Below are 72,089 nucleotides of genomic sequence, written 5' to 3' on the forward strand. Positions count from 1 at the left end.
TTACAGCTTTCTAGGCTACCCTACAGATCTCAGACCTGCTAGCCTCCCACAATCACTTAAGCCAATTCCTCAGTTTCTTGAAGTACATCTCTCTCTCTCCGTGTGTGTGTGTGTGTGCTGTGTGTATATATAAATGTATGCATACACAATCTCCTACTGTTTCTCTGGAGAACCCTGATTTATACAGGTAGTAAAGTAGTGGGTAATTGTAGGGACAAAAGCCTGGATTACATATGGTCTTGTAAAGTCATGGTAAGGACTTTAGCTTTAAGTTTTAGATGAGAAATTAATGGAGGATTTTGAGCCTGAAGCATGACACGATCTCATATTTTTTTTTAACTTTTATTTTTAGGTTCAAGAGTACATGTGCAGGATTGTTATATAGGTAAATTGCATATCATGGGGGTTTGGTATACAGATTATTTTGCCACCCAGGTAATAAGCATAATACCCAATAGGTAGTTTTTCGATCCTCACCCTCCTACCACCCTCCACCCTCAAGTAGGCCCCTGTGTCTGTTTTTCCCTTCTTTGTATCTATACGTACTTGATGTTTAGCTCCTACATATAAGTGAGAACATGTGGTATTTGGTTTTCTGTTCCTATGTTAGTTTGCTTAGGCTAATGGCCTCCAGCTCCATCCATGGTTTTGTTTTTTGTTTGGTTTTTTTGAGATGGAGTCTCCCTCTGTTGCTCAGGCTGTCTAAGTGCAGTGGCTTGATCTTGGATCACTGCACTCCGCCTCCTGGGATCAAGCGATTCTCCTGCCTCAGTTTCTTGAGTAGCTGGGATTACAGGTGCTCGCCACCATGCCTGGCTAATTTTTGTATTTTTAGTAGAGATGGGATTTCACCATGTTGACCAGGCTGGTCTCGAACTCCTGACCTTGTGATTTGCCTGCCTCGGCCTCCCAAAGTGCTGGGATTACAGATGTGAGCCACCGTGCCTGTCCTCCATATGAGTTTTAAAATAGTTTTTTTTTTTTTTCTAATTTTGTGAAGAATGTCATTGGTAGTTCGATAGGAATAGCATTAAGTCTATAAATTGCTTTGGGCAGTATGGCCATTTTAACAATATTGATTTCTTTCCACTCATGAACATGGAATATTTTTCCATTTGTTTGTGTCATTTCTGATTTCTTTGAGCAGTGTTTGTAATTCTCATTGCAGAGAACTTTCACTTTCCTAGTTAGTTTTATTCTTAGGTATTTTATTCTTTTCACAGCTATTGTGAATGGGATTGCTTCTTGATTTGGCTCTCAGCTTGGATGTTGTTTATATATATGAATGCCACTGACTTTTGTACATTGATTTTGTATCCTGAAGCATTGCTAAAGTTGTTTATTAGATTGTATTAGTCCATTTTCATACTGCTATAAAGAACCACCCAAGACTGGGCAATTTATAAAGAAAAAAGGTTTAGTTGACTCACAGTTCATCATGGCTGGGGAGGCCTGGGGAAACTTACAATCATGGTAGAAGGCAAAGGGGAAGCAAGGCACCTTCTTCACAAGGCAGCAGGAAGGAGAAGTGCCCAGAGAAGGGGGAAGTACCACTTATAAAATCATCAGATCTCGTGAGAACTCACTATCATAACAGCATGGGAGAAACTGCCCCCATTATTCAGTTACCTCCACCTGGTCTCTCCCTTGAGACATGGGGATTACAATTCAACATGAGATTTGGGTGGGGACACGAAGCCTAACCATATCACAGATCAAGGAGCTTTTGGGCAGAGATTATGGGATTTTCCTAGATATAGAATTGTATCTCACCTACAAACAGGCGGAGTTTGACTTCCTCTTTTCCTATATGGATGCCTTTTATTTCCTTCTCTTGCCTGGTTGCTCTGGCTAGGATTTCCAGTACTGTGTTGAATAGTTGTGAAAGAGGGCATCCTTGTTTTGTGCCAGTTTTCAAGGGGAATGCTTCCAGCTTTTGCCCATTCAGTATCATATTGGCTGTGGGTTTTTCATAGATGGCTCTATTATTTTGAAGTATGTTCCTTCAATGCCTAGTGTGTTGACAGTTTTTAACATGAAGAGATGTTGAATTTTATCAAAAGCCTTTTCTGCATTTATTGAGATAATCATGTGGTTTTTGTTTTTAGTTCTGTTTCTGTGATGAATCATATTTATTGATTTGCGTATGTTGAACCAACCTTGTATCCCAGGTATAAAGCCTACTTGATTGTGGTGGATTAGGTTTTTGATGTGCTGCTGAGTTCAGTTTGCTAGTATTTTGTTGAGGATTTTTACATCTATGTTCATTAAGGGTATTGACCTAAAGTTTTCATTTTTGTGGTGTCTCTGCCAGGTTTTGGTATCAGGGTGATGCTGGCCTCATTGAATGAGTTAGGGAGGAGTCCCCCCTCCTCAATTTTTTGGAATAGTTTCAGTAGGAATGGTACTAGCTTTTAATACATCTGGCAAAATTTGGCTGTGATTCTGTCTGGTCCCGGGCTTCTTCTTGTTGTTAGATTTTTATTACTGATTCAGTTTTGGAACTCCTTATTGGTCTGGTCAGGGATTCAATTTCTTCCTGGTTCAATCTTGGGAGGTTGTATTTCCAGGAGTTTATCCATTTTTTCTAGGTTTTATAACTTCTGTACATAGGAGTATTCATAGTAGTCTCTGAGGGTTTTTTGTTATTTCTGTGTGGTTAGTGGTTACCCTTTGTCATCGCTGATTGTGTTTATTTGGATCTTCTCTTTTTTCATTAGTCTAGCTTTGAGGTCTATCTATCTCATTTATTCTTTCAAAGAACCAATTCTTGGATTCTCTGATCTTTTGTGTGTGTGTTTTTTTTTTTTTGCATCTCCATTTCCTTCCTTTCAGCTCTGATTTTGGTTATTTCTTTTATTCTGCTAGCTTTGGGGTTGGTTTGCCCTCATTTCTCTACTTCCTCTACATGTGATGTTAGGTGGTTAATTTGAGATCTTTCTAACTTTTTGATTGGGCATTTTGCACCATAAGCTTCCCTCTTGACATTGCTTTAGCTGTGTCTTGACATTGCTTTAGCTGAGATTCTGGTATTTTGTATCTTTGTTCTCATTAGTTTCAAAGTATTTCTTGATTTCTGCTTTAATTTGATTGTTTACCAAATAGTCATTCAGGAGCAGTTTGTTCAATTTTCATGTAATGGTATGATTTTGAACAATTTTCTTAGTATTGATTTCTATACAAATTGTGCTGTGGTTCAAGAATATCCTTGGTATGATTTCGGGTTTTTAAAATTTGCTGAGGATTGTTTTATGTCCAATTATGTGGTTGATTTTAGAGTATCTGCCATGTGCAAATAAGAATGTATATTCTGTTGTTCATGGGTGGAGAGTTCTGTAGGTATCTCTGAGGCCCATATGGTCAGTGTTGAGTTCAGGTCCTGAAAAATCTGTTAGTTTTCTGCCTCAATGATGTGTCTAATATTGTCAGTTGGGTATTGACGTCTCCCACTATTATGTTGTGGTTATCTAAGTCTTTTCATAGGTCTCTAAAAACTTGTTTAATGAATCTGCATGTGCTCCTGTGTTGGGAGCATATTTAGGATAGTTAGGTCTTCTTATTTCCATTACATAATGCCATTCTTTGTCTTTTTTGGTCTTTGTTTGTTTAAAGTGTTTTGTCTGAAATTAGAAGAGCAACCCCTGATTTTTTTTTTTTTTTTTTCCATTTGCTTGGTAGATTTTTCTCCATCCCTTTACTTTGAGCCTATGGGTGTCACTGCTTGTGGGAAAGGTCTCTTGAAGACACTGTGTTATTGAGTTTTGCTTCTTTATCCAACTTCCCACTCCAGGTCTTTCAATTAGGGTATTTAGCCCATTTACATTCAAGTTTAATATTGATATGTGTGGATTTGATCCTGTCATTTTGTTGTTAACTGGTTATTTTGCGGACTTGCTTGTGCAGTTGCTTTGTAGTGTCAATGGTCTATGTACTTAAGTGTGATTTTGTAGTGGATGGTAATGATCTATCTTTTCCATATTTAGCACTCCCTTTAGGAGCTCTTATAAGGCAGGCCTGGTGGTAATAAATTCCCTTATCATTTGCTTGTCTGAAAAAGATCTTAATTCTCCTTCACTTATGAAACATAATTGGCTGGGTATAAAATTACTCATTGAAATTTATTTTATTTAAGAATGCTGAATATAGGCCCCCAATATTTTCTGGCTTGTAGGTTTTCTGCTGAAAGGTCCATTGTTAGCCTGATGAGTTTCCCTTTGTAGGTGACCTGCCCCTTCTCTCTAGCTGCCTGGAAAGTTTTTCTTTCATTTCAACCTTTGAGAATAGGATGATTATGTGTCTTGGGGATAGTTACTCAGTCAGACAAAAATAAAGAAAAAGATTAGGCTGGGCATGGTGGCTCACACCTGTAATCTCAGCACTTTGGGAGGATGAGGCAAGAGGATCACCTGAACCTAGGAGTTCAAGACCAGCCTGGGCCAGGCGTGGTGGCTCATGCCTGTAATCCCAGCATTTTGGGAGGTGGAGGCAGGTGGATCACAAGGTCAAGGGATAGGGACCATCCTGGCCAACATGGTGAAACTCTGTCTCTACTAAAAATACAAAATTAGCTGGGCTTGGTGGCACACACCTGTAGTCCCAGCTACTCAGGAGGCTGAGGCAGAAGAATCCCTTCAACCTGGGAGGTGGAGATTGCAGTGAGCTGAGATTGTGCCACTGCACTCCAGCCTGATGACAGAGTGAGATGCCGTCTCAAAAAATAAATAAAAATAAATAAATAAATAAATAAATAAATAAAAGAGCAGCCTGGGCAAGATGGTGAGACCTCATTTCAATAATAAAAAAAAAATTAGCCAGGCATGGTGTTGTGCACCTGTAGTTCCAGCTATCAATGAATCCCCTGGTTCAGGACCACAGAATATCATACTAGTTGACAATGAGAAATCATTCCCCATTTACCTGAAAACAACCTAAAGTTCTTTGACTGTACTATGTCTCTCAGAATTAGCTCTATTGATGACCGAGATGAATTTTCCCACCAAACTGCTGAGAAGTGTAGGATAAACTTCATTCAAATAACATTGACAAGCTTTCAGACTTTGAGACACAGGGCTAATTGCCTAATGTTGGTAAGTTAGAGCAAGCTGCTTCTTCTTCTTCTTTCTTCTCTTCTTCTTCTTCTTCTTCTTTTCTTCTTCTTCTCCTCCTCCTCCTCCTCCTCTTCTTCTTCTCCTTCTTCTCCTTCTTCTCCTTCTCCTCCTCCTCCTCCTCCTCTTCTTCTTCTTCTTCTTCTCCTCCTCTTCTTCTTCTTCTCCTTCTTTTCTTCTTCTTCTTCTTCTCCTTCTCCTTCTTCTTCTTCTTCTCCTTCTTCTTCTTCTTCCTCTTCCTCCTTCTCCTCCTCCTCTCCTTCTTCTTCTTCTTCCTCTTCCTCCTTCTCCTCCTCCTCACCTTCTTCTTCTTCTTTTCTTCTTCCTCTTCCTCCTTCTCCTCCTCTTCTTCTTCCTCTTCTTCTTTTCTTCTTCCTCTTCCTCCTTCTCCTCCTCCTCTCCTTCTTCTTCTTTTCTTCTTCCTCTTCCTCCTTCTCCTCCTCCTCTCCTTCTTCTTCTTTTCTTCTTCCTCTTCCTCCTTCTCCTCTGCCTCCTCCTTCTCCTCCTCTTCTTCTTCTTCTTCCATCAAAATTCAAAGTCCCCATGATACTATAATCATTCATCTTTTATCCAGAGTATGGGCTATAGACTCCAAGATTCCTCTGGGTTTCTGCTACTACTGCTGTGTTCACAGCTAGTTCAATGCCTTCTAACAATGCCTTCTGCACAGGACTGCTGAGGGACTAAGTGGAAAACTGTGCCTGCCACATGGTTAACAATCAGTAAATGGGGCATACTACCATTTGCCCGCATAACATCAAAGGAAGTAATGCTTATTTCTCATAATGGTTAATGCTAAAGTTCATCCAAATGTTAATTTATGACAAGTGTTTTAGGAGCCAAAATATGTTTATTAGGAAAAGTTGTCAGTATATTTGGGTCTCGATTATCTTACTAAAGTTTGTTAAAGGCTTTCTCCTAGTCTACTTCACTGGCAGGTGGCTAGCAGTCTGGAACAAGTATAATTTAAACAAAAGAATAAACAATTAAATCTATTTCAAAGTGAGTTAGAAGCTGAGTGTAACAGGCTCTCCACTTTCTAGTGTCATTTCTGTTACCAGGATAGGTGTTTTAATCTATAAATTCCATGGATATTCAACCCTAGAGTGCTAGTAGAGTATAGCTGATGTATGGAGAGGAATCTAAGTTATATTATTCAAATATAATGTTTGGGAGACAAGAATTTTTGACCCATATGTATTTACACTAACTAAATGCAAACTGTAGTCCAACAGCAATGCTATTTTGATTCTCTGAATTAGAAGAAGGTAATTGATGGGAAAGAGGGAGAAATTTACCATAGAAATGATGCTTTCTGAAAAATTACCTTATATGTTATAGAATCTGTAACGTAACCTTCCTTAAACATATTATCAAATGATCCTTATAATTTGTGATGGCACTGATTATATTACTTAACTTGTTGAATGGGCTAATTGATGTAAGTTAAGTGTTTAGGACAATAACTGACATATGTTGAATAAATATTAGTCACTGCTTAAAATCTGGATCAAAATCTTTCTCCAAAAATTTTCTGAACCTAAACGTAGCTCATTTGCTACATTTAACAGGATGTTAAAGGATTCTGCCTTATGTGTTTTCTGAATATGAACTTTCTGATAGAAGGATTAAAGTTCTCCATGTGTATGTGTTTGACATAGCGTTTTATTTATTTATTTATTTATTTTTGAGATGGAATCTTGCTCTGTTGCCCAGACTGGAGTGCAGTGGCACAATCTTGGCTCACTGCAACCTCTGCCTCTGGGGTTCAAATGATTCTCCTGGCCCAACCTCTTGAGTAGCTGGGATTACAAGCGCCCGCCACCACACCCAGCTAAATTTTTGTTTTTTTTTTTGAGATGGAGTCTCCCTCTGTCTCTGGGCTGGAGTGCAGTGGCACCATTTCGGCTCGCTGCAACCTCAACCTCCTAGGTTCAAGTGATTCTCCTGCCTCAGCCTCCCGAGTAGCTGGGACTACAGGTGCCCGCCACCACACCTAGCTAATGTTTGTGGATTTTTAGTAGAAATGGGGTTTCACCATGTTGGCCAGGATGCTACTGCTCCAAAGAAGTGCTTCTCAAATTTTAATATGCATACGAATCATCCGCCTGCCTCGGCCTCTCAAAGTGCTGGGACTATAGGCATGAGCCACCGTGCCTGGCCTACGCCCAGCTAATTTTTGTATTTTTAGTATAGATGGGGTTTCACCATGTTGGCCAGGCTGGTCTCGAACTCCTGACCTCGTGATCCACCCACCTCGACCTCTCAAAGTGCTGGGATTGCAGGCGTGAGCCACTGCGCCCAGCCGTGTTTGATATAGCCTTGAAAATATTTTTCTTTAGTAGAAGAAACCTAACAAACCTACTAAATTTTTAAATTTATTTATTTAACCTTTCAGTTTAAATTCCTCACATGTGAATGGAAAAATTAACATCTATCCCTCAGTGTTCTTTTGTGGAACCAATGTGTTACTATATTACAGATCTGATCTTGTAGTCCCATCTCAGTGAGCCTCACATCCAAGAAATTTCCAGACAGTTTTTAAAAAAAGATTGCACAATTTATTTTCCTTTAATTTGAAGATTAAGTCATGTTCTGTTTAAGACAAAAAGATGGAAACACCAAAAGTTTAAGTGTGATCCATTTATTATTGCTGCCATTTGTGGGTACATTCTCTCAATTCTCCTTAAATCCCAATGATGCTTTTATACTTGCAACACATGTATCCACCTCTAGCTTCCCTGTGCGGAAATGTTTGGCATTGGAATGTGAGGTATCTCTCAGGAAACGGAGTGGCAATGGGTAGGACAAAACCTTCCCATTGAGAGCTCATGATATTCATTGTGAAATACCACTAGATATAGTCCTTCATTGTATTTAGAGAGCTTGAAGTTTCTGATTTTATGTAGAACAGAAAAAGAAACACAAATTATACAAAATTTAAGTGCAATCAAAAATAAAAATATATGTTAAATAAACAGTTATGGTACAAATTTTGCAAAGCCTTCAGGTGAGTCACAAATAATCTTGGAAATTATTTTGATAAAGTCATTTTGTTTCTTTTTCTTCATTTTCCTTAAAGTCACCTCTAAAGGTATTTCTCTGTTTATATCATATGTAATCAGCTTTTAGCTAAAGAACAAGTGGTAGTAAATGAAGACTGCCAAAGCCTCAAAAATGATATCGAAGAAATGGGGATAATTAGAAAAAACAGAAGTTCAAACATTAAAATTCTGACACTATTAGATGACATCAATCTAAACCTGGTAAATCAGTTTTCAGAAAACTAGGTGCTTATTGCGCTTTCATTTTATATCCAATAACTGCATCAAACTTAACACTGATTTTTTGTTTTAAAACTGCCAGGAAACGCTCAGGAAGGATCCTAAAAGAAAGATATATGAAAATAATTAGAAAATTAATATTAAGTGTATTTGTAGAATACCCTCTTTAGAAATACTTTGTTATCATGTATCGTCATGTTCATGTTAAATAAGATTAAGCATCTTAAATCTGAGTCACTACTATATATTCTTTCCCATTAAATCTATTTCCTTTTCAAATGGAAAAGAAGGCTTAGCCTTCTTTAGAGTAGAATAATCTGAAGAAGTCAGTTTTTGAAACAGAAGATCTGAGGCAGGAGGTATAAGAACTGAATAGTTGAGATACTAAAGACTTTAAAAAAGAAACCCGACATTAAAAAGGAAATGAGAATAGGAACTAATTTTGTACTTTATAATGCAGAATATTATTAAAATGTTCCACTAAGAGACTGGGGAAGTAGAACTGCTAAATAAAAATGCAGACAACGCATTTGGTTTTGAGCATAATGCTGAACCAATTATTTAACCTTTCAGTTTAAATTCCTCACATGTAAATGGAAAAATTAACATCTATCCCTCAGTGTTCTTTTGTGGAATCAATGTGTTACTATATTAAATAAAATGTCTTGGCCGGGCGCCGTGGCTCACGCCTGTAATCCCAGCACTTTGGGAGGCAGAGGCGGGTGTTTCACGAGGTCAGGAGACCGAGATCATCCTGGCTAACATGGTGAAAACCCGTCTCTACTAAAAATACAAAAAATTAGCCGGGCATGGTGGCGGGTGCCTGTAGTCCCAGCTACTCAGGAGGCTAAGGCAGGAGAATTGCTTGAACCTGGGAGGCGGAGGTTGCAGTGAGCCGAGATCATGCCATTGCACTCCAGCCTGGGCGACAGAGCGAGACTCCGTCCCCCACAGCCTCCCCCAAAAAATGTCTTGAACAGTGACGGACACTAGCAGGTCTCATCTTTTTTCTCCAGACACTACACTTAGAATATTTAGGGACTTGTCACATTCCAGTGGGTCTGGGAGAAAACAAAACAGAATATGTAAATCAGCATAATAACATACAGAAATCTGCCTAGATGGCATGAAAAGAGGGTTTGGAAATATGACACCAATGTGACCTCATAACAAGAATTAGGGCAATGATAATAATAACAGTAGTAGTTATAATAACAGTGGCATATAACATTTATTGAGTACTTACAGTGTACTGAGTACTTTTTATTTTATTTATTTATTTTTGAGGTAGGGTCTTGCTCTGTTGCTCAAGATGGAGTGCAGTGGCATGATCATGGCTCACTGTAGCCTCAACTTTCTGAGCTCAAGCAATTCTCCCACTTCAGCCTCCCGAGTAGCTGGTACTACAGGTGTGTTCCAACATGCCTGGCTAATGTTTTTGATTTCTAGTAGAGATAAGGTCTTATTATGTTGCCCAGGCTTGTCTTGAACTCCTGACCTCAAGCAATCCTCCTGCCTCAGCCTCTCAAAGTGCTGGGATTACAGGCTTGAGCCACCACGCCCAGCCCTGAGTACTTTAAGAGCATGATTTTCTTTATTCGTCTCAGCCCTATAAAGTCCAATTGTTTTCTCCATGTTACAGATAAAGAAACTGAACTTCAGATAAGTTAAAAAACTAATCCATGTTCATGTTGCAAACAAGTCACACAAACACAGCTTCATTCGACTCCAGAGCACAAACTTTGGGTCTTTATGTTTAAAGGTCTAGAAACTAGAATTAATTTATTCAGTCAACAAACATTTTGGTGCCTCTAATGTGTCAGTCACTCTTCAAAATGCAGCGCATACGGTGATGAAAAATAGGCAAAATTCCTTCTTTTATAGGGTTATATTCTAAGGGGCTGCAATCACTGAGTGCATACTTATGTAACGTGACAAATACAATGCCAGAAACATCACAGGCTTTAACTCGTTTACTCACCAAAGAGATCCCTGAGCTTTACTACCTAAACCTCCAAGGCATGTTCATCATAGTTTTTAGCAGAAGGGGCAAGAAAGCCTAACATATGTCACGCTTTTAATTTCTTGAGTTTTTTGCTCTTCGCATCAGTAATTCTCAAAATATAATCTCTGGACCACTGTCTGTGGCAGTTGCCTATTAAAATACAGATTTCTGGTCCAACTCAAACATCCATGTTAAAATCTTTAGAAGTGAGATGAAGGGATCTATTTTTAAATAGACTTCCCAAGTGATCCTGATATCCCACTGACTTGGAGAAGCCCAGTCTAGGACAGGCAGTGAGAGGCTTTTTCTCCCAGCTGTCCTAAGGCACCTCTCCCCCTTTCCCCTCTTTATGTGGCCAGCCTCATTGCCACACAACTTTCCCAGATGAGGAATGAAGCAGTGTGTTATGATGAGACATTCGTGAAACTAGTGGTTTGCAATCTTGGCTGGATAACTGAATCACCAAGAAAGTTGTTTTATCTCTCAAAGCCCAGGCCACACTCCAAACCAAGTCAATCAATTTGGGGGAGTTGGTCTTAGGCACCAGCATTTTTTAAACCTCCCAGGTGAATTCCAGTGTGCACCAAAGTTGAGAGCTACTGCTCCAAAGAAGTGCTTCTCAAATTTTAATATGCATACAAATCATCTAGGAGAACTTATTGAAATGTAAATTCTGATTCAAGAGATCAGGAAAGTCTATATTTCTAACAAACTTTCAGGTAATACTGATGCTGCTAGTCCAAGAACCACATTGGAAGAAGCAAGACTCAAGGATTTCTAAAATTATAAAAAAAAATTTAGCAATTCATATACTTCAGTATGATTTTGCACAAAACAAAAGCTCAATGATTATCTGTTGTATCTTTAAATAAATACCTAAAACCTAACTCTGATCTCCTTTAATATCATTGTTCTATGATTCCATTATGTAAAGATGCTTAAAAACTATTCTTCTTCAGAGTCATTCATTTATAAGACAAGACTTGCAGAAATATACAAATTTCTTTCTTTACAAAAAGTAAAAATGTGTGGAAATTACTCAGTTCATTTACCCAGGAGCTGTATCAATCTTGCCTCAATGTTATTGAGCCTGTTATTTTTATTAAGTCAATTCCATTTAACTGTACTTTATCAACTGCCTGATTAAAATGTCAGCAAAAAATGTAATAGATAATTTTTTTTTACCTTTCATTTCTAAGGTTTCTTAACTGTCACTTACCTTTCCAATGTTGTTAAAAAAGCTATAGAAGATGGAATAAAAATCATTTTCTGCTCAGTCAGAATCCCATGCATCAGCCTGTTTACCACTTCCTCAGGTTCCAGAGTGGGTCCCAAACTGAAATCAGAGGCAGTCTTCAGAAACAGAATACTTCACCGAGGCTTCAGCTTTAGTTTGGTGCTAACCAACAGCTTTAGCATGGTACAGATACCATTAACATAACTGATTTGTAGTGTCTAGCCTAATATAGGTGCTCAGAAATGGTAGCTATTGTACCATTGATAATAATAATAACAATCATTCACTTAGTGCTTATTGTGTACCACACACTGTGCTAAACTTTCTATATAGGTTATTCCATTGCAGTTTGACAATAATCTTATGAAGGCAATATTATAATTCCTATTCTACAAATAAGAATTATAGAAGTAACTAAGATTCAAATATAATTGAGCTAGATTAGGTCTGACAACTTTACTTTTAAACTTTAAGCAGTCTCGGGAAAAAAAATCAGATACTATTATACAAGTTTTATTATATACTCAGTCTCCTTAGTGAACAATTCCTAAAGCATCAGAGGAATTAGAATATGACAGGTACGTGCCCACCTTTAGGTCCTTCATCTCCAAATGATATGCTTATATTTACTAGGTCTTTGGTTTTTTTGGTTGTTGTTGGGTTTTGTTTGTTTGTTTGTTTGTTTTTTTGAGGCAGGGTCTCACTCTGTCACCCAGGCTGGAGTGCAGTGGTGAGATCTCGGCTCACTGCAACCTCCACCTACTGAGTTCAAGCAATTTTCCTGCCTCGGCCCCTCAAGTAGCTGGGACTACAGGTGTACGCCACCACTCCAGGCTATTTTCTGTATTTTTAGTAGAGATGGGGTTTCACCATATTGCCCAGGCTGGTCTTGAACTCCTGGACTCAAGTGATCCGCCAGCCTTGGCCTCCCAAAGTGCTGGGATTGCAGGCAGGAGCCACTGCAATTAGGTTTTGGCTTTGTTACTTAGTTCCATGTTACATCTTTGCTGTGTAATCACTCAAGTATATGTACCACAGACTAGCAGGTGGCCCCCAAAAAGTGGGTTTTAGGCTAGGCGTGATGGTTCAGGCCTGTATCCCTGTAATCCCAGCACTTTGGGAGGCTGAGGCGGGTGGAGTGCTTGAGCCCAGGACTTCGAGATCAGCCTAGCCATCATGGCAAAATCCTGTCTCTACAAAGAAATACAAAAGAAAATTAGCCAAGAGTGGTGGTGCACTCCTGTAGGGCTAGCTACTCAGGAGGCTGAGGCTAGAGGATCCCTTGAGCCTGGGAGGCCGAGGCTGCAGTGGGCCATGATTGTTCCACTGCATTCCAGCCTGGACAACAGAGCTAGACCCTGTCTTTAAATAAATAAATAGATAAGTGGCTTAAAAAAATCAGTTACAGAAGCGCACTTAGGGAGGAGCTGCACGAGAGTTAGTACTGAGACTTTTTAACATTTTATTAATGACTTAGAAAAAAATGATACATAATTAAATGTACTCATGAAATTTTCCATGGCACTAAACTATTTGGGTGGCTAACATTTTGGAGAGGCATATTTTTAATGTGTGTGTCTAGTTAAAAGAAGTGAGACACCAGGCGTGGTGCTCAATGCCTGTAATCCCAGCACTTTGGGACCCCGAGGCAAGCAGATCACTTGAGGTCAAGAGCTTGAGACCAGCCTGGCCAACATGATGAAACCCCATCTCTACTAAAAATACAAAATTAGCCAGGCATGGTGGCAGGCACCTGTAATTCCAGCTACTCGGGAGGCTGAGGCAGGAGAATCACTAGAACCGGGGAGACAGAGATTATAGTGACCCAAGATCGTGCCACTGCACCCCAGCCTGGGCGACAAAGTGAAGCTTCGCCTCAAAAAAAAAAAAAAAAAAAAAAGTGAGGCAAAAAGTACTGGATGTGCCAGGCAGAGTGACTCATGCCTGTAATCCTAGCACTTTGGGAGGGTTAGGCGGGAGGATCACTTGAGCCCAGGAGTTGGAAACCAGCCTAGGCAAGATGGTGAGATCTTGTCTCAAAAAAACAAAAACAAAAACAAAAAAAAACTGGATTAAATTCTTTAGAAATAAATAAAGAATAATTCATTCAGAAAAAATATATATTTTGAAGTAAAACTGGGACAACTGGGAAGTATAATATTGTATTTAAAAGTGAGCATGATTATTGGATCCATGAAGGAGAGTAGAGCTTAAAACTACATAAGCTTTAATTCTCAGCACAGTTCATTCATTTATTAAAATATTGTGTTCACCATGGGACCTTGAAGCAATAGTATTACATATGAAAATCTTTGAGATTTGACAGGAGAGGAAATGTAATAATGAAATCGATGGCTTTTGGCCCAGGGAAGCAAAAAATCAGAGGCAATGGAAGCTTGCAGCGTAAACAGGTAGGGGTATCAAGGAGGATGAATCCAGAAACTGAAGGATGCTATGCCTTGAAAAGCATTTAGAGGGAAATTCATTTTGTAGCACATTGCTACCAGACTTTAATATTCTCAAGCTCCATGAAAGCTTACAGACACCTGTGTAAATAGAGCACTCTCTCATCCACACTGTGGCCTTGCTAACCTACCTATCAAGTGGTGCTGCATTCACCAAACTTTTCTAGTGTGCCCGATTTCTTTACCTAAGGTTTTTAGCCCCTGTCAGATAACTTCTCATTGAAATATAATGACTGTTCAATATCATAATTTTAAAAGCCAAAAGAAAAGGCTTTCAGAAAAAACTCAATTTCTTAGCAAAATAATATCTTAATCATTAAAATGTCAGTATGTGGAAACATTTTTTTTCCTGACACGCTAAAGTTAATGAGAGTTACAAATCCTATTAAACAAATGTTCTTAATGGATTTTGTAAGAAACTATCCAAAAACACTTCAGGCCAATCTGCTGGGGTGGGAAAGGAGGGTGCATGTTGGGGTAGAGAAATACTGAGGGGGAAAGAGTATTTTCAGTCTGAAGGATTGTATTTGATGACCTACTTTAACCACTTAAGTAATGAGTAATTTTGGGGAAAACATTTCAACTCTTTTTTTTTTTTTTTTGAGACAGTCTCGCTCTATCGCCCAAGCTGGAGTGCAGTGGCACGATCTCAGCTCACTGCAACCTCCGCCTCCCAGGCTCAAGCAATTCTCCTGCTTCAGCCTCCGAAGTAGCTGGGATTACAGGCATGTGCCACCACGCCCGGCTAATTTTTGTATTTTTAGTAGAGACGGGGTTTCACCATGTTGGCCAGGCTGGTCTCGAACTCCTGATCTCAGGTAATCCGCCTGTCTTGGCCTCCCAAAGTGCTGGGATTACAGGCGTGAGCCACTGTGCCCGGCCTCAACTCTTTAAATCTCAGGTTTTTGTTTTTGTTATTTGCTAATCTGAAAAATAAGGATAGTGCAGTGGAGCAGTGGCAAATGTTTAACCACTGGCTCTCTAGGGGACAAAAATCTCAGTTTAGTAGCATTTGTTGATTTCCACAGTGTAAATATTCCCACAACAACTAATTTTAAACTATCTACATGACAACACTGAATGAGTACTACTATATAAGCCAGCACCAGCACTCCACTAGGAATATGATGGTTAAATGGAAATGTATATACACAAGCACTTTATACAGTTACACCAGACATCTTTTTACAGTACTAGTCAATAAAACTAATATCGTTCTGTGACATACACATACAAGCTCTTAAATTTTTAGAGAAAATATAAATTGTGTTATGTATATTACAGATGGGAAATTAGATGTTTTAAAACGATGTTCAACAGAAATAAATCTTGGCTGCCCCCAAAATGATCAGAACACTCAATTACACTTAATCTAATAAATTCAGGTTATGTGGCATTGTTTCTATCATTAGTTGGAAAGAGATAACTTATTTCAGGAAAAAAACATTTAACTAAAAATTGCTTGTGTAGCTAACAAGAGATCCCAAAATATTATACACAAAGCAAAACCTGTAGGAATTAAAGGGAGGGAGACTTAAGACAGTTTCAACAATAATAGCTGGGGACTTTATTTTCCACTTTCAACAACATATTGAAGAACTAGACAGAAGACCAGCAGAAATAGAAGACTTGAATAACACTATAAATCAACTATACCTAACAGATACCTCACACCATCCCAACAACAGCAGAATACACATTATTCTCAAGAACACATGGAAAATTTTCTCCCAGGTAGACCATACGTCAGACCACAAAGCAAATCTCAATACATTTTAAAAGATTAAAATTATACAAACTATGTTCTCTGACTACAACGGAGTAAAATCAGAAAATAACAGAAAGAAAACTGGAAAACTCACAAATATATAGAAATTAAACAGTACCCCTAAATAAACAATGAGACAAATGAGAAACCACAAGAAATTAGAAAATACTTTGAGGTGAACATAAATGAGAACACAACATATCAAGATTTATGGGATGAGGTAAGCATAGTGGCTCAAGCCCATAATCCCAGCACTTTGGAGGCTGAGGCAGGAAGATTGCTTGAGCCTGGGAGTTTGAGACCAGCCTGGACAACCCAGTGAGACCCTGTCTCTACAAACAATTTTTAAATATTAGCTGAGGGTGGTGGCACGCACCTGTAGTCCTAGATACTCAGGAGGCTGAGGCAGGAGGATCACTTGAGCCCAGGGAGGTAGAGGCTGCAGTGAGTTATGACTGCACCACTGGCACTCCAGCCTGGGTGACAGAGTGAGATCCTATCTCAAAAAATAATAAATAAATAAATAAAGACTCATGAGGTGCAGTGAAAGCAGTGCTCAGAGGCAAATTTATAGCTGCAAATGCCTGCATTAAAAAAAGAAAAAGATCTCAAATCAGCAAAGTGAAGCTCCACATTAAGAAACTATAGAAACAAAAAATAAAAACAAACCCAAAGCAAGCAGAAAAAAAAGATTGAAGCACAAATGAATGAAATAGAGAACAGAAAAACTACAGAGAAAATCAATGAAACTTAAAATAGGTTCTTTAAAAAGATAAACAAAATTAGCAAACCTTTAGCTACACTGACCAAGGCAAAAAGAGAGAAGACTCAAACTACTAAAACCAGGAATGAAAGCAGGGACATTCCTGCTGACCTTACAGAAATAAATAAGATTATAATAGAATACTAGGACAATTGCATGCCAACAAATTAGAAACCTACATGAAATATACAAACTCTCGGGAATACACAAACTACCAAAACTGAATCAAGGAAAAACAGAAAATATGAGATCTTTAATAAGAGATTGAATCAGCAATGAAAAAACTTCCAGGAAAGAGAAGCCCAGGACTAGATGGCTTCATAATAAATTCTACCCAATGTTTAAAAAATAATTAACACCAATCCTTCAAATTCTTCCAAAAAAATAGAAGAGGAGGAAATTCTTAATTCATTCTCTGAGTCCAGAATTACCCCGATACTAAAATCAGAGTAAGAGATCACATGAAAACTACTGACCAGTATCTCTTAGGAATATAGATGCAAAAATCCTCAACAAAAGATTAGCAAATTAAATCTAGCATTATATTAAAAGAACTACATACCATTATCCCAGGAATACAAAGTGGCTCACCATACACAAAACAATGAAATATACCATTTTAATAAAATGAAGGGAAAAAACCTACACCATCATCTCAGTAGGCATCAAAAACGCATTTGACATGATACAACATTCCTTCATGATAAAAACACTCAATAAACTAGGAACAGAAGGGCATTTCTTCAACCTGTTTTATAAGCATTTGTGTAATGCAGTCTGATTTATATAATCAAAATGGAGTAGCAAACATAGTAGGACTTATTAAATATAAAAGGATGGGCCAGGTGTGGTGGCTCATGACTGTAATCCCAACACTCTGGGAGGCCGAGGCAGGCGGATCGCTTGAGGTCGGGAGTTTGAGATCAGCCTGGCCCACATGGCAAAACCACCGTCTCTACTAAAAATACAAAAATTAGCTGGGCATGGTGGCGCGCACCTGTACTCCCAGTTACTTGGGAGGATGAGGCAGGAGAATCGCTTGAATCTGGGAGGCGGAGGCTGCAGTTAGCTGGGATCATGTCACTGCACTCTAGCCTGGGAGACAGAGCAAGACCCTGTCTCAAACATAAATAATTAAATGAATGAAAATATTATTGTTGGCCCATTTAATGATAAAAATATCATATTAATATAACATGGAAGTACTGTTTTTTTCCTATCATACTGGCAAAGATTAAGAGTGTGCTAAGCTGGGTGTGGCAGCTCACGCCTATAGCCCAGCTACTTGGGACGCTGAGGCAAGATCAGTCTGGGGAACAAAGCAAGACCTTGCCTCTAAAAGAAAAAATATATATGTATATTTTTTGAGAATTTTAAAAACTATTGAAATTCAAGTTTATTTAACAAAAATAACTGAGCTTAAAAAAATAATTGGAACACCTGGTTTACATTTAATTCCAATAAACCCAGATTATGCTGTATTATACCTTTATAGTAAACAGTTTATTTGCAGTGTGTTAGCTGTATAATTATAAGAACCAATAAACTACATCTAAGATGTGCTCTCAAACAGAATTTAAGTTCCAACATTAATATGAAACAAAATATTTATAATTCAGCCATTTAGAGACTGGTTCAATTTTCTTTATTCAGAAAGGCCTATGTAGCTTAATCTGAATCTCGGTTTTACTTATGGGCAAGTTACTTAATTTCTCTAAACCTCAGATCTCTCTCATCTACTGAAGAAGGACTAATAACATCTCCGCCAAAGTATTGTTGTGAGGTTTAAGAAAATGACATTTTATTTGGTGTCTGAAATGTAAACAGGTATTTAATGAGGAATACGTTCTCTCTTCTAATTAGAAGTAATAAGTTTCTATATTAAAACCAACTTCATCTCTGGGGTCTACTTTAGTACCAGCTTAGCCTCAAAGAGGCTAATGAGGTTCATATGTCAGGTTCATATGAGACTAATGAGGTTCATATGTCAGGACCAATCTTCTAGGCCCTTCCTTAGCCAGGTTTATATTCAGCCTAGAATCATCTTAGCCTTTGTTCACACTTTTCCTCCAGAGTGGGCTTCCTAATTCTTTTTTAATGGCACTAGTAAGTTTTGTCAGGAGAGGGCACTGGAGCCCACATTAAGGTCAGCTCTGTGCGGCCTTGTCAGGGGGCAAGGTTAAAAAATTCAATTATAACTTTTGAAAATAGGATATCTGTTTTTAACTACTGAAAGACAGTATGACTTAAAAACTTGACTCAAATATGTTATTTTAGTATCCACATACTGAAAAAGAAATTGAGGAAACTGGCAAGTTTTATCTTCAACATCTGCTTTCAGTTTTAGTGAAGCTTATCCTCACTACTTTCATTCCTCAGATCCATTTCCCAACCTGAAAAACTTATCTGTCCCTTCTCTTCTCTCTTCAGACTCCAGTTAGGGTTCTCTTGTTTAATATTGATAAATTTAAACATTGACTTCTAAAATAAATACTCTTACTTTTGTTTTCTAACAAAATTGTGTATTAAAAATAGATTTTAAAGACTATTTGATAGATTCTTGGGGGCTTGAGATCTTTGGACAGCTCCCAAATTTCTGTCTAATGTTGGCTTTCTGTTCTGCTTCCCTGTGGGATGACTTAAATTAAGTGTATTTAAAATAGAACCTGCGGGCCGTGGATCAGCTGTCAAGAGTTCAAGACCAGCCTGACCAATATGGTGAAACCCCGTCTCTACTAAAATAATAATAATAAAAAAATAGAACTGTTAGGCCAGGCGTGGTGACTCATGCCTGTAATCCCAGCACTTTGAGAGGCTGAAGTTGGGAGAATGACTTGAGCCCAGGAGTTCAATTGAGTTCAAGGAGCCCTTGAGCCCAGTCTGTGCAACATAGGGAGACCCTGTCTCTACAAAAAATTTAGAAATTAGCCAGGTGTGGGGACACATGCCTGTATGGTCCCAGGGACTGGGGAGGCTGAGGTGGGAGAATTGCTTGAGCCCAGGAGGTCAAGGCTGCAGCGAGCTGTGATTGTGCCACTGCATCCAGCCTGGGTGACAGAGCAAATCCTTGTCTCAAAAAAAATTTAAAAAAAAGGAAAAAAATTAGAATCTGTTAACCCTTCAAGTGGCCACACTGAATATTTTTCATTAATTTTAAGTACATTTTCAACAAAGGCAGCTGAATTGGGGAAAATATGGGAAAGTTTGAGGGGGCAGAATAAAACTTAAAAATTGAATCTTGGCTGGATGCAATGACTCAAGCTTATAATCGGCTGGATGCAATGACTCAAGCTTATAATCCTGGCACTTTGGGAGGTGAGATGGAGGTGCGAGAATTGCTCAAGGCCAATTTGAGACCAGCCTGGGCAAACAGCAAAACCCTGACTCTCAAAAAAAAAAAAAAAAAAAAAATAGCTGGGTATGATGGCACACGCACTGTAGTCCTACTCAGGAGGCTGAGGTGGAGGGTTGCTTGAGCACAGTTCAAGGTTACAGTGAGCCATGATTACACCACTGCACTTCAGCCTAAATGAGACCCTGTCTCAAAAACAAAACAAAACCAAGCAAAATTGAATCTCATCATTACAATAAAATTGAGAATCCAAAAGTCTATCCAAGTAAGCATATGAACTTATAATATGAATTTAATATCAGTGAGGAAAATGATGTATTATTTAATAAATAGTACAGAAAACTCATTAACTATTTGGAAAAAACAAACTATACTGTGACCTTACTTCTTAAATCAAAATAAATTTGGTTGGGGCAATGATTTAAATATGAAAAATGCAACCATAAAATATATGCTAGAAAAAAATATGGGTAAATATTTTCAAAAACTTGGAATGAGAAAGACCTTTCTAAACACCTCACAGAACCTACAGTCCATGAGAAAAAAATCCCTAAGAAAATTTTAATGTAAAACTAAATGAAAATAGGCTTAAAAGCAAACAAAAAAAAAACTGGGGAAAAAATATATGCAACAGATGTGATATATAAAGGGGTTTCTCAAATGTATGAAGAATTCTTTCTTATGTATCAATTAAAAATCTCTAGAGCTCAGCTGGGCGTGGTGGCTTATGCCTGTAATCCCAGCACTTCGGGAGGCCAAGGTAGGCGGATCACTTGAGGCCTGGAGTTTGAGAACAGCCTGACCAACGTGAAACCCCATCTCTACTAAAAATACAAAATTAGTTGGGTGTGGTGGTGCGTGCCTGTAATCCCAGATACTCGGAAGGCTGAGGCACGAGACTCGCTTGAACCTGGGAGGTGGAGGTTGCAGTGAGCCGAGATTGTGCCACTGCACTCCAGCCTGGGCGACAGAGTGAAACTCTGTCTCAAAAAAACCAAAAAACAAACAAACAAACAAACAAAAACAACTCTAGAGCTCAATAGCAAAAAGTGAGCTGATGCCATGAAAATAGGCAATTCATAAAAGAAGTGCAATGTCCAAAAATCATATGCGAACATGAATGTAGCTAGTCATCAGGGTAAAAATTAAGATGATTCTTCGTGTATTGGATTGGCAGTGATTATAAGAGTCACAGAAGGCAGACTGATGAGGAAGTAGAGAGTAAGTTGCTCTCCCTGAACTGTGGGTAGGAGTGCAAATCAGTGCAGCATTTCTGGAGGGGAGTTTGGCAATATGTAGGAATTTTTACAAGTTATATACCCTTTGGCCCAGTAATCCCCCTTTATGAATCTACCTGAAGGAGATGATTATCCAAAAGTGAAAATATGTGTGCCCAAGGATGCTTATTGCTGATTTGCTGTTAAAAATCCAGAACACTAAAAACAACCCTAAAATCATCACTAGGAGATGCTATTGTTCCCAATAATCAATACAATTTATTATAATGCTCTGTACTTTATTAGATGTCTATAACATAATGCTGAGGGAAGTATGCAGTATACTTGCTGCTTCCAGGACCCCATGTGTAACATACGCCAGTTATATAAAATTCAGAGAAGTCTAGAAGGATGTTTATCAAAATTTTGAGAGTGGTTTCCACTCGATAGAGGGTTTTAAGGAAATTAAAAAAGAAACTTTTTGATTTGTATTTTTCAGTAACATTGGAATTTAAACAAATAAGTATGCATCATGTTTACAAAGACATTAAAGCTATTTCTAAAAAGAGAAAACATTAAAAATTATCTTCAAATTAATCCTTTATAATTTTATTTTTTAACCAAGTAAAGAGTATGATCTGGTACTCCTTTTGGAGGCTAATCTCTAGATTACCTCCAAGGGAAGTGTTTTTCACATGTGGTCTTGGGTTAACTCTATCAGAATCACCTATGATAATCACCTTTTTTAAATGTAGAGTTCCAGGCTCCCTTCCCTGCCACTACCCTACCCCAACCAAACCCAGTAAGTCAACATATCTGAGGGTGAAGCCCCAACATAGTTCCCAAGCACACCTGGTGACATGTATGTATATTTAAGCCTGTGAATCATTACTCAGGAGAAGAAAAAAGGAAGAGTTAGCACGTTTACCAATGTCATTCATATTTACTTTTTTAGTCATGCTCCCTTGCTTTCTCTCTTTTTGGCTTTCCACCTGTTTTCCCACAATCTGCAGAAGCTGAAATCAAAATGAACTAAGAGCATTAACTATCAGGTGTTTTCGGGATTAAAACACTTAGGAAAACCCACAGAATGGCTGGTATTCATAGCAACCACCAATCCTTTTGTCTCAATTTCTCAACTTACCTTGTACTTGGATTTTTGATGAAGCCAGTGTTTACGAAATTAGGACACAGACATGTTGTTTTGACTCCAGTTATTTGTAAGGCAGCCAGTTCATCTGTCAAAGTTTTATGAAATCCAACAGCAGCAAACTTGCTTGAACTGAAAATAAAGAGAGAGTTTACAAAATAATTCAAGAATTCTGAAATGTCTGCCTGTTTTCCTCAGTTCAGCATGGTCCTCTGCAGAGCAATGTGGGCATTCCCTGAATCTCAGGCCCCAGTCCAGACATACTGCATCAGAGCCCACATTTTACAAGATTCTCAGGTAAATCTGTAAGCACATTAAGGTCTAAGAAGCCCTGACAGAAGATTTACTGCATCTTAGCATCACTTACGGAATAAGAACATTTCCTTAAAAAGCCTTTTAAAGAAAATTAGCAGAGTATTTGTTTTTGTTGTTGTTCCACAAAATTCAATGTCACTATAAGCTGTTCCTTATTTACTTCAAGATGTTCACAGAACTTGCTGAAAACTTTTCCTGGATAAATCCTATTCTTCCTTTAAGTCACAACTTCACTTCCTCAAAGAGGCCCTTCCTAACCCCCAGTCTAAATTATTTTCTCATTATATTGTAATTTTCAGTTTTCTATGATAGTATCTATCTCAGATTTGTAACTGAACATTCATTAGAGAATAAATTTTTTTTTTTTTTTTTTTGAGACAGTCTTGCTCTGTCACCCAGGCTGGAGTGCAGTGGTGCGATCTCTGCTCACTGCAAGCTCCGTCTCCCGGGTTCCCGCCATTCTCCTGCCTCAGCCTCCCGAGTAGCTGGGACTACAGGCGTCCGCCACCATGCTCGGCTAATTTTTTGTATTTTTAGTAGAGATGGAGTTTCACCATGTTAGCCAGGATGGTCTCGATCTCCTGACATTGCGATCTGCCCACCTCGGCCTCCCAAAGTGCTGGCATTACAGGCATGAGCCACCACGCCCGGCCGAGATTAAATTTTTTAAAACATCTGTCTCCCACACCTTTCCTATAAGCTCCATGACTGTTTTGGTCACCAGTGAATCTCCAGGGCCTAGCACAGTGCTTGGCTCTTGGGTGCTCAATGAATATTTGTCAAATGAATGAATCACAATGCAAAGCGTTTATTGTAACAGCTCTTTCATTTGGAAGTAGTAGTGAAATTACTTATTCTAAATGGACATTACTTTCTCAGGTTTTTTTTATTTAAAAAGGGCTTTATTGAGATATAAATTCATATGTCATACAAAGCATTCACTTAATGTATACAATTAAATGGTTTTTGATATATAATTAACTTAAAAGTTGTGGTATAATATATATCATGTAAAATATGTCATTTTAACCATTTTTAAGTGTACAATTCAGTGGCAAAAATTATCAGATAATCTTTTATTCTGTTAAATCTGTATGAATTAGCAATTATACAAAGTAGCTATACATTCTGGCCAGTTAATCTATGCTTTGGAAGACAGAAAGCTGTGGAAATGTGTCTCTTACCTTTTTTAAAAAAGTTTAGGCACATATTGAAGCTGATATGGTTTGGCTGTATCCCCACCCAAATCTCATCAACAATTGTAATCCAAATTGTAATCCCCACATGTTGAGGGAGGGCACTGGTGGGAGGTGACTGGATCATGGGGTCAGTTTTCCCCATGCTGTTCTCGTGATAGTGAGGGAGTTCTCACAAGATCTGATGGTTTTTTTAAGTGTTTGGCAGTTCGTCTCTTGCTCTTACTCTCTCTTGTTCTCTCTCTCTCCTGCTGCCATTTAAGACATGCCTGCTTCCCCTTCCTCTGTAATTGTAAGTTTCCTGAGGCCTCCCCAGCCACGCAGAACTGTGAGTCAATTGAACCTCTTTCCTTTATAAATTGCCCAGTCTTGGGCAGTTATTTATAGCAGGGTGAGAGGGGACTAATACAGAAGGCTTAAAAGAAAGACTGTTAGATTAAATTATATGAAATTAAAAGCTTCTGTATACTGAAAAACAACATAAATAAAAATCATATCTAAAATAGATTACTATGTGCTAGACATTGCCCTCAGTTATTCTGATGCATTTTGGGGTTTTTTGGGGAGTCTTTCTCTGTCACTTAGGCTGGAGTGCAGTGATGCAATCATAGCTCACTTCAACCTAGGAACTTCTGTGCTCAAGCAATCCTATCACCTCAGCCTCCCAAGTAGCTGGGACTACAGGCATGTGCCACAACACTTGAATAATTATTTTACTTTATTGTAGAGATGTGGGTCTCGCTACGTTGCATAGGCTGGTTTCAAACTCCTGGGGTTAAGTCATACTCTTGCCTCAGTCTCTCAAGGCGCTGGGATTATAAGTGTGAGCCACAGTACCTGGCCTATTCTAAATAATTATTTCGTTTAATCTTCATAACACCCCTATAAAATATATTAAGATCCTCATTTACCAAAGAGGAAACTGAGGTAAAGATGGGTTATCAAACTTGCCTGAAGATACAAAACAAAGTAGCAGAATCAGGTTTTACAGGTGGGTAATAAACCAGGTTTATATATGATATACTCTAAACTTTATTAACTCCAAGCAAATTAAGAGGCAAGTGACAAACTGGTAAAGCATTTGCACATATAAGACAAGGATAAGGTTAATATATGGCAACTTTTATAAAGGAATAAGACAATACACTAATAGATAAATGGCTAAAGGGCATTCACGGAAAAATCATAATATAAAAATGCCAGTAGATATAGGCATATAAAAATGATTTACTTTAGGAATAGTTCATATAAAAGTAAAGTAAAACAAGACAGAATTCTTGCCTAGCAGTAATTATAAGGATACGAAATTTTTATCTGAGTTTTTTTTCAATGTACAGATTTTTCACCTCATATAATTGAATCTAGCAATCTTTTCTTTTTAAGCCTTCATTCAATATATGTCAAACTTTCAAAAAAGTGATAAAAAACACTTTCTTTCCACAGCTTTCTATTTTCCAAAGCACAGGTTAACTGGTAGCCTTTTCTGGAAGGCAATTTGGCAAAAGGTATCAAATTCATTAAAAGTATGCCGTGCTCTCAGATCCAGTGTTTATCCCAAGGAAATAATCAATCATGTCTCCAAAGATTAATGTTCAAGGATAGTCCCTGGACTGCAGTTCATTAAAGCAAATAGTTGGGAATAATGTGAAACGTCTGTAGTGGACAGCTGTTGTTTTTTCCCATCAGCATTCGTGTCCCCTTGTTCTGGTAATACCACTGTCACCAAATGCATACAGTGATTGGCTCCAGGCTAGTCTAGTCACTGACCTCTAGAACAAGAACGTTTGAAGCCATTGTTGAAGTGATGTTTTTTTTTTTCCCCTCCTGCTGGACTTGGAATTTAAAGGGTTTAACCCTGGAACTTTTGGTAGATATCTGGCCAACAGAGGAAGACAGCCTGCTTGAGACTTTGATTACAGAACCAAAAAATTCCTCTTTGTGCCTGGGGCAGTTTAAGTTTTTTGTTCCTTGCAACTGAAAGAGTGACAAAATACCAATGATGAGTAAATTGAATAACTAGTGGCACGTATGTGCAGTGGTATCCCACGCAGAAATAGAAAACGATGTTGCACGTAATATATATTTATTAACATATAAATATTATTTTAAATTAAGAGCCAAAATTATAGATTTTTTTAATGCATAACTATATGTTTGCATTTAAAATATCCTTAAAAATTATAACATGCATATCATGATTATTTTGTCAGAGGCGTGTAAACCACAGCAACTCCATCTTAAATAGGAGCTGGGTAAAATAAGGCTGAAACCTACTGGGCTGTATTCCCAGATGGTTAAGGCATTCTAAGTCACAAGATGATACAGGAGGTCAGTACAAAATACAGGTCATAAAGACCTTGCTAATAAAACAGTTTGCAATAAAGGAGCCACCAAAACCAAACCCACCAAAACCAAAATGGCTACAAAAGTGACCTCTGGTTGTCCTCACTGCTACACTCCCACCAGCGCCTAACTGTTCACAAATGCCCTGGCAACGTCAGGAAGTTACCCTATATGGTCTAAAAAGGGGAGGCATGAATAATCCACCCCTTGTTTAGCATATTATCAAAAACTAATCATAAAAATGGGCAACCAGCACCCCTTGGGGCTGCTCTGTCTACGGAGTAGCCATTCTTTTATTCCTTTACTTTCTTAATACGCTTGCTTTCGGCCAGGCATGGTGGCTCACGCCTGTAATCCCGGCACTCTGGGAGGCCAAGGCGGGCGGATCACGAGGTCAGGAGATCGAGACCATCCTGGCTAACACGGTGAAACCCCGTCTCTACTAAAAATACAAAAAATTAGCCAGGCATGGTGATGGGCACCTGTAGTCCCAGCTACTAGGGAGGCTGAGGCAGGAGAATGGCGTGAACCCAGGAGGCAGAGCTTGCAGTGAGCTGAGATCACGCCACTGCACTCCATCATGGACAACAGAGCGAGACTCTGTCTCAAAAATAAATAAATAAATAAACTTTCTTTCACTTTGCACTGTGGACTCACCCTGAATTCTTTCTTCCACGAGATCCAAGAACCCTCTCTTGGGGTCTGCATCGGGACCCCTTTCTGGTAACATCTTTCTGGCAACCACGAAGGGACTAAAGTGCAGAAACCCTGACCCTATGGCTACCTTTGGGTAAGTGTTGAGGTCCTGTAACATATTTCTGGCAGACCATAGAGGTACAATACTGAAGAGACCCCTGACCCAAAGGAAAATCATCGGGGCACACCAGTGGGCTGACTTTGAGTAAGTGGGGTGCCTACACCTGGGTAAAGAATGGGATTGGGTTAGAGGCCCAACTTAGGGGAGTTAGAGTCTCTCCTAAGACAGAGTGGGTTACAGGTCCTTCTTAATAAAAGGCAAGGGCACTTGACCGACGTCAAGTTAGAGTCCTGACTTAGGAGGGTTAGAGTCCCTTCTAAGATTTAGGAGGTTAGGCCAGGTGCAGTGGCTCACACCTGTAATCCCAGTACTTTGGGCGGCCAAGACGGGTGGATCACTTGAGGTGAGGAGTTCGAGACCAGCTTGGCCAACACGGTGAAACCCGGTCTCTACTAAAAATACAAAAATTAGCCAGGCATGGTGATGCGTGCCTGTAATTCCAGCTACTCAGGACGCTGAGGCAGGAGAATTGCTTGAACCCAGGAGGCCGAGGTTGCAGTGAGCCGAGATTGCGCTGCTGTACTCCAGCCTCGCCAACAGAGCGAGACTCCATCTCAAAAATAAAATAAAATAAAATAATAAATAAAATAAATAAGACTTAGGGGGTTAGAGGACCCTCTCAGTAAAGTCCCTGTCAGCTAAGAACAGGTTCGGCACTATGGGATGTTAACTGCCGTTCCCTTTGGATTAATCTGCCTTTGTACTCTTTGCTGATGGCTATGGGTGACAGGGTTAGGCATGCACAGGACCGTGGGACATAGGGAGCTTTTTCCTCCCTAAAAGGGGAAACTTGAGAGCTGATAGGATTGCTGGAAAAGATCCCTGCTCAACCAACAGCAGCAGCCTGAAATTTTCAGTGTCGCTGCAATAGGTGGGTCTTTCTCTGGCCTCCCTGATCATTTTGCCTTCCCCACCCTGCCACAGGCAATACTTTCCATCTCTACTTTTCCTTTCCCTTTCTTATCTTTTCTATTACTCAGGGCGACCTTCTTGCCTAGAGACCACATGCTGAAATTCTAAGTCAGAGGTTGGATTAAAGATGATGGGGCCCAACTGGGGGTAAATTTAAGCCTTGCCAGTTTGATATTGGGTGCTAAGCAGAGCAGTTAATGTCTACGTTTTATCATGCATATTTTGCTCTGGCCAAAATGAAAAAAAAAAAAATTTTCCTTTATGATGCAGCTTGGTCCCCGGGGAGATGGTGCCACAAGCCCGATCACTAGGGCTGCTCAGGGAAAAGGAACCCAGAAGCCTGGCCTGCCAGCAAAAGGCTAAGAATTTGTTACCAGTTAGATTTTTAGCTTCTCTCTCTGTGCAAACAGTTGAATGAATGGAAAAAAAAAATCAGTGTTTATCTCCTCTGTAAAGACTTAATTAATGCGAAAAAGAATTCTAAGGCTAGTCTTTAGCTGGTGTATTTTGTGCTATGAATTCGTTTTTCCGTGTAGAGGCGTAGTTCGGGATAAAACATGGGCTTAGAACACCTGTAAGCCCGCTTTTCAAGACGACCCAGCAAGCTGGTTAGTAACAAACTTGGTTGCAGGTCCCTGAAACAAACAAAAAACCCGATGAAGTCTCCACCTTGTTTCATGTGCTTGGGAGCTTGACCTTTTAACCGCATGGCAGTACCTTCTCTTGGGCTCTGTCGTCCAGGGAACAAGAATTTTAAAGTTCATGTCATAGCCAGCTCTGAAAATCATATTAAATAGTTAAAAGCCTTTGCAAGCTCAAAATTAACTAATCTAGACTCCTTCTGAGAAAAGAAATGGACACTGACCAGTCCTGTAGCTCAGGAGCCAAGGTTTTGCACTTTCACAGTGGTAGTCTAGGTTCAATTCCCCACCTAGGAAGTAAGTCGTTACTGATTTAATATATGTGTGACCCTGTCCTCTTCTCCATGGACTGTCTTCAATTTTCCTTCCTCTAAGCACCTAGGAGTTTACCTTTGGTAAAGTTCAGAAGCTGGAAATATTGGCCGCTTGGCATGGCTAAAGTCGGGTAATAAGAGTTCTGAAAGGATTTCTTCTTTAGAGAGTACTATGGTTAAAACTCAGCTTAATTAAAAGTGGAACAAGCTATAGATATATTTAAAAGGCCTTTATGTTTTTCTCTTCTTGAAGCTTGTTTTGCTGGAAAAAGGTTTTTTCTTCTCAGTCAACTGAATTATTTTTCTTTGTTTTTTTTTGTTTGTTTGTTTGTTTTGTCTTGTTACTATTAATGCTCACATGAAAGGCCCGTAGATAACTTCTGGTAGCTTGGGACTACTTGGGAAAAACAAAGGCGGCACCACAGACCCAGTTTTGGGAGAAAAAAAAGAAAAAAAAACCCTCTGCTTTCCTCATGAAACCCCAAGAATTAAAAGCAGATAGATTCCTCTCAAAATCAAAGGCTCTGTTCTGTTTTGCATTGTGTTATCTGACGGTTTTGAGTTTGGGGGAGGGGGGGTATCCGCAATTACTTTGCATTATGAGAGAGCTTTGGTGTGTAATAACTAGGTAGGAAATGTACTGTAAGGGGTGGCTAATAGAAGTTATGGAGGGATACTTGACTCTGCACACTTGGATCAGAGAAGCATGCTCTTGGCCACCTGGAAGATAAGGCAACATCCTCACCCCTCACTGGGAGATGAGACTCTCATGAGGATGGGCTGATTGCAAAATGGGCTGATTGGCTTTGGGTTGCCTTGCAGTGAAATTCACAGTCGGTAAAAGCACTGCATTGTCTTCTCCCGTAGTATTTCCCTCCTTTTGGGGATTCAGGATCCAAAAAAAATGGCACCTTTAATTTTGGAGATCTGTCTGCCTTCAGCTGCTTATTTGCTACTTGTTTAGCCCTAGAAACACATGCTCTCCTGGCCCTGTTCCTCCAAGGGCTCCACCCTGAAACCAGTCACCCAATTAAGAAACTGGCAAATGGTGGGGCAAGGTGGCTCATGCCTGTAATCCCAGTACTTTGGGAGGCTGAGGTGGGCGGATCACTTGAGGTCAGGAGTTCAAGACCAGCCTGGCCAACATGGGGAAAACCCGTCTCTACTAAAAATAAAAAAATTAGCTGGGTGTGGTGGTGGGCGCCTGTAATCCCAGCTACTCAGGAGGCTGAGGCATGAGAATCACTTGAACCTGGGAGGCAGAGGTTGCAGTGAGCCAAGATCATGCCACTGCACTCCAGCCTGGGTGACAAGAGTGAAACTCTGTCTCAAAAAAAAAAAAGAAAAAAAAAAAGAAACTGGCAAATGAAAAACTGTATAAGTGCTGAATCTTCTGTCTATTTATAGTGCATGTTTATATATTACAAAGCTCTAATTAATTGACTTAGAAAAATAAGTGCATAAATCAAATATTTTGTCAGAAAAATAGAAACTTTAATGCCTTTTTGTTCATGTGACTTTAGTAATCTTTTGAAAATAAAGACAGTTTTAAAGTTTATTGGTAAAATAAAATGTCTTAAAAATGTAGACATTTGGTCTAAATTAAGGTCAGATATCAGATTTGCTAAATGCTTTAAGGACAAATTGTTTCTTTAACTTTTGAAAACTGTTCTATTTACCTACCTTAAAGCCATCAGATTCTAGATAAGGCCTCCACGATGTGTGGAATTAGCCATGCCCCATGGCTATGCTGGAGAATCAGCCCTTATCTGCATGTCTGCCTGGTGTGTCCTAGACTAGGCTCCACACCTGGTACATAATTAAAATCCCTTACTTAACCAACGTTTTCATCAAAAATAAAAGTTGCTAGAAGTTAGCATTGTAACATGTAATTAAGACTACTGAAGAAACAGTTTTACATGCAAGGTGTATAAAAACGGTGAAATGTGTTTTTGGTAAAAAAAAAAAAAATTATAAGAAGAAGCATGGGAATGTGGATTATTTTCTGCCTAGATTAAAGTGTTAAAGGATTGTGTTAAGTGGAAAGAAAAAAAAAAAGATTTAAAGAAGTTGTGGAAGGTTTTTTTTAGATGGAGTTTTGTTCTTGTTGCCCAGGCTGGAGTGCAATGGCGTGATCTTGACTCACCACAACCTCTGCTTCCCGGGTTCAAGCAATTCTTCTGTCTCAGCCTCCCAAGTAGCTGGGATTACCGGCATGTGCCATCATGCCTGGCTAATTTTGTATTTTTAGTAGAGACAGGGTTTCTCCCTGTTGATCAGGCTGGTCTCGAACTCCCGACCTCAGGTGATCCACCCATCTTGGCCTCCCAAAGTGTTGGGATATACAGGCGTGCGCCACTGCACCTGGCCTTCGTGGAAGGTTTATAATAATTAATTGTAAGAAATTCTGTGTATGAACATATTGGCTAAAGTTAAAGGGGTATTATTCAGTTTTTCCATAAATTAAACATTGGAATAAAAGCACAACAGGTTTTTCTTAGAGGACTTATCTGCTCTTTCACAAAAAACTGTAAAGGGTTATAAAGGTTTATAAAATCTTACCTTATGATTAAACATTAAAATTGGGTAAATATGTCTCTAAGGTTTTATTAAAAATTGGGTTTAACATTAATAATACATTAACGTAAAGGTGAAATTTCGCTTATTTGGTATAAAAATCATCCAGGAAGCATTCTCAAATATGAAACAGTGTTTTGCTTTCTTTGGACTATATTTGTATAAATATGTTATTGGTATATGTTCCAAAGTTATAAGAAACTCCTTTATTTCTAATATGACTTAGTGTATGTTACTAATAATTATAACAGTTATGTAAAATTTTGTGTGCCACAAAAGTAACCAAATTTCCTTATCAATTGTGGCTTTAATAGTGGCTGTCCTAAAGCTTTTTATCATCCACAGACAATTGTCTTGTTTTAATCCTCTTTAAAAGGTGGTTTATATAATCAACTATAGAACTCTAGCAGGTGTTCTTAAATGCAGGTTTCTAACAATTTTAGAAATTGTAACATTAAAATAAAGAAAACAACTTTCAAAACTCTCATAAAAAGCTGGAATGTTCATGAATAACAAGTAGAACAGGAGTTAACTGAATTAACTGAACCAATAGAAAACTGAAGTAATTTTTTTAACTTTGCTTAAAATATTGCTGATCTTTTGTTTTATTTTTTAAAGGAAACTTCTTTTAAGCTATTTACAGCTTGCAGCAATTAAGTAAAATATACTCCTATGAACAAAATTTGAAACATATTTGTTTCTCGCTATCTGATTACTCCAGAATGGAAACTAATTGTAAGTATTCTTAACTTATGGCAATATAGTTGTTTGCATGGAGTGCAACAAAAATCTGTTTTCTTTTGTAACGGGACACTATTGGAGAAATTGGTTATTTTACCAAGGCTTTGACTGGAATGGTGTGCTTTCCTTTAAAGAATCAAACTTGACTTGTGAAGCCAATAAAAGCCCTATGGGAAACTGGCCTCATACTTTGCCTACACAGTCCCTGTACAGGGTTTCTGATCTATGGTAAGTAAAGAATGTCACTTTCTCACAGGTCCAGGAGGGCCAAGTTAACTTGGGACCTCGAAAGAAACGTGTTTTACCCAACTCATAGGTATTTAAGGGTACAAACCCATGGCAGGGCTCAGCTTTAAAAAAGTCTTACCTGAGATTCCTTATAAAACAGAGTTCCATCAAAGCCAATTAAAAAGCCTATGTGAAAAATAATTATTCTCGCTGCACTTTATACAATCAGGCCACGTATAATAAAGCAAATCAGTCTTACCATAATTTGTCTTTAATAAAAATGGGAAACTGGAGAGAGAATATTATATTTCAAGAACTATAGTACACTTGTTATTAAATTCTAGTCTCCATTGTTTTTAAGTTTGTTTCTGCAATTTAGGCTAACCCTGTTTATTCTTGTAAACCAACCAGGGATCTCTAACTGCTGCTCAGAAGAAACAAGAGGGATGGGTAATGTAAAATTCTAGGCACATTGCAATCAGCTAGCAACCCCATATCAGCTTGGTCTCAACAGTTGCCCAGTTCATGGAAAGCCTTCTAATTTAGTTTACTTGGAATAACTTTACTTATTTTGCTTTACTCTTATGGAATATATTGCTATTATACCCTTTGTGTAGGAACACAGGACAGGCTTACTAAATGTTTTCTTAAACTAAACACTTATTAATCTCCCAGATAACACCTCTTGTCAAAACTCAAGAGTCAGCCGGGCATGGTGGCTCATGCCTGTAATCCCAGCACTTTGGGAGGCAGAGGCGGGCGGATCACGAGGTCAGGAGGTCAAGACCATCCTGGCTAACACGGTGAAATCCCGTCTCTACTAAAAATACAAAAAATTAGCCAGGTGTGGTGGCAGGCGCCTGTAGTCCCAGCTACTCAGGAGGCTGAGGCAGGAGAATGGTGTGAACCCGGGAGGCAGAGTTTGCAGTGAGCTGAGATCGCGCCACTGCACTCCAGCCTGGGTGATAGAGCGAGACTCCATCTCAAAAAAACAAAAAACAAAATACAAACAAACAAAAAACTCAAGAGTCATGAATGGCCCTCGCCATACTGATGCTTTCTGACTAAGCTCCTCTCTACCCTGAACACAAGAGACTCTAATAGTTAGGCAGGAATATCATGGCCCCATTCAGCCTGAAGAAGTTACAAAAGATGGATTTTCATCCGTCTGCAACTCTTAGGATTAAGGGTTCTCTTATAAAAGGGAAAGGGGAAATGTCAGAGGCATGTGAACTAGAACAACTCCATCTTGAATAGGAGCTGGGTAAAATGAGGCTGAAACCTACTGGACTGCATTCCCAGACTGTTAACGCATTCTAAGTCACAGTATTAAGTCAGCACAAAACACAGGTCATAAAGACCTCGCTGATAAAACAGGTTACGGTAAAGGAGCTGGGCAAAACCCACTAAAACCAAAATGGCCACAAGAGTGACCTCTGGTCGTTCTCACTGCTACACTCCCACCAGCGCATAACAGTTTACAAATGCCATGGCAACGTCAGGAAGTTACCCTACATGGTCTAAAAAGGGGAGGCATGAATAACAAACCGTTTGTTTAGCAGATCATCAAGAAATAACCATAAAAATGGGCAACCAGCAGCCCTTAGGGCTGCTCTGTCTATGGGGTAGCCATTCTTTTATTCCTTTACTTTCTTAATAAACTTGCTTTCACTTTGCACTGTGGACTCACCCTGAATTCTTTCTTGCACGAGATCCAAGAACCCTCTCTTGGGGTCTGGATCGGGACTCCTTTCCAGTAACATTTCTGCATCGTGAAACTATCCATAAATTTAGTTTTTTCTTTTACTAAACCATATTTTCTGATTTTACTTAAGTGACCAAAAATGCTAGAATATATTGAAACTCAGAGTTAATGATCTTGCGTGTGTAAAAGGAATAACGTATTTTTCAACTTTAGGGTGAACCTATATATAGAAAGGCATATATATATATGAAAGCTAAAAGTGAGTAGATTTTTGCCCCCTGTATTTTGTAACATTACATCAAATTCCTTCTTATTAGAAATAGTCTAAATTATTCAGATGTCTTGGAGGGCTGAAAAAAATAGTCTGAATTAGTACTTCTTATTCCAAATTCTTCTTTTTTTTTTCTTTTTGTGTTGAGGTCTTACTTTGTTGCCCAGGCTGGAGTGCAGTGGTGAAATCATGGTTCACTGCTGCCTTCAATTCCTGGGCTCAAGCAATCCTCCCACCTCAGCCTCCTGCGTAGCTGGGACTACAAGCATGCACCACCACACTTAGCTAATTTAAAATATTTTTTGTAGAGATGAGATCTTGCTATGTTACCCAAGCTATTCTTGAACTCCTGAGCTCAAGCGATCCTCCTGCCTTGGCCTCCCAAAGCCTGGGGGATTACAGGTGTCAGTCACCATGCCTGGCCCAGATTTTTCTTTTAAATAACATTTTATTACAAGCTAATGTTCAGGACTCAGTTTTACTGAGCATTCCCATACTGGCAACTTTTCATGCTTATAAATTGGCTATTTGGGTTGACAGAATATATTAGCTAGCCAATTGTTTTCTTTTAAAAATCAAAATACTTGTGAACAAATTACTTAGCAAGCAGCAAAAAACATTTCAGAATAGAATCAAAAGCTTCACCCTCCTCCACCATAAATCCAATTCTTTTATCTTGCATTCTTCATATTAATTATTAAAACTGTTGAACCATAACTCTGAAAAGAAATTAAAATATTTTTTCCTAAGATAGGCTACTAGAACTAGAATAGATTATTTTCTGTGGCTTTAGTAACTCAGGACAATGATAGGTGAGGGCTGAATTACAGGGAAAAGGATCAATAATCTTATTTCCCCTCTCATTTCATCCCAAAAACTAGGCGTCAGAGCATATACGATGAATTCCACTGGGGCAAAGCATTCTGGAAGCTAAAATTAGAGGTGGGAACTCCCTGTTTTGTGTGAATAACAGGAAGTGGAATTGAAATGTAATGCCAACAGGCAACCTCCTGTTATTGAACACTTGCAGGATTTCAGACTTTATGCTAAGCGCAATACATTGTACGATTTAAACCTTACAGCATTCTAATAAGTTAGATATTATTATTATTATTATTATTTTTTGAGACAAAGTCTCGCTCTGTTGCCAGGCTGGAGTGCAGTGGCACAATCTCAACTCACTGCAACCTCCGCCTCCCAGGTTCAAGCGATTCCCCTGCCTCAGCCTCCCGACTAGCTGGGACTACAGGCACACACCACACGCCCAGCTAATTTTTTTTGTATTTTTTAGTAGAGACGGGGTTTCACCATGTTGGCCAGGATGGTCTCAATCTCTTGACCCCATGATCTGCTTGCCTCGGCCTCCCAAAGTGCTGGGATTACAGGCGTGAGCCACCGCGCCTGGCCTAGATATTATTATTAACCTATTTTATGGATGAGGGAAATGAAGCACAGAGTAGAGTAACTTGCCTAAGGTCACACAGCTGGTGAGTGATTGAGTCAAGATTCATAATGCCATTATAAATGACATTATGTCATTCGTAAATAATATTTTTACTGGAAACAACCCAAATGTTCATAAATAATAGAATGGACAAATAAATTGTTGTCTGGTCACATGATACAACACTATGCAGCCAGAAAATGATCACACTATAGCTGCTAACCACAACACGGATAAATCTCACAAATACAGTGTGATTCCATGGACATAAAGATCAAAAATAGGCAAAATTAATCTAAGGTGTTGTAAGTCAACATAGTGGTTACCTTTGGGAAGGAAGGAGACACTGGTGATTGGGAAGGGTTCCAAGAGCGAGTCCTGGGGTCCTGTAATGTTCTATTTTTTTGACCTGCATGGTAGTTAAATGGATGTATCCACTTTGTAGTAACTCATTGAGCTGCACACTTATGACTTCTTCATTCTTATAAATGTATGTCACGTGTCAATAAAAAAGGTTTAAATGTTTACAAAAGCAGTATCTCAGTTTAATTGCCCAATTATTAATAACAATATCTGATAAACACTGCTTTCTGCTGGCAGTAATCTTTAGCACATGTCTGCGAAAGTCCTATCATTGATTAGATGCTGAGCAAAAACCACAGCTGGCTGAGTTGAAGATAACTGTGGCCAGTAAGGATCACAGACTGCAGTAGCTCAGGCCAGTGATAGCTGAGGATTCTGAAGACGAGTTCTCTAAGGGCTAGCAAAGCACAGCTCTGTTACGAAGCTGGAAGCGTACAAACCCCTTGTGTGGTTGCAACCCTGCATGTTAGCCCAAATGGCACCCTTGTGTGGTTTCTTAAAAGCCACTTCTCGGCTGGGCGAGGTGGCTCACACCTGTAATCTCAGCACTTTGGTAGGCCGAGGCGGGTGGATAACGAGGTCAGGAGATCCAGACCATCCTGGCTAACACGGTGAAACCCCATTTCTACTAAAAATACAAAAACAAAATTAGCCGGGCGTGGTGGCGGGTGCCTGTAGTCCCAGCTACATGGGAGGCTGAGGCAGGAGAATCGCTTGAACCTGGGAGGCAGAGGTTGCAGTGAGCCAAGATCGCGCCACTGCACTCAAGCCTGGTGACAGTGCGAGACTGTCTTAAAAAAAAAAAAGCCGGCTGGGCGCGGTGGCCTACGCCTGTAATCCCAGCACTTTGGGAGGCAGAGGCGGGCGGATCACGAGGTCAGGAGATCGAGACCATCCTGGATAACACAGTGAAACCCCGTCTCTACTAAAAATACAAAAAATTAGCCGGGCATGGTGGCGGGCGCCTGTAGTCCCAGCTACTCGGGAGGCTGAGGCAGGAGAATGGCCTGAACCCGGGAGGCAGAGGTTGCAGTGAGCCGAGATTGTGCCACTGCACTCCAGCCTGGGCGACAGAGCGAGACTCTGTCTCAAAAAAAAAAAAAAAAAAAAAGCCACTTCTCTCCTCAAGCAATTTTACTTCCATCTGCTAGAAAAATCCTTCAAGTCTAAAAGGACTCGAATGTGAATATAGCATGGTAGAATTGTGTAGTGCACAATCTGCACAACTGTGTGTGTCATCCCTGTTTTGACAGTACCTTATGAAAACCTTTATTTCTGCTGAAAACATCACCACTTATCATGAAGATAAATTTGTTTCTCACAAAAAGCACATTTTTCTCTTGGTTTTCAATGCGAAACACACAGTTAAACAGAATGAAGGCAGAACCCAAAGAGTTATAGTGTTCATTGTGCAAACAGAAGAAGCAGCATGACAGGGCTCACTGCCCTGCTGGGTTCTCTGATCCTCTTTGCCTATCTCAGTGCCTGGCAACTAAGATAAGAGGCTGGGGGTGAGCTAGGAGGGTGTGGTGCAGTAGTTGCGGGGGCTGGGATTGCGGGAGGGGGATAGCACCTGTAAATATCTTTCATCAAGGAAGTGAAATAAATGTCATATTTTATTAGCCCTTGATGGCTGGGGGTAATCACCTAACTTAAACTGGCTCTAAAAGAGACAATATACAATCTTGACACCATAGGTCTGTTCTGTGACTGCTTCACCAGTTATTTCATCTTTTTTTGGAAAATTCAGTCCAAGTCTATATATAATCTATCTATTTACTTATTTATTTATTTATTTTTGAGACACGGTCTCACTCTGTTGCCTAGGCTGGAGTGCAGTGGCATGATCTCAGCTCACTGCAACCTCTGCCTCCCAGGTTCAAGCAGTTCTCCTGCCTCAGCCTCGTGAGTAGCTGGGACTACAGGTGTATGCCAACACGCCCAGCTAATTTTTGTATTTTTTGGTAGAGATGGGGGTTTCACTGTGTTGGCCAGGCTGGTCTCGAACTCCTGACCCCAGGTGATCTACCCTCCTTGGCCTCCCAAAATGCTGGGATTACAGGCATGAGCCACCATGCCCAGCCCCAAGTCTGTATTTATTTTTAAAACTATTAGAAAACTAATATATGAAAATATATGTTCAGAAAAAAAAGAGAAAGAAGGAAAGGAAGGAAGAAAGGAAAAAAATATAGATGAGCAAAAAGAACAAAATATAAATCCCTTAATTACTTGTCTTGCCATTACCTAAGAATAACCACTTTTTAGGTGTGATTTAGGTGTTATATATCCTTGCAAATGCAAGTTGAATAAAAACAAATTACCCACCTATGCCTGTGTCTACATATTTGCACACATATCTATAGCTACATATACAACTATATCCATGTTTTTAGAATTTAGATATTTAATTCCAAAGGAGAAAACAAATTTGAGCATTATATTATATATGCAAATATATTTACACAATCATCATTAAACATTTTAAAAGTTCTTATTTGCTGAAACATACAATAAGTATTCAATAAAACATAAAATACAGCCAAGAATTGGTAAGGTGTGTGTAACCAGTAGAATCATCCTAGATGCAGTGGCCTCACTGATCTCCCCAGTAGAGTATAGGGTCACTGTGAACTGCTATTTCAAGTTTTTCAGTTATTCCAAGAGCATAGTTTTTTAAGTGGATAACCATTACAATTTTTTTAAAAAACAATTCCCTTGTTTGGATTCTTTTAATGTTTAAAATCCCACTATTAGAAAACTAATATTTGAAAATATATGTTCAGAAAAAAAAAAGAAAGAGAAAAAAGGAAAGAAAGGAAGGAAGAAAGAAAGAAAATACAGATGAGCAAAAAGAACAAAATAAAGAGCACTTAATTACTTGTCATTACCTAAGAATAACCACTTTTTAGGTGTGATGAGAATAAAACAGTTTGTTATATATCCTTGCAAATGCAAGTTGTATAAAAACAAATCACTGGGCTGGGCGTGGTGGCTCACGCCTGTAATCCCAGCACTTTGGGAGGCCAAGGCGGGCAGATCACGAGGTCAGGAGATCAAGACCACCCTGGCTAACATGGTGAAACCCTGTCTCTACTAAAAATACAAAAAAAGTAGCTGGGCGTGGTGGCAGGCACCTGTAGTCCCAGCTATTTGGGAGACTGAGGCAGGAGAATGGCATGAACCCGGGAGGTGGAGCTTGCAGTGAGCCGAGATCGCGCCGCTGCACTCCAGCCTGGGCGACAGAGCCAGATTCCGTCTCAAAAAAAAAAAAAAAAAAAAAATCACCCACCTATGACTAATATTCTCTCTCTCTCACTCTGATTTCATTTCTGCAAAAATTTACCCATTTTTATTAATATTAAAAATTATTAATATTAAATTTTGTTACAAATGTTAATAATTAATACTAATTATTGTTCTTGTGTAATTTCTTGCTGTTAAAAGAGATGAGAAATGTTTTAAAAGTGGTTGGCTCATAACTGAATATATTTCCGGCTGCCACCTCTAGCAGGGTCCTCTAGAAGGGGATTAATGATTGATAATGCTGTTAGACAAGAGACTTTGTGCAACTCTTTCTGCTTATTTTTTGACAACTCTCAATAATAGAGTGGAAAACTTCAAGTCTCTTATGATTATAAAGAGAGTTCTCATTAGACAGGGTAAGAAATCTCACACACAAGGTAAGCATAAGAACCAATGAAGGAAACACATATTCACATACCAGTAAGCCAGTAAGAAGGGGACCGAAACGTGTCCAGCTGCCGAAGCCACAGTGACAATATGGCCATGGTTATTCTTCATCATTGCAGGAAGAAATGCCTTTGTAGTCTACAAATAGTTTTTATTAAAAGAGAAAAAAATACTGTATTTCAGACTCACAGACCCATTGGGAATATTTTGAAACAAAAGTATATTTTTAAACATTAATCCTGTCATAAATGAAAAAAACCTAAACTGACAAATGCAGCAATAATAAGGTGACTGGATATGATGCCCACATTAGAAAACCTGAGCAAAACAATGGCTACTGAAAGCTTTGAGAATCCATCTCATTTAAATTGCTAAATTCAGCCAGGTGTGGTGGCTCATGCCTGTAATCCCAGCACTTTGGGAGGCCAAGGCAGGTGGACTGCTTGAGCCCAGGAGTTCAAGACCAGCCTGGGAAACATGGTAATACACCATTTCTACTAAAAATGCAAAAATTAGCTGGTCATGGTGGCAGGTACCTGTAATCCCAGCTACTGGGGAGGCTGAGGCAGGAGAATCACTTGAACCCGGGAGGTGGAGGTTGCAGTGAGCCAAGATCATGCCACTGTGCTCCAGCCTGGGTGACAGAGTGAGACTGTTTAAAAAAAAAAATTGCTAAATTTTTATGTTCCTCAGCCCTCCACCTCTTCTTGTTGATGCTTGGGATGAAGAAACAAGTAAGATAATACCCAGCCAAGGGCAGTGGCTCACACCTGTAATCCCAGCACTTTGGGAGGCTGAGGCAGAAGGATCACTCGAACCCAGGAGCTCGAGATCAGCCTGTGCAACATGGCAAAACCTCATCTCCACAAAAAATACAAAAACTTGCTGGGCATGGTGGTGTACTCCTGTAGTCCCTGCTACTAGGGGGGCCGAGGTGGGAAGATCATTTGAGCCCAGGAAGCTGAAGCTGAAGTGAGCCAAAATCACGTCACTGCACTCCAGCCTGGGCAACACAGAGAGACCCTGTCTCTAAACAACAAAAAAAAGAGACAGTAACCTATATTTGAACAAACACAAAACATAAAGATATATGTCAATAACTTGGGAATATTAGCATAAAATAACACTGCATTTTTATCAACCCCAATATTCTTTTGCGATTAGTCATCCCAAACTCACATCCAAGAAAACTTTGAGGGGCCTTTTTAAGAACTGGCTATTTGGGCAATATTTGGAGACTTTAGAAACACACATGGCATATGTACATATATATAACTTAAGACCTTCAATGGTGAGGTTCACAATAAGGTTTGCAATTTTAGGGCCAGGAAATAACATGAGGCCTGAGCCTCATGCAAAATTGAAAGCCAGGGCAGTGGCTCATGCCTGTAATCCCAGCACTTTGGGAGGCTGAGGCAGGTGGATCACTTGAGTCCAGGAGTTCAACACCAGCCTGGGCAACATGGTGAAACCCCATCTCTACTAAAAATACAAAAATTAGCTGGGCATGTTAATGCCTGTAGTCCCAGCTACTTGAGGGGGCTGAGGTGGGAGGATCACTTGAGCCTGGGAAGTTGGGGCTGCAGTGAGATGAGATCGCATCACTGCACTCCAGCCTTGGCAACAGAGTGAGACCCTGTCTAAAAAAGAAAAAAGAGAATCTGAAAGCAAACTGGATTCACCTTTATAAAATCACAGACGATGACTCAGATGGTCCCCAACTCCTTTCTTTATCTCTAAATAGGATCACACAGAAATGTGAGAACCTAGCTTAGAATTAAAACATATACAAAACCTGACATTTATTATTAATTTATTATTGTTGTTATTAATATTGTCAGTGAGGAAGAATGATAGAACTTGGTCATAGCATGAAAAATGATCTCTTTGTATAATGTTATCCCTGGTGCCTGGAGAAAACTTTAGCATTGATTTAATACTTCCTTATGTCTGCTGAAAGCCCCACCTTAATCTTTGGGATTTTCAAAAGGAATATTTTTGTAAAAGAAGCCATACTCACCCAGAAATGTGCAAGTACATTAACTTCAAAAGTCTTTTCAATCTGAGGATCTTGTGTAGCAAACAAATCTGATGTATAGACTACACCAGCATTATTTACTAAAATACTAACATCTCCAATTTCTGCCTTCACCTTCAAAAAATAAAATAAGAAAAGTAAATTCATTAAGAGGTATGAAGGTAAGTTTATACACAATGGCTATTTTTTTTTTTTTTTTGAGACAAATTCTTGCTCTGTTGCCCAGGCTGCAGTACAGTGGCGAAATCTTGGCTCACTGCAATCTCCACCTCCTGGGTTCAAGCGATTCTCCGGTCTCAGCTTCCCAAGTAGCAGGTACTGAAGGCTCATGCAACCACGCCACACCTGGCTAATTTTTATGTTTTTAGTAGAGATTGGATTTCACCATGTTGGCTAGGCTAGTCTCGAACTCCTGATCTCAAGTGATCTGCCCACCTCAGCCTCCCAAAGTGCTGGGATTACAGGCATGAGTCACCGTTCCTGTCTTGTACGCAATGACTATTGTTTTTCTGCTAGATCTGGATAAAAGTGATTTTGCAATCCATGTGTCAACAGGGGAAAAAAGTCCTTTTTATTTTACGCACTTATGTCCAAAATAGGTCTATCTTCAAGTGTATCAGGTGGAAATTTTCTTTTGCAATTTAGTCTCTTGACTTAGTTCTATTGACTATAGATCAAGAGGCATTTGGCTAAGTAGCATTTTTTTAAAACATTACTTCAAAAGGTAAGCAAAAAAAATTAAATTAGGCTGGGTGCGGTGGCTCACGCCTGTAATCCCAGTATTCTGGGAGGCCGAGGAGGGTGGATCACCTGTGGTCGCGAGTTCGAGACCAGCATGACCAACATGGAGAAACCCTGTCTCTACTAAAAATACAAAATTAGCTGTACATGGTGGCGGGCGCCTATAATCCCAGCTACTCAGGAGGCTGAGGCAGGAGAATCGCTTGAACCTGAGAGGCGGAAGTTGCGGTGAGCTGAGATCGCGCCATTGCACTCCGGCCTGGGCAACAAGAGCGAACCTCCGTCTCAAAAAATAAAAGTAAAACTAATGTGGCAAAATCAGGGACTACTACAGAGAATTGTGGAAAACTGATTACACTATTAAGCTGGCCACATTTTCTATTTCTTTATTTCTGTTTATTTTCTGTTCTGTTGTTCAATCGCTCTCCATTAGGTGGCAGTAGGCTTAAGGGTGAAGAGTGGTTTCCTTGGACCTTGAGTTTGGGCTCTGCCAGTCACTGTTGGACCTTGACCCAAGTTACTTAACCTCTTAAAACTTCAATTCTTCCTCTGCAAAATAGAGATACTAATACAAGTTCCTTGTGAGTCGTTGTGGAAACAAATGAAATAATGCATGTAAAGGAGCTAACACTGTATCTAGTACACACAGTAAACTGCTATTACTATCATTATCATTATTTCAAAACCATTTATACTTGTCTACAAGTAACATGTTTTAAGGTTCTCTTCTTGACCTGCTCAGGTGTCTATGAGGGTACTTAATATAGAAATATCGGCCAAGTGAGGTGGCTCACGCCTCTAATCCCAGCATTTGGGAGGCCGAGGCAGGCAGATCACTTGAGGTCAGGAATTGGAGACCAGCCTGACCCACATGGTGAAACCCCATCTCTACTAAAAATACAAAAATTAGCCGGGCATGGTGGTGCACGCCTGTAATCCCAGCTACTCCAGAGGGTGAGGCAGAAGAATCGCTTAAACCCAGGAGGCAGAGGTTGCAGTGAGCTGAGATCGTGCCACTGTGTTCCAGCCTGGGTGACAGAGCGAGATTTCGTCTCAAAAAAAAAAAAAAAAAAAAACCCAAAAAACAAATTAAAAAAACCCAAAATATAGAAATATAAATATAAGGTAAATAATATAAAAATACATATGTGTGTTTTTCTAATATATACGCGTGGTATGTGTGTTTTCTCTTGAATATTCTATTTTGGTATTGATCCAGAAGGAAGAACATTTGAGAAATTAAAATGGTTATGTGGAAGGGCTTATGTAAACCCTTATGGCCAGATTTCAAAGGTTGTTGCAGCTATCATTGGTGAAATGATTTCAGTTGAGGAAATATAAACAAAAGAACAAGGCCAGCTGCTAAGAGCAACAGAAGGCATCCACTGGACTGTAAAGACTATTTGTAGGCTGGGCATGGTGGCTCACATCTATATTCCCAGCACTTTGGGAGGCCAAGGTGGGTGGATCACTGGAGGCCAGGAGTTCAAGACCAGCCTGATCGACATGGTGAAACTACATCTCTATTGAAAACACAAAAATTAGGTGGGTGTGGTGGTGGGTGCCTGTAGTCCCAGCTACTCGGAAGGCTGAACTGGGAGGATTGCTTGCACCTGGGAGGTGGAGGTTGCAGTGAGCTGAGACTGCACCATTGCACTCCCGCCTGGGCGACAGAGCAAGACTCTGTCTCAAAAGAAAGAAAAATATTTTTAAAAAAAGACTATTTGTAGGCAGGGCATGGTGGCTCACACCTGTAATCCCAGCACTTTGGGAGGCTGAGGCAGGCGGATCATGAGGTCAGGAGTTCAAGACCAGCCTGACCAACATGGTGAAACCCATTCTCTACTAAAAGTACAAAAATTAGCTGGGCGTGGTGGCATGCACCTGTAATACCAGCTGCTCAGGAGGCTGAGGCAGGAGAATCGCCTGAACCCGGGAGGCGGAGGTTGCAGTGAGCTGAGATTGCGCCACTGTGCTCCAGCCTGGGCAACAGAGCAAGACTCTGTCTCAAAAAAAAAAAAAAGACTATACTCAAAAGGGAACGATTACAGGTAATGTAACTTTTTTCAAAATAATTGTTATATCTTCTGGACTCGAATATAATCAATAACTATCTCTTCAACTAAGAAAGAACATAGAATCTTGATGCTTAAGCTCTACTTTTTATAAGATTGGAGTAACATAATTCCAAGGGGTAGCAATGCAAAAATACCTTATATGAGATTTTTATGGTTCTATAAGCAACTAAGATTTTTGGGTGGATAGACCCTAGCGTCCTAATGCATTTTGTTATACATTGGGTTTCAAATAAAAGCTAGCTCTATTGACAGAGTTATCATTATTTAGAGATAGTGCTACAGTGTGTTGGGGGACTGAGGGAAAAGTGGCAAATAGCCTTTGGGGGGCTTTTACTTTGTTATGCATTTACATGATTTCATTATTTTTCTTATTGAATTCTCACAGTAACTCAATGAGACAGCAATTCTTATATGCTCACTTTAAAGATGAAAACATGAAACAGAATGGTTGAGTTTCATATCCAAGGTCACATGGCTATTAAAAGATGGAGCTGGGACTCTCCCAGATCTGTCTGACCTCAGAGCCCAAGACAAGCCACCCCAAACAGAAAGGAGGCCATAGGCAAAGGTCTATCAGTACTCCTGTAGGGCATCAATGTGCCATGCTGAAGGCTCTTCAGTCAGAATTGAATTTCATCAGATTATATTTACGTTAGTAAAGTGTCAAGCTAAGTTTTTTGACCCTGATCAACACCATTTATACCTATATACTATTTTATATTATCAAAGGATTTTCCCAGACACTCTTGACTCTTTCTTCATCATTGCCTATTATATCCCAGGATATGAATGTCTGTTTTGTATTTTTTTGTATTAATTTTGTTTTTAAATTTTTGTGGGTATATAGTAGTGTATATATTCAAGGTTACATGAGACATTTTGATACAGGCATGCAGTGCATAATTATCACATCAGGGTAAATCAGGTATCTATCCCCTCAAGCATTTATCCTTTGTGTTACAAACAATCTAATTATACTCTTTTAGTTATTTTAAAATGTACAATTAAATTATTATTAATTATTTTTACTAACAAAAAATTCTTTATGGCTGCTCCTTGCAGAGCAGGGCTAACTCACAGGCAGCGCAACCAGAGTAACCTATTTGTTCTATTTTTTTGGTACCCATTAACCATCCCTACTTCTTCCCTACACCACCTCTACCCTTCCCAGCCTCTGGTAACCATCCTTCTACTCTCTATCTCCAAGAGTTCAATTATTTTAATTTTTAGCTCTCTCAAATAAGAGAGAACATGTTTTGTGTGTATGTATATATATATATATATATATATTTTTTTTTTTTTTTTTTTTTTGAGATGGTGTCTTGCTCTGTTGTCCAGGCTGGGGTGCAGTGGCACAATCTCAGCTCACTACAAACTCCGCCTCCCAGGTTCAAGTGATTCTCCTGCCTCAACCTCCCAAGTAGCTGGGATTACAGGCACATGCCATCACACCCAGCTAATTTTTGTATTTTTATAGAGATGGGGTTTCACCATGTTGGCCAGGCTGGTCTTGAACTCCTGACTTCAGGTGACCATGTTGCCCAGGCTGATCTGGAACTCCTGAGCTCAGGGGATCCACCCACCTCGGCCTCCCAAAGTGCTGGGATTATAGGTGTGAGCCACGCTCCCAGCAGATCTATTTCTATAAAGCATTATTTGCCTCTTCTAGATACAATTGAGATGTGCTGTATATAATGGGGTTTCACTCTGAATGCATTCTCGCTTGTACCTAACTAAATACCTTAATGGCAGCAAGGTCATCAGAATTACCTGGGCAGATTCCTGGATATATATATAATATTTATATTATTATAATTATTATTATATATATTTATAATATATTATATATAATATATATTATATATTTTTTATATAATATATAAATATATAATATTTATCCACCTGTATATATATATTACAGGTATCTGCCTGTAATCCCAGCTACTTGAGAGGCTGAGGCAGGAAAATTGCTTGAACCCAGGAAGCGGAGGTTGCTGTGAGCCAAGATCACGCCACTACACTCCAGCCTGGGCAACAGAGCGAGACTCTGTCTCAAATAAAAAAAAGAAAAGAAAAAAAGTTCTGACACTAAAATGGTCACCTCAAAATAGCTACTTCAAAATATCTGATTCTCAGCTTGCTTTCATTATTAAGAAATATACAAATCCCAGCACTTTGGGAGGCCAAGGCAGGCGGATCACGAGGTCAGGAGATTGAGACCATCCTGGCTAACATGGTGAAATCCTGTCTCTACTAAAAATACAAAAATTAGCCATGTGTGGTGGCAGGCACCTGTAATCCCAGTTACTCGAGAGGCTGAGGCAGGAGAATTGCTTGAACCCAGGAGGCGGAGGTTGCAGTGAGCCAAGATCACGCCACCACACTGCAGCCTGGGCAACAGAGCAGGACTCTGTCTAAAAAAAAAAAAAAGAAAGAAAAAAAGTTCTGATACTAAAATGGCCACCTCAAAATAGCTACTTCAAAATATCTGATAATGGGCCAGGCGCGGTGGCTCACGCCTGTAATCCCAGCATTTTTGGAGTCAGAGGCGGGCGGATCACGAGGTCAGGAGATCGAGACCATCCTGGCTAACACGGTGAAATCCCGTCTCTACTAAAAATACAAAAAAATTAGCCGAGCGTGGTGACAGGCGCCTGTAATCCCATCTACTCTGGAGGCTGAGGCAGGAGAACGGGGTGAACCCGGGAGGCGGAGCTTGCAGTGAGCCGAGATCGCGCCACTGCACTCCAGCCTGGGCGACAAAGCTAGAGCCAGACTCCATCTCAAAAAAAAAAAAAAAAAAAGAACTCAGGCCGGGTGTGGTGGCTTACGCGTGTAATCCCAGCACTTTGGGAGGCCAAGGAGGGTGGATCACTTGAGATCAGGAGTTCCAGACCAGACCAGCCTGGCCGACATAGTGAACCCCATCTCTACAAAAACACAAAAATTAGCCAGGCATGATGGCGCGTGCCTGTAATCATCACAGCTACTCGGGAGGCTGAAGCAGGTGAATCGCTTGTGAACCCGGGAGGCGGAGCTTGCAGTGAGCCGAGATCACGCCACTGCACTCCAGCCTGAGCAACAGAATGAGACTCCATTTCAAAAAAAAAAAAAAAACTCAAATCTAAAATTCCATAAACAAAGAGGTTCTCAAGTCTTGCTGAATCACACTCTTTATACTGCACTGAATTAGAATATCCAGCGGTAAGGTCCAGGAATGTGTATTTTAAGGAATCTGCCCAGGTAATTCTGATGACCTTGCTGCCATTAAGGTATTAGTTAACAGGTACAAGTGACAATGCGTTCAGAGTGAAACCGCATTATATACAGCACATCTCAATTGTATCTAGAAGAGGCAAATAATGCTTTATAGAAATAGAACTGCTGGGAGTGCGGCTCACGCCTATAATCCCAGCACTTTGGGAGGCCGAGGTGGGTGGATCCCCTGAGCTCAGGAGTTCGAGATCAGTCTGGGCAACATGGTGAAACCCCGTTTTCTACCAAAAATACAAAAAATTAGCTGAGTGTGGTGGCACACACCTGTGGTCCCAGCTACTTGGGAGGCTGAGGTGGTAGGATTGCTTGATTCTGGGAGGTGGAGGTTGCAATGAACCGAGATCATGCCACTGCACTCTAACCTGGGTGACAGAGTGAGACCCCCATCTCAAAAAAAAAAAAAAAAGAGAGAAAAGAAAAGAAGTAGATCTATCTACAATAAAAACCTGATAAAGAATAGCTTTATTGTAACTTTCTAACCCAATTCTATGAATGGGCTTCAGAAGACCCGGTCAGCAATTCTGCAAGTGTCATCCAGGGATAGTTACCTATATGAGAATCATGGGTGAGGTGAAGGTGCATGGGATGCAGGGTGGATAGGGTGCATTTGAGGCCCTGCCTTCAACCTACTGAAAGAAAATCTCTGGAAGTGAAGCCCAAGAGTATATATATATATTTTTAACAACTCCCTGGAAAATTCCAGAACATACTAATATTTGAGAACTTCAGTTCTCGGTTCTAGTTTTGGGTTTGCTATGAGCTAGTTCTATAACCTTGGTCAAATAACAACATTTCTCAGGTACTTCATCTATATCACATACAGACTGGGTCATCTCCAAAACACCTTCTAGCTCTAACATGATATGATTCTAACTAAACACAACATTTCACCTTCTTTGCAGCGCTGTAAATATCTTCTCGGTTGCTGCAGTCTACCACAAAGGTATGAACCTTGGCACCCAGTCCCTTGCATTTGGCAGCTGTTTCCTCCAGTCCATGCTAGAAAAAACAAAGAGGGCAAGGTAATAATTGATATGAGCATATTATATCGACAGCTGAAAATAATTAAAAATAATTTTTAAAAAGTAGTGAGATTCTTTCCATTTGAATTGGGCAAGATGGTAACAACACATTTTTGGCAGGTATATAGGCACATGTTGCTTTTAGTATTTTAACTAGCTTCTTTTATTTGGAACTGAATTTAAAGCAAGCTTCTTAAAAGAAGATAAAAATCTTAAAATACTGGTTTTTATATTTATGAACTTTGAATACTTTGTGAATGTTGGTATCTCTGTGTATTCCATATCAGGCTTTAAAAAATACAACATTAAGCTTTTTTCCATGTCATTAAAAACTATTCATGGACGTCAGCTAACTGGCTGCAAAAGAAATAATGAGTTAACTACAGTTCATTAAACCATTCGTTCTTTCAGCATTTTAATGTGAAGGTCATATTCACTGAGCTTAGAAAAACCTTGACACAAATATGAATGAGGTAGAGTCCCAACCCCAAGAAGTTCTCTGTGTAGTAGAAAGAAACATAAGTATCATAGTTAAGTAGGACCACATAATACTGTTGTTGTTTTGATAATAAAGGATTGAATATTGGCAGTTTCAACCTAATACATTGTGATGAGTATCACAGCAGAGTTCTATACAGGGAGTTATGGGAACACAGAGGGGCACACAATACAATTCCAGCAGTGGTTTGCCATACCCTTTCACTTGCTTTCCCCAGGGCGAAAGGACACATCAGGCAGGGTGTGGGCAGTGACAGATAGAAGATTGGTCTTGTGGAAACCACTAGTAGGATCAGTGTTATTGGATGGATCATTAAGTTCAAGGCCAGCAGAAGTTCAGATTAAGGTCCCACATGTCATATTAAGATTTATCAAAAAATGAATGAGGAGCCACTGGTTAAATTACAGAGTCAGGTTTATGTGTCGTATTGATTATTTTGGCTGATGTATGGAGGGTGGATTTTAGGGGTCAACACTGGAGGAAGAAAAAACTGAGAGGCAGTTACAGTGATTCACGTAATAGATGACACAAACTTGAATTGTGGCACTAGTAGAAAAAATGTAGAGGAAAGAATATCCTTTAAAATATATGTTTAGAAGGTAAAATCAGTAAGACTTGGTGAGTAGATGAGGAAGGATGGGGAGGAGCCACATCTGACATCTTTGCTTTCTAGTTTTGGTAGCTGGCAAGATCATGCTGCCACGTGTCAGACAGAGATGACAGCAGATTTGAGGAAAAGGGGTGATTAGTCCAATTTGGGGTGCCAATTTTGAGTCAATTTAAGTTTAGGATCATACCATTGGGGTTTTTTGTTGTTGTTGTTGTTGTTACCTTTGCTTGTTTGCTTTTGGCCAATTTTTGCCTTTTTTTTTTAACTTTTAAGAAAATGTCTCAAAAGATATTTTGGATTAAGATCTAGTCTGTGCACTCTGCAGGCCAAGTATTAGGTTGGTGGAAAAGTAATTGCTATTTTTGCCATTATTTTAATGACAAAAACTGCAATTACTTTTGCATCAACCTAATAATTGTCAACTAATGCACTAATGGGCAGACCCTAGGAGGACTCATACATTTATCCACAGAGAGGATGGTGAATCAGTGTACACATTTGTAAATGGCAACTAATGTTGAAAGGCCAAGTCTGGACAGCTATGGGGAGAATTAGTAGCTTGTGTAGTGAGCCTGTTATCATAATAAAGGAAAACAAGTTCTTTTTCTGCTGTGGGAAGTCAGGGACCCCGAATGGAGGGACTGGCTGGAGCCACAGCAGAGAACACAAATTGTGAAGATTTCATTTTAATATGGACATTTATCAGTGCCCAAGTAATACTTTTATAATTTCTTAATCCTGTTATCTTCATAAACTGAGGATGTACGTCACCTCAGGACCACTGTTAACTGTACAAATTGTGTTAACTGTAAAAATTGATTGTAAAACGTGTGTTTGAACAATATGAAATCAGTGCACCTTGAAAAAGAACAGAATAACAGCGATTTTTAGGGAACAAGGGAAGACAACCATAAGGTCTGACTCCTGTGGGGTCAGGCAAAAAGAGGCATATTTTTCTTCTTGCAGACAGCCTATAAACGGACGTGCAAGTAGGAGAGATATCGCTAAATTATTTTCCTAGCAAGGAATATTAATATTAATACCCTGGGAAAGGAATGCATTCCTAGGGGGAGGTCTATAAATGGCCGCTCTGGGAATGTCTGTCCTATGCGGTTGAGATAAGGACTGAGATATGCCCTGGTCTCCTGCAGTACCATCAGGCTTATTAGGATGGGGAAAAACTCTGCCCTGGTAAATCTGTGGTCAGACCAGTTCTCTGCTCTCGAACCCTGTTTTCTGTTGTTTAAGATGTTTATCAAGACAATACATGCACTGCTGAACATAGACCCTTATCAGTAGTTCTGCTTTTTGCCCTTTGAAGCATGTGATCTTTGTACCTACTCCCTGTTCTTACACCCCCTCCCCTTTTGAAACTCCTAATAAAAACTTGCTGGTTTTGAGGCTCAGGGGCATCACGGTCCTACCGATATGTGATGTCACCCCCGGTGGCCCAGTTGTAAAATTTCTCTCTTTATACTGTCTCTATTTCTCAGCCAGCCAACACTTATGGAAAATAGAAAGAACATATATTGAAATATTGGGGGCAGGTTCCCCCAGTATTTTTCTTTTACTGAAATCTCCCTCACAAACTGTAGTATACTCTCATGAGGAACTCTTATTCCTCAAGGGACATCAACATCTCAGGTAAACTTTATTTTGCTCTCCTATACTTAACCAGCAGCTTTTGGCATTTCCTTTTACAAGTATATTTTATTAATGTTGTATACACATATGATAGAATATTATTCAGCCTTAAAAAGGAATGAATTTCTGACACATGCTACATGTACAACCTTCATTATGCCAAATGAACTAAGCCAGACACAAAAAACAAATACCATATGAGTGTACTTATATGAAGTACCCAGAGTATCATATTCATAGAGACAGAAAATAGAATGGTTGTTGCCAGGCCCTGGGGAGAGAGAGGGCTGGGGAGATATATTGTTTTAATGGGTAGATTTTCAGCTTGGGAAGATGAAAAACTTCTGGAGAGAAATAGAAGAGATCACTGCATAATAAGGTAAATGTACTTAATGCCACTAAACTGTACACTCAGAAATGGTTAAAATGGTGTGTTATGTCATATATTTTACCACATTTTTAAAAGTTTTTTAAAAGTATATTGTATTGGCCAGGCACGGTGGCTTACACCTGTAATCCCAGCACTTTGGGAGGCTGAGGTGGGCAGATCACAAGGTCAGGATTTTGGGAACAGCCTGGCCAATATAGTGAAACCCTGCCTCTACTAAAAATATAAAAAATTAGCTGGGTGTGGTGGTGGGCATCTGTAATCCTACCTACTTGGGAGGCTGAGGCAGGAGAATCACTTGAACCCAGGAGGCAGAGGTTGCAGCAAGCCAAGATTTTGCCACCGCACACCCGCCCAGGTGACAGTGGGAGACTCCATCTCAAAAAAAAAAAAAAAAAAGTATATTGTATTGATATTGATTGGGTTTTCTCTTTTTTGAACAAATATATTTCCTTACATGAACAAATTTTACAATAAAAATTTATTTCCCATTTGTTCTGTTTTCAGAGATTTGCTTATTACTGGTTGGCTTTCTGTAACCACCAAGTGACTAACCACCACTCCACTATGTGGAGGCAAAGATACCCTTCTTTCACATCTGCTGTCTCACTTTTGCCCTGTTTCCTTGGTCTTCCTCATTTAGGTTGGTCTGCTTTCCACACCTTCTGAATTGTGCAACATTTTTTTTTTTCCGAGACGGAGTCTTGCTCTGTCACCCAGCCTGGAGTGCAGTGGTGTAATCTCAGCTCACTGCAGCCTCTGCCTTCCCGGTTCAAGCAATTCTCCTGCCTCAGCCTCCCTAGTAGCTGGGATTACAGGCATGTGCCACCATGCCCGTCTAATTTTTATATTTTTAGAAGAAACGGGGTTTCACCATGTTGCCCAGGCTGGTCTTGAACTCCTGGCCTCAAGTGATCCTCCCATTTCGGCCTCCCAAAGAACTGGGATTACAGGTGTGAGCCACTGCGCCCGGCCAGTGCAACAAATTTAAGTTCTAAATTCCTCCAGAAAAAATTCCAGACAGTGCCCTGTAGATAGTTGGTAAGAAATAAAAAATAAGCAGATCTTCAGGAAAAAATGAATTCTTCCTTTAAAATGTTTTGTAGCACAGTACAATTGCTCATAACTCTTCAAGATTTCCCTTGGTAACTTTTTTCAAATATGTTTGTCTATTGCTACAACTAAGACCTTTACACCCATTACCTTGATTACTAAAAATTGAAAAAATTTTTAAATTCCTCCCATTATTCTTTCAGTTATTCATTAATTCAGTTTTTCATTCAATAAATAGTCTTTGAGCACATACTATATGCTCACCACTTACTGTAAATTTTTCTTTCCAAACTAGTATTTTAGGAGAAAGGGTCTCCCTGTTGCCCAGGTTGAGTGCAGTGGCTATTCACAGGCGTGATCCCACTACTGAACAGCACCAGAGCTCTGACCAGTTTCCAACCTGGGCTGGTTCACCCCTCCTTAGACAACTTGGTCTCCTTCAGGCCTACTGCCAGGAGGTTACCATATTGATTCTGAACTTATGCAGACATGCAAAGCACACCACAGTCCAGAACTCCCAGCCTCAAGCAATCCTGCTGCTTCAGCCTCCTGAGTAGCTGGGGCTACCGGAGCATGCCATCATGCCTGGCTACAAACTATTCTAACCAGGCATGGGAATGAGAATAGTCAAGAAGTGATAGATTATCATAAAGCAGAATGAATAATTCCCATTATCAGTCTCAGTGGAACAACAAAGCTGACACCACCATTAATTCTTCCCTAAATTAACATATGGTACATGTGGACATTGCTATCCTCATTACATGGATGAATCTAAGAGATTGTACTCTAGGTGAAAGGGCCCTCCGTTTGGCCCCTTGCTGCCGGTCCAGCTAGATCTCATAACAATCAAACACCGCTCCACTTTCTTCCTCATTCTCCAGGTATTCACCAGCCCAAGAGCTTCACAACTCCAGTTTCTGCTACCTGGACTGCTCCAAATCCCCACCCTGTCCTTTCCCAATCAGGTTTAGTGGTTCTCAGACTTCTATAATTTCAAATCTATAAAACGGCAAGAAAAATAGAGTGGAATGTGTATACCGAACTAGGATTGCCAAACTTTTGGCCAAATAAGGACACTCAAAACTAACAAAATGACCCTCATACGTTATCATGTAATTTCATTAACAAATATATTTTTTACCCACAAAAAGTAGGAAGGATATAATCAAAATAAAATACAGATTATTTAAATTAAACTAATTTAACCTAATAAAAACTCACTACATTGTCCTCAATTTTTCTGACCATGACTCCGAATCTCCACTACTGCCAACCTGGTTCAACAGTCCCCATCATTTCATCTCATGCCTGGATTATCACAGTAGTCTCTTACTTTACTTGTTCCTTTCATCTTTTCTCCTCTTACATCTCTTCTAAGCCCAGCAGCCAGAGGATCCTCTTCAATAGGAATTACCCTCAAAACCCTTCATTGACTCCCCAGAGTAAAAAGCCAAAGTACAGGAAATTTTATCATCTGTAGCTCCAGCCCCTTAAATCTCTAGACCGGTACTGTCTCATAGAAATATAATGCAAGCCATGTACATAATTTTAATCTTTCTGGCAGTCACAACAAAAAAATAAAACAATCTAGTGGTATATTTTATTTAACCCAATATATCTAAGTAATTATCATTTCAACATGTATACTATATAAAAATTATTAACACAAAATTCTACATTCTTTTCTTCATACTAAGTCTGCAAAATCCAGTGTGTATTTCCACTCACAGTGCATCTCAAATCAGACTGGCCACATTTTGAAAGGCTCAAGAGCCACAAGAGGCTAGGGGCTACTACCTAGCATTGTGTTGCACAGAGTAGATCTAGACCTTTCTTGTGCTTCTCTCCCTTCCCTCAGTCTGTGCCAGGCTTTGCATTTGCTGATCCCTCCCTGCAGGACTCACTGTGCTCTCAGCTTCTTCTGATCTTGATTCAATTATCTCCATCTCAGTGGGGCCTTCCTGGCCACCACTGTAAAATCAACACTCCCCTCCTACCCTCCCCACCATATACAGTCTTTTATCTACTTTCACCTTTTATTTTTTTCTTTATACTTAACACTATCTAACAATTATACATTTTATTATACAGTGTGGCATACTGCCCCTAGCTTATGAGGCTCATGTCTTCCTCAGTGCTATATCCTCAGTTCTGCATTAGAACAGTGCCTAACAGATAATAGGTACTCAATAAATATTTGTTGGATAAATGCATGTCACTGAAGATCAGAGAAAATTTTGTACAAACCAGCACTGGACATTGGAAGTCATTAACTCTTACATATATTTAAATTTTAGCTTAAACCACACTTTGTCACGGAATAATAAGAACTAACACTCCAGTGTGTTTACCTTATACCACACTGTGCTAAATGCTTTGTGTGCATTATCTCATATCATACTGCCAGGCTTTTGAGGTAGGTATTGTTATTTTATCCATTTTGCAGAAAAGGAACTAAAGCTGTTACCCAATCAGAAAATGAAAGCTCAGATGTGTCTGACTATATCACCATGCTAGAGCTTGACCATGCTGGTCCAGGCTGGACCTTGGTTGTATTTTTCATTGCACTTGTAATTACTTTATTTTTTATTTATTAATTTAATTTAATTAATTAATTTATTTTTAAGGCAGAGTTTCGCTCTTGTTGCCCAAGCTGGAATGCAATGGCATGATCTCGGCTCACTGCAACCTCTGCCTCCCAGGTTCAAGCAGTTCTCCTACCTCAGCCTCCTGAGTAGCTGGGATTACAAGTGCACACCACCATGCTCAACTAATTTTTTGTATTTTTGGTAGAAACGGGGTTTCACCATGTTAGCCAGGCTGGTCTTGAACTCCTGACCTCAGGTGATCTGCCCGCCTCGGCCTCCAGAAGTGCTGGGATTACAAGTGTGAGCCACCGCATCCAGCCTGCACTTGTAATTACTTAATGTCCATTTTCCCTACTAGACTGAGGTCATGGAACCTTATTTTCTGTTTGTCACCCTGTCACTAATGTCTAAGCAGTAGACAGTCATTATTTGTTGACTGCTGTCTTCATCAGCCACTCACTGGGTTAACCCTCATTTAACTTCACATCTTTGAATTATTGTTTACAGCATTGCATGTCAACTAGTGTGTAATAGATAACGTTTCAGGCCATCAGGTGTCTTCTGGAAACACCTTTGTTCATCTACCAAAGGTCAAATAAAAGATTGGATTCTAGGTCCTCTTCTCCTCCCTAAGCCACACCTACACTTGTCCTAGGTAAAAAATTACATTGAAAGTTTTTTTCCCTTTTATTGTTTTTACTAAAAGATGCTTTCCCGTCATTCCTTCAGTATCACAGGTCAAACGTGGTAAAAAAATGTTTTTAAAAAAAATTTGAGACAGGGTCTCACTCTGTCACCCAGGCTGGAGTGCAGTGGGGCGTTTACAGCTCACTGCAGGCTCCACCTCCCAGGCTCAAGCAACCCCCTACCTCAGCCTCCTGGAAAAGATGCTTTTTAAAATTACTTTTGGCAATAACTATGGCAATGTAGCATTGGTTTCTGTTGAGTATAATCTTTTTTTTTTTTTTTGAGACGGAGTCTCGCTCTGTCGCCCAGGCCGAAGTGCGGTGGCGCCATCTCGGCTCACCGCAACCTCCGCCTCCCCGGTTCACGTCATTCTCCTGCCTCAGCCTCCCCAGTAGCTGGGACTACAGACGCCCGCCACCACGCCCGGCTAATTTTTTTTTTTGTATTTTTAGTAGAGACGGGGTTTCACTGTGTTAGACAGGATGGTCTCGATCACCTGATCTGGTGATCCGCCTGCCTCGGCCTCCCAAAGTGCTGGGATTACAGGCGTGAGCCACCGGCGAGTATTATCTTTTAAACCACTTATCTCATTAACAGTGAGTAGGACTTTCTCTTAATAGGTACAAGCTTCTTACTCTTTTAATATACAGCTAAAACGATTGCTTTTTCCCTATTTTTAAAATAGAGGGATCAATGAAATCAGGTTCAGGAGAAAATTATGAGTTATCCTTAGGGCAAAAATGGGGATCAATTTACAAATGGGGCAGTAACTGGGACTCTTATAACCTCTAGGTCTGTTTATTATGTGATCATACAACATATTAATTCATGCCCTCCCATCTGCAAGATGGCAATACTAATTTTTTTTTCCTCCCTGCTTTGCAGAGATGAGGTAAAGGGTGGTTGCCAGCAAAATGCAGACACGTCCACAAATTAAAGGTACCAGAAAGTAAAACATAGTAAGCACTGTTACCTTATTTATATCCCAGAGAACCAGCTTGCTTTTAAGTTTAGCAAATTCATAGGCAGTCAGTCTCCCAATTCCATGCCCAGCTCCTGTTATCAGCACGATTTCGCCGGTGACTGATTTTCTCCTCTTAGGAATAAAAAGCTTCACGAAGGACTCTAGGGAGCAGACGATCAGTAACGGGAGAAGCAGGAGGACGTCCAGAAGGAATTTCATCCTTTTTGTGGCTGCGAGCGTTTGGTGTGTTTTTTACCAATCACTCTAAACTGCTTTTAGAGGGTTGCTCGATCTAACACCAGAAAGAGTAGGGGCGAGAGCAAGGAGAAGCTCCCTTATCAAAGAAAAACAACTCCGAAACCGTTCCTTCCGCTGGGCTGGGCTTTGTTGGTCTTTCGCAATTGGCTCGGGCTGCAGTGCTTGCTAGCTCAGAGATCTGGGAGGGACGAAGTCCAGACCCGAGCAAAGCTTCCTAGTTCTGCTTCGCGCAGCCCCTACGCGGTGTGTGGCCGCGATTGTCTTTTACACCACTTTCTCCCGGTGTCCTGAGCCGGCCTTGGAGGGTTAGCTGCTCACTTGTTTTCCTAAATTGGATAAGTTCCAAGGATAACCGACAGTGTCCGCAGGCCAGATGCTTCTTTCATAGTTGAAGGTTGCTTATCACTAGATAGGGGGAGCCGCTGGGCGCGGCGGCTCTCGCCTGTGATCCTGGCACTTTGAGAAGCCCTGGCGGGAGGATCGCTTGACCCCAGGAGTTCGAGATCAGCCTGAACAACACAGGGAGACCCCGGTCTCTTAATTTTTTTTTTAATTAGCCAGGCGTCATGGCGCGTGCCTGTAGTTCCAGCTACTCGGGAGACTGAGGCACGGGAATCGCTTGAGCCCAGGAGGTGGAGGCTACAGTGAGCGAAGATCACGCCACTGCACTCCAGCCTGGACGAAAAGGCCAGACCTTGTCCTAAAAAACAAAAACTAGATAGAGGATGCAAATGTAGATTCCTATCTTAAAGGATCCTGAAAAGACCAGTCGTTCTGCTTCCAGCTGAGAAATTGTGCTACATCACATTTTAGTTTGAACTAAGCATGATTTCTGGAAGACAGGGGAAATTTTGTCTGTTCAAGGACAGCTTGAATCAAGCGCCAGAAAAAATTGTTATCGTATTAAAGGGATTGTTTCCACAAGAAAGAAGAGTATATTTGAATATCATTTTTCACTTGACCTATTAGAGTTTGAAAATAAAAAAATATATTGTAGTTTAGGAATTTTATCTTTATTCAAGTGAATAAATAGCAAATCATTTAGCCTAAAGATTACCTATGTAACATTTGGTTTTGTAGCCTATATAAATGGGTATTCAGTATATGTTAACTAGTGACTTGAAAAAATTCTGGAGATTGGTTACTGGAAGAAAAGACCTAACTAGGGCTTGTGTGCAGTAAGAGCTTAATAATGGTATTGTATGCATTTTTTCCAACTCATTTTTGACAGACATTGAATTTGGGTTTTGCGCAAGACACTCCAGTGCTTGGGAAGAGACTTTGTTGTGTGACAATGGTCAACTTTCATATTTAAGAGCCAGAAAGACCACACAAAAAAATCAAAGTTCACAAACAGTTCATACTTGATTGTCCCTCTTACTTAAGCAGCCATACGTTGTTATAGGGGATGAAGGGATAGTGGCAGCCTCACAAAAGTGAACTCCATTGTGGAATTCTTTGAATTCAGAATATCATCTACAACTTTTTTTGGATAGCCTCCAAATCCAAATTTACGAAACACTTGTACAGAAAGTTTACAAAGTGTTCTTCCACATATATTATTTCATTTGATTTTCAAAAGCCTCCTAGGAAATAGAGAAGAAAAGTAGAGTAAGGATATATTTATACTCCTATACTGTAAATGAATAAATCTGTTAGATCGACTTTAAAGTCTACACAGTGAGTAAAAGTGTAACTGGGGCTACACATATGGTCAGTGTTTGTCAATTTTTTGGTCCAACACCTATAGGAATAAATTACATCTGACATGGTGATCTACTATAAGAAGTGTTTCAACTATGTTGACTTTCATATATTGAGGCTCTGGCTATGCTATTTCTTTTTCCTCTTTCTTTTTTTTTTTTTTTTTTTTTTTTAGAAGGAGTCTCCCTCTGTCTCCAGGCTGGAGCGCAGTGGCGAAATCTTGGCTCACTGCAACCTCCGCCTCCCAGGTTCAAACGATTCTCCTGCCTCAGCCTCCCGAGTAGCTGGGATTACAGGCATGCACCACCACTCCCAGCTAATTTTTGTATTTTCAGTAGAGACGGGGTTTCCCCACGTTGGCCAGGATGGTCTCAAATCTCTTGACCTCCTGTTCTGCCCACCTCGGTCTCCCGAAGTGCTGGGATTACAGGCGTGAGCCATCACACATGGCCTGGCTATGCTATTTCTTATTCTATTCTGTCAATTAAAAAAAAAAACTGGGTAGTTCTAACCTACAGTTGATCAAGGTTTCATTGGTTAAGGGAAAGAACACAGCATGTGGACGCAGTCGTACCTGAATCCCTTATGTGTATGTGACTTCATCTCTCTGAACATGTTTCTTTATTTGTAAAATTGAAATAATGCTTACCCTACAGGATTCTTGTGAAGTTCAAACGAGTTAATAGAAAGCATATTGCTTTATCAACTATTCAACTTTATGTAAATTATAATTAACACTAATAGAATGTGAGTGATGTGAATGGTCTTGTGAATGATGGTTGTAACGTGAATGATTTTGTGAACAGCACACTAGATGTTTACAATTAAAATAGTTCACAGTTAGAACACAGATTAGCTTCTAATCTGACCATTATGTGATTTTATGTATTTGTGGTTTTAAAAAACATCTTTCATTGGTAGGGTTTAAAATATTTTGTACTCGGGACATCTGTTTTTTGAAAAAAATTTTATCTATTTATTTTGAGACCAGATTATGAGACTAGCTAATTTTTGTATTTTTGATAGAGGCAGGGTCTCCCTACCCTGGTAGAGGCTGGTCTTGAACTCCTGGGCTCAACCAATCCACCGGCCTTGGCCTCCCAAAGTGCTAGGATTACAGGTGTGAGCCACTGTGCCCAGCCTATGTGGGGCATCTTAATTACATGCTGCCTTCCCAGAAGTTGAAATAGAACTTAAAAAAAAAAAAAAAAGATAAGGATAAGGGAGTCTTTTTCTTTTTTTTTAAACCCTAACTTGAACCAGAAGAATAGGGGTCTTTCATCAATGTCTTGAACATTTACTTACTATGGCCAGGCATATGCTTTTTCTGGAGCTTCCTCACCTCTCTCAGCCTTCACATAACACATTTCATTTTATCTTCTCAATAACCTTAAGCAGTAGGTTCAGTAGAAATCTCTATTATATGAATGAAGAAATAAAGAATTAAGAGAAATTAAGCAAACCACTTGAGATCATAGTATAAATGTAGAGTTGAATTTAAACCTAGGCTGTCATCACCAGCTTTTTTTTTTTAAACCGGGCATCCCAGCCAGAGCAATTAGCTGCCTTCTTCCCTAAGGCAAAAAACAAAAGCTAATCCAGTTCTTAACCATTAGATAAATTCAAAAAGATCAAAACTCCTGATTTTGAATCACAACATTAATAACACTTCCCTTTCATACAATTAGGTAAATATCTAATTAGCAGGGAATAGATTGCAGCTGCTAAAAGAATGCGTTCGAATTCCTACCAAGCTTTTAATGAGCTGTGTGATATTTGGTTAATTACTTAACCTCTCCTGAGTTCTCAGTTACCTTATCTGTAAAATGGATGTAATAGCAGCTTGGTTGCTGGGAAGAGTAAATGAGATATATACAAAGCACAGAGTCATTCATAAGACTAAAAAGCACAAGAGTAAATGAGATATATAAAAGCACATCTTGCATACAAACATACTTGTGAATGACAGCCATTACTATATGTTAATCAGTCATCAGTAAGAGGCCTGTATTTGCAAGGCTGGCTCTGTAGTATCCCAGCAGATTAGGAATGAAAGACCACCGTAACACTTAGCAATTACACAGGCCAGTGAAGAATGCTCACTTTCACTATAAAGAATACTGAGGAAAAAATATACAGAAATGATTGCCAGACCTGCCAACAGAGGTATTTCTCATAGTTTACTTGTCATCCTGAGATAGAAGACTTCACAGTTTGACTCCAAAGTCTGAATTTTAGAGCTGGAGAAATTTAGACATTAGCTCATGTGCAATGACACTTTTTTTTTTCAATAATGAATCTATGAATTCAAAGTAGTACTTTCAAAGTTGGAGTCAATCCTCTCAAACTCTACTGCTGTTTTATCAACTAAGTTTATTGACTATTCTAAATCCTTTGTTTTCATTTCAGTATCTTCCCGGCATCTTCACCAGAAGTAGATTCCATCTCAAGAAACCGATTTGCCTTGCACTTGTTTATCAGATGGAGATGGCTTCTTTCCTTAAACCTCAGGAACCAACTTCCACTAGCATCAAACTTTTCTTCTGGAGCTTCCTCACCTCTCTTGGCCTTCATAGAATTAAAGAGAGTTAGGGTCTTGAACTGGATTAGGCTTTGGTTGAAGGGAATATTGTGGCTAGTTAGATTTATCCAGACCACTAAAACTTTCTTTATATCAACAATAAGGCTGTTTCGCTTTCTTATCATTTGTGGGTTCACTGGCATAGAACTTTTAATTTATTTCAATAATGCTTCCTTTGCATTCACAACTTGGCTAACTGTAGATGCAAGAGGCCTAGCTTTCAGCCTATCCTGCCTTTCAGCATGCCTTTAAGTTTAATCATTTCTAGCTTTTGATTTAAAGTGAAACACATTTGACTCTTCTTTTCACTTGAACACTCATAGACCACTGTAGGGTTATTAATTGGCCTAACTTGAATATTGCTGGGTTTCAGGAAACAGGAGGCCTGATTATGGGGAGCAGGTAAGAGGGTTGTAGGGAGACAACCTGTTGGTGGAGCAGTCAGAACACATGATGCTTATTGATTCAGTTTGCTGTTTTATAGAGATATGTGGTTTTTGGTGTCCCAAAACAATTACAATAGTAACATCAAAGATCACTGATCACAGATCATCTTAACAGATATAATAATAATGAAAAGGTTTGAAATATTGTGAGAATTACCAAAATATGACACAGAGACATGAAGCGAGCTTTTGGGAAAATTGTGTCAATGGACTTGCTCAATGAAGGGTTACCATAAAGCTTCAATTTGTAAAAAGCACAATATCTGTGAAATGCAATAAAATGAAGTGCTATAAAACGAGGCATGCCTGTAATTTGTCGAATGTTCTATGGTTCATAATGTGGGAATCTAGGTCTCTCTGACTTTCAGGTTATACTCTTGAAATGTCCCTCCCCCACCACATTTTTTTGGCCTCTAAGATGTCTTTGGATTTGTAAAGACGAGAGAGAAGATCCAGGTTAAATTGATATTAGTTGGCTTCTTTCAGCCAAACACTCCTTTTGTCAGTAGACCTTAGAATCTGGAGAAAACAGAAAAAAAAAAACCCTCAAAAAACAAACATAAAACCAGCCAACCAACCAACAAATAGAAAACCACAGAGATGATCAATAGATAAAGGTCCAGTAAATACTTAGGATAATGGGCAGTTTTCCTTAGGACTCCTCTGCTCCCACCTGAGTCTCTCCGCACTCTAAATCACATCAATCCAACATGTAAAATGACCCGGCTGTTGCCCACTTTTTACTTTAGTGTCCATAGCTGTGGAAGCTGCCCAAGTATTCAGGAAGAGCCACACAGAGAAGAGGTCTTTTCATTGGATCTTTATTTTGAATCTAAGATATGACAAGAAAATTCTTGAAATATGGATTTGGGTATAACTTTTCCAAATTACATGTCATATGTTTCAATGATAACTTCCTAGACAATTAATAACTATGATACCACTTTAAGGAAAAATTAAAACCTGTGATAAATAACTTTCTTTTATTTATTATAAGTGGTAATATGCTCTGAGCTCTAATGATGAGATTACCAAATAAATAACTACACATTATCACATATCACTCCAATCAACAACCACAATTTTAGTATTATCTATCTCAACATGTTTAAAAAATATGTTGGCTGGGCACAGTGGCTCAAGCCTGTAATCCCAGCACATTTAGGAGGCCAAGGCGGGCGGATCACCTGAGGTCAGGAGCTCGAGACCAGCCTGGTCAACCTGGTGAAACCCCATCTCTACTAAAAATACAAAATTAGCTTGGAGTGGTGGCGGGTGCCTGTAATCCCAGCTACTTGGGAGGCTGAGGCAGGATAATCACTTGAATTCAGGAGGTGGAGTTTGCAGTGAGCTGAGACTGCGACACAGCACTCCAGCCTGGGTGAAAAGAGTGAAACTCTGTCTAAAAAAAAAAAAAGTGTTACATACCTTTATGTAAGCAATCTAATTTATTTTATTTCTTATTTTATTATTATTTTTTGAGATGTAGTCTCACTTTGTTGCCCAGGCTGGAGTACAGCGGTGCGATCTCAGCTCACTGCAACCTCCGCCTCCCAGGTTCGAGTAATTCTCTTGCCTCAGCCTCTGGAGTAGCTGGGATTACAGGTGGGTGCCACTATGCCCAGCTAATTTTTGTATTTATGGGGTTTCACCATGTTGGCCAGGGTGGTCTCGAATTCTTGACCTCAAATGATCTGCCCACGTCGGCCCTCCAAAGTGCTGGGATTACAGACATAAGCCACCACGCCCGGCTAGCAATCTGATTTATAATACTAAATTATTTCATTGAAATTAGCCTAAGTAATACTTATAATATACTACTAAATTATGTTTATTAGCATACACCATTGGAGAAAAACTGAGTTTTAATAATATAGGTTGAGAATGACCATTTAGCAGATTTAACACATGGCCATTTTGATTAAGCTTTTTAAAAAAACTTCATGCTTTCCTTTATTATTATTTAAAATGAATAAACAAAATTAATTCTAATTAGTTTAAATATGTATTTGGATATTAATGGCAGTGTGGGCCTGTCTGGAGTGGCCACTGCCATGACACTGGCTGCAGCAAGGGAGGCGTGGCTGGGGCTGTGTGCTTCACGGAGCTGAAACAGGCAGAAGCCCCACCCCCTTTCTGAGTTGGCAGGGCTGGAGCCTTGCGCTCCGGAGTGCAGCTGTGGCTGCCCAGCCACGGCTCTGGACCTGGGCATCCCTGTGCTCTTGGGGGCCAGGAGCAGGCAGGAGCCCCTGTAACTGCAGCTACCCAGCTGCAGCTGGGGACCCGGGCATCTCTGCACTCTCAGGGACCCAGGAAGCCCCCACGCTTCAGCAGACTCAGAAGTGCGTGCTCCTGCTGCCTGGCCTCTCCCCACTACCAGCACCTGCTCTGATTTTGGAGCAAAGTTGAGGCCCAGACCCAGCACTGTCACAACCTGGCCAGATGTGCGCATGCTCGGGGCGCTGACAGGCCAGCCCCCTGCCACCTTGGCTCCCTCCAGACTTTGGGTGCTGATGAGCATGGGAGGGAGGCTGAGTAGGTGCTGAGGGCAGCTTGGTGCTAGCCTGTAGATACCCCTCAGCATGAATGGCCTGGGCACTGTGGGCACTGTGGGCACTGTGGACAGCAGGTTAATGGTGGCAGGAGGCAGACAAGCTCCTGGTTGGAAAGGGGCAGTTTGCTGGTGAAACCCTACCTTCAGTCCACGGATGGCCTGAGGCCTGGGGGCCAGGTTGCCAGTTCTGTGGACCAGAGAGAGAACTTATGGTGCTTTATATGGACCCACCCATGGCCATCCATGGACCAATCAGCACACACCTCCTCCCCTCTGAAGCCCATAAAAACCCTGGACTCAGCCAGATTTGGGCAGATATTGGGACAACCTGTCTGCCGAGAGGAGCTACCCACTGTGGGTTTCTTCTCTGCTAAGAGCTGAACAGACGTTTGGATGAATCTGCCTGTTGCCTGTGGAGAGGAGCTACCCACTGTGTGTCTCCTCTGAGCTGTTCTGTCACTCAATAAAGCACCTCTTTACCTTGCTCACCCTCCACTTGTCTACATGCCCCCTTCTTCCTGGACATTGGATAAGAACTCAAGTTCTGCCAAATGGCAGGGCTGAAACACATCCCTTGCTCACTATGTTGCAGGTGATGAGAAGGAGGGAAGAGAGATGGAGAGAAGAGCTGCAGCCCTTCAGAGAGCCCAGACCTAGCAGCTCCCTGAGCCAGGGCTGTGACTCCTTCTTTGGGGCTCTGTGGTTCCTGGCATCTCCAAGCTTCTGGATGCAACCACATTCCCCAGTGCCAGCTGTGGAAGCTGCTTACAGTACTCCTGGTTTGGCCAAAGCCTCACAGGAAGCTAGTGCCCATGCTGGCACCTGGAGCTGCCTGCCCCACTGTAACCAGCATGCATTGTGCACAGTAGCCAGACCCCACACTCACTCACTCACACACCCTTCACCACTCCATGTCTGGCTGGCCCTTAGAAGGCGTGATATCCAAACTGGCAGTGTGAGCTGAGTGTAGCCTACCAAGCCCAGTGGGCCTGAGCAAAACGGGCAAAGGCACCACTGACCATAGAGGTTTGTGGCTGGAAAGTGACACTCAAGGATCCTGTGACATTAATATTAATAATAATTAAGAATATTAATCTTTAATATGCTTTTGTTTCAAATTATACATTGTGCTGGAGTTCCTGGTTCTCTCTCCTTAGGGAGGACTCCGTTTTGCCTATGGTTCATTTTAACCCCCATTTGAGAATCACTTATCCAAGACTTACTGGGTCTCAGAAATTTCCTCATTTGTGGTATAAGCAACATTACTGATACAATGCATCTCCTCCCTGGGAAACTGTTTGAAAGAAGCATACACTTTCTGACAAGTTTGTTCAAAATTCATCCCCTTATTTTGTAATCACACCTACTGTGAAGGGTATTACAGGATCATGCTTTTCCTTTAGTCTTCAGCTTTTTCATACAATTCTTTTGTAGTGTAAATTATTAAGGAAAGATATTTAAATATATTTCTCAATAATGGGGCAGTGAATACGATTTGAGTAGTATTTTGGAGGATAATTGAAATTTTATTCCCTAGATTCTTCTTTTTTTTTTTTTTAGGCAGTCTTGCTCTATCGCTCAGGCTGAAGTGCAGTGGCGTGATCTTAGCTCACTGCAACCTCTGCCTCCTGGGTTCAAGCTATTCTCCTGCCTCAGCCTCCCAAGTAGCTGGGACCACAGGTGCGTGCCACCACACCTGGCTAACTTTTGTATTTTCAGTAGAGATGGAGTTTTGCAATTTTGGCCAGGCTAGTCTCCAACTCCTGACCTCAGGTGATACACCCGCCTTGGCCTCCCAAAGTGCTGGGATTACAGGTGTGAGCCACCACACCTGGCCTCTAGATTCTTTTTTTTTTTTTTTTTTTTTTTTTGAGACAGAGTCTTGTTCTGTCACCCAGGCTGGAGTGCAGTGGCATGATCTCAGCTCATTGCAAGCTCCATCTCCCAGGTTCACGCCATTCTCCTGCCTCAGCCTCCTGAGTAGCTGGGACTATAGGTGCCCACCACCATGCCCGGCTAATTTTTTTTGTATTTTTAGTAGATATGGGGTTTCACCATGTTAGTCAGGATGGTCTTGATCTCCTGACCTCGTGAACTGCCTGCCTCGGCCTCCTAAACTGCTGGGATTACAGGTGTGAGCCACCACACCTGGCCTCTAGATTCTTTTTTTTTTTTTTTTTTTGAGACAGAGTCTTGTTCTGTCACCCAGGCTGGAGTGCAGTGGCACGATCTCAGCTCACTGCAAGCTCCATCTCCCAGGTTCACGCCATTCTCCTGCCTCAGCCTCCTGAGTAGCTGGGACTATAGGTGCCTACCACCATGCCCGGCTAATTTTTTTTGTATTTTTAGTAGATATGGGGTTTCACCATGTTAGTCAGGATGGTCTTGATCTCCTGACCTCGTGAACTGCCTGCCTCGGCCTCCTAAACTGCTGGGATTACAGATGTGAGCCACCACGCCTGGCCTAGATTCTTTAAAACATAGTATATTTTCATTGACTGAGAATATTAAGCCTAATTTAGTGCCTGTATTTTAAAGGTGATAAGACTATATCAATTGAATCAAAGAAAAGAGGATCAAATAGGTCCAAAAGTTAATAATTTTGAAGTATTCAGCCACGGTAGTGTTGTGGTGATCAGACCCAACACCTGGTCGTGGGGTGACAAAGTCTGGCAGAGTCAAAGGATTGAGAAAAAGACAGTTTGAAAAGGAAAGTGGGACCAGGGGGCCATCGCGATTGTGGAGGCTGCGAAGGCCCCGACCTCTGGGAGTCCAGGCTATTTATTGGTAATCCAACAAAGAAACAGGTCTTGAGAATGTGGGGGTCAAAAGGGCAGGCACATGATCTACAGCTGTGATGGTTTAGCATTGATATGGTACATCTTTTGCTACTTGAGATAATGGGAATATAATTGATTTAGGAGCCTAGGAGGGCTAGAAGCAAGGAGCCAGCAAGTCTAGACACATTCCAGAGGACATTATGACAGACATGCAAGCCCTGCCTCAGCTTTTTTCCCAACAGGCAGCTTTTTCCCAACATGCCCCCCTGCTCTTTTTTGTAAAAGAGAAGGTATCATTATTACTAGCATAAAAGGTGGCCTCTTTTAATTGAGCAAGGCAATTGCAGGCTGTGCAGTGCTTAATTGCCAGTTGGTGATCCAGCTTCATTTTTCTTAGCCCTTATTCAAACTGGAGTCTCTGCGGTTTGAATGCATCCCACATGTCTCCTCTTTCCCTTTTACAAGAGGACCCTTAATCCTAGGGGTTGCAGAAGGATGAAGGTCCATCTTCTGTAACTTCTTCATGCTGAATAGGGGCGATGATATTCCTGCCTAACTATTAGGGTCTCTTGTATTCAGGGCAGAGAGGAGCTGAGTCAGAAAGCATTGGTTCATTAAGCATCGTGACTCTGGTCAGTCTTCGTTCCATCTTTGCATTCAGATTCAACTGGCTCATGGCTCATACTGGGGCAACCCGGTCCATGGTTGGGATCCATAGGTTCCTCCAGTCTCCTGTTCCATGGTCATACACATCTTGAGAGCATCCATATGGTTTGTTCATCTCCTGCAAAAACACAAGCATACCCTCACCTCCACATTAGTAAATCTACTGAAACAGAAGCAAAAACTTTTGTGGCTGTGGCCAGGAGGCCACTGATAATGAGAAATTAGGTCCCTTCTAACAGAAGGCGCAGGGAAAGCAAATCGAGGCTTTTCAGACTTTCAATTCGCACTGTACAGGTGGGTCCACTAGATGCTGTGGTTCATGATAGATCTTCAGATGTTTGGCAGGCACCCACACAGGCAGCTGATTGTCACCTGGAGAGACACAAGCAAGTCCTCTTCCCCATATAATTACTTTTCCTTTTCCCCAGTTCTTTGTATGTGCATCCCTCTGCCATATATCTTGTCCAGCCTTTTTATTTTCCTTTTGTCCAGTCAGGTGTTGTTCCACTGCTGTTATGGGTTGATCTTTTTGTAAATTTAAAAATTTTAATTTTAATAAAGCTAGATGCAATTGCATATGCAATGTTTTATATTCCTGGTCTCCTGCCTTCTGCTTTTGTATTTGAGTTTTTAAAGTACAATTAGCTCTTTCCACTATTGCCTGTCCTTGTGAGTTATATGGAATACCCATAGTATGGGCAATATTCCATTGTTGAAAGAAGGTAGCCATGGCTTTACTATAGTATCGTGGGCTGTTATCAGTTTTGATTTTTTCTGGGATTCCCATAACAGAAAAGCAAGATAAAAGATGTCTTTTAACATGAGCTCTTGCCTCCCCTGTTTGACATGGGGCCCAGATAAAATGTGAATAGATATCTACTGAAACATGAACAAAGGACAATTTTCCAAAAGCAGGAATATGTGTTACATCCATCTGCCAGATGGAATTTGGAGATAAACCTCTAGGGTTAACTCCTGCTCCTTGATGTGGTGAATGCACAACTTGGCAGACAGAACAGTGTTGCACAATTTCTTTAGCTTGTTTCCATGATACACCATATCTTTTCCTAAGGCCTGCAGCATTAAGGTGGGTTAAAGAATGAAATGTTTGTGCATCAGCAAAAGCTGTAGACCCCAATGCACCTGCCCTTTGATTAAGTTTAGTTAGAGGGCCAGGGAGGTTAGTATGTACTCTCATATGAGTGATATAGAAAGGTGAATGCCTTTGTTGTAGTGCTTGCTGTAAAGAATGAAATAAAGGATTAAGTTGTTCATCAGTCACATTTTGAATTAAGGCACGTTCAATATTTTGTGTGGTTTGCACTACATAGGCTGAATCAGAAACAATGTTTACTGGCTGTTTAAAAGTTTTTAACACTGTTATCACAGCCATAAGTTCAGCCCTTTGATCAGAAGCAAAGTCAGTTTGCAAAACTTGTTGTTGAGGTCCTGCAAATGAGGCTTTTCCATTACTAGATCCATCAGTAAAAACAGTAAGGGCCCCTTTAATAGGGGCTTTTTGAGTAATAGAAGGCAATATCTGGGATGTTAATTTTAGAAACTGAAATATCTTAGATTTAGGATAATGATTATCAAGAATGCCAACAAAACCTGCCAAATTAACTTGCCATTCTTGAGAATTAACATAGGCTTGTTGAATTTGTTGTTTAGTTAACAGAACTATAATCTGATTTGGATCATATCATATTAGCTTTGTTGTGCGCAGCCTTGCTTGTCCTACTAGCCCAGCAATTTGATCCAAGTACAGAGTGAACATTTTGGTTGTATTGTGAGGCAGAAAAAGCCACTCAACCAGATCATCCTGTTGAACTATAACTCCTGTAGGTGAATGCTTAGTAGGAAAAACTAAAAACTGTAATGGTTACGTTGGATTAATCCGTTCTACTTGTGCTTGCTGAATTTTTTCCTCAATTAATTGAAGTTCTTCCAATGCCTCTTTGGAAAAGGAGCATTTCCTGTTAAGGTCAGAATCACCTCGTGAAGTAGAAAAGAGGTGAGACATAGCATAGGCAGGAATGCCTAAAGTTGGACAAATACAATTAATGTCTCCTAATAATTTTTGGAAATCATTTAAGGTTTCTAAATTATCTCTTCGAATTTGAACCTTTTGAGACTTAATAGGACTTTGTTCTACCTTCCTAGATATTGAAAGGGAGTAGAAGTTTGGATTTTACTGGGGGCTATAATCAACACTGAAGCATTTACAGACTTTTCTAACTGTTTGTAGCACAACATCAATTCTTCCCTAGTTTCAGCTGCCCACAAAATATCATCCATGTAATGGATGACATAACATTTTTTAAACTGTTCTCTAACTGGCTTAATAGCTTTCCCAACATAAGTTTGGCAGATAGTCGGGCATGCCTTGTGGTAGTACTTTCCAATGGTATCTGTCCGCTGGTTCTTTTATTATTTATGGCAGGAATAGTAAAAGGAAATTTTTCATAATCTTGGGCAGCTAAAAGAAGCAATCCTTTAGATCTATCACTATGAGAGGCCAGTATTTGGGATCATTGTTATGGAGGGTAACCCTAGTTGTAGTGCACCCATGGGTTGAATTACAGCATTAACAGCCCTTAAATCTGTTAACATTCTGCATTTCCCTGATTTTTTCTTAATGACAAATACAGGAGAATTCCAAGGGGAAAAAGTAGGTTCTATATGACCCTTTTGCAATTTTTCCTGCACCAGCTCTTTTAAAGCCTCCAGTTTTTTCCTGTTTCAGCAGCCATTGGTCCACCCAAACCAGTTTGGCAGTTAGCCAAACAAGAGGAATGGGAGCCGGAGGCTCAACAATGGCCGCTTCCAAAAATGACACCCCAATCTGGTCCGATCAGTTTGTCCTTTTAATTCTAAAGGTTCTGATTGACTATTTTTATCTTTTCCTAGTCATTTTCCTGGGCAGTATACCATATTTATCATCATTTGTCTACTGTTACTACTATATTGATCCATAGGAATAGAAATTTCAGCATCCCATTATTGCAATAAGTCTCTACCCCATAAATTGAGAGGAATAGGTGTAATGATAGGCTGAATTGTCCCTTCCAGGCCATTTGGCCCTTGACATGGTAAAATAAAGAAACTTTGAAAAACTTCTGAGGATGCTCCTACTCCAAAAATACCAATAGATGCCTTTTGCTTAGGCCAGTGCTGGGCCCATTGATTTATAGCAATAATAGAGACATCAGCTCCAGTATCTACTAGTCCTTCAAAATCTTTTCCCTGAATAGTTACTGTGTAAATAGATCTTTTGTCGGACACTTGATAACCCAATATACAGCATTTCCTGTTGGATTAGTTCTACCAAAGCCTCCTGTTCTCTTCATTGTGCTGCTTCCTAGTTTTATGTAAGGTAACAGCAACAAGTGAGCAATTCTTTCTCCTGGGGAAGCAGACCATAGAGTCAAGGAACTAATAACTAATTGAATTTCTCCAGTATAATCAGAATCAATTGTTCCCGTATGCACAGTGACACCTTTCAAATTTAGACTAGACTTTCCAAGTAATAGACCAACTGTTCCTGTGGGTAAGAGTCCCGTAACTCCCATAGGGACCTTTTTTGGTGGCTCCCCAGGAGATGGG

General features: G+C 40.1%; 1 protein-coding gene across 1 annotated transcript; it reads right to left on the reverse strand.

The window, feature by feature from the left end:
• Positions 1-7,643: 7,643 nt before the first annotated feature.
• On the reverse strand, positions 7,644-57,856 carry HSD17B11 (hydroxysteroid 17-beta dehydrogenase 11). Its single transcript, NM_001134219.1, is given in 7 exon segments — positions 7,644-8,490; positions 11,614-11,730; positions 22,341-22,478; positions 39,935-40,041; positions 41,924-42,055; positions 48,928-49,035; positions 57,504-57,856. Coding segments are annotated over 7 exon segments (903 nt in total). The 5' UTR covers positions 57,714-57,856; the 3' UTR covers positions 7,644-8,399.
• Positions 57,857-72,089: the final 14,233 nt, after the last annotated feature.

Source organism: Pongo abelii, chromosome 3 (assembly GCF_028885655.2).
Source record: "Pongo abelii isolate AG06213 chromosome 3, NHGRI_mPonAbe1-v2.0_pri, whole genome shotgun sequence".
Lineage (NCBI taxonomy): Eukaryota > Metazoa > Chordata > Mammalia > Primates > Hominidae > Pongo > Pongo abelii.